We start from the raw sequence: 72,089 nt of genomic DNA on the forward strand, positions 1-72,089 counted from the left end.
TTAACCCCACGCCTAACCAGTACATGCCTGGACCTCATGGAGATTTCCTTGAGGCCATTGAACCACTGCCACTAAAAGGCGGACCCACGTTGTAAGGTGGGGGGACCCTGGCAACCCCTAATATTTTTTAACTTCTATTCAAGGTAGTTTTACATGAAGTCCTAGCAGCTTTTTTTGTTTGGGAACCCCAAAGTTTTGTCTTGGCCACCCGAAACCTTTTGTCCGGTAGTATGGTCTACCCGAAATATTACCCTTTCTCAGCAGGGTTGGCACTATCTCGAGTGACCTGTAATACAACACCGGTGCTCCGGATATTGTACGCTACCGTACATAACATTAGTGGCACGATTGAGTTCGACCTCAGGTGGCCCACACCACTAATGATGTATGTCCTGTATTGACCACCTATTAGGGAATAGCTGCAAAATATGCTTGTTTGAAATATATATATATATATATATATATATATATATATATATATATATAATAGACGTGGAATGCAGGAAAAGTAACAACAAGCATCCGCATGAGTTTGAACTCACTCGGGTCATAAGGCTTCTCCATAAAATCTCCTTCAGGCTACATAACCTCAAATACTGAGAAAAGACCTATCATTAGTTATAAATTCAACTAAAACGAACCTAAAACATGAAAACAGAAGCTATTGGATGACTGGCCAAAGTGGCATTCCCTGGAAGCTACAAACTACCAACTAAGCTAACTATGAAAAGCATTTAAATAGCATAACGACTATGTAATAAGCTAGGCTTACAAGATTACCTCTTTGACGCAAAACCTCCAAGAAATCACTCATTCTCTTCCTAGAACTCTCACAACTCACAAAATCACTCAAGCAGGGTTTCTAGAGGGCAACAAAGGCTGAATGAAGCTTAAGGGTCGAATGGGGAGGGGTATTTATAGGGTAGGAAGGCCTGTGAATAGTACGCGGATGTCCGATATTGTAGAGACGATATCCGCGTACTATTCACCCAGTGGACCAAAGGCTACATCGTACGTATGGGCATTGACCAACGGTCAACGAAAAAGTAGAGGACGTCCGTTACTATTGAGGCGTACGTCTGGTGCTATTTGCAAAGTACGGCGTACTATTGGCAGAGGACGTCCGGTAGTCCCCATGCGTACGTCCGCGTGGTCCCCCAGATGTACTATTTGTAGAGGACGTTCGGTACTATTGAGAGAGAATGTCCAGTCAAAAAGTCTAAAATTTTCAAAATGCCATTCGAGCTGTTCCTAGTGACACAAAGTCCAAATTAACCCTCTAACTAAGCTACATAAGCTTAGTTAATTATTTGGGTCACTAAATGCATGGGTATGTATGAGGAGTGTTGTGAAAAGTCACCAAAAAGCTCGTCTGAAGTGCGTACAGACAAGTAATGGTCTGAAGTCCCACTAGGAAGCTTGTCTGCTAGTGTGTACCGAAGAGGGGAAGTGTGAAATCCCACCAAGAAGCTCGTCCAATAGTGTTTACGGACTAGAAGTTCTAAGAAGACCCACCGAGAAGCTCATCCATAGTGGATACAAATGAGGTATATTTTAGGAGACCCATAAAGAAGCTCGTCTACTGTCTACAACCTCATTTGTTAGATCTTATGTACGGACGCGATGCTCAAAGAAATTGATGAAACTGTATCATAATTGGATCCATAAACTCCATGCCATTGCCTGATTGGAGGAACGTAACCACTGCATGCAATATTAATTATTGATTAGAATGCTTAAATTACTAACGTTCAATCTTTAAATTACTTACTATGCGCGCACCAACTATTTGGTTTGTATTTGCTTCACTTTTAACCATACCAAAGTAAGATATCTTAGGTTTCATTTCGTTGTAAGTAAAATGTTGCTAGATTTGAGGTCTCGGTGAATTATTGTCAATGGTGAGTATTCTTGGATATATATATATATATAAGTCCTTGAGTAATCCCTTCCATGATATTAACTCGATTTCTCCAATCCAAAAGAAATCGTCTAGCAAGATCGGTATCAATGAGATTATGACGAGAAACTTGTCAATTGTGGATTGCATACTGCTAACAATTATGTGTTCCAAAATATGACGCTTCAATTAAGTTCAACTAGTTTTTCTTTTAAAGCTTAAGGTAATTTTCAAACCCAATTTTGGCTGATGCCTTCTGCACTAAGAAATTGTAAAATGTAGGCAGAAAAGATTCCAACCAAAGAAGTGGAAGTCCATCTTAGGGGTATTTTTAATTAGTAATTCATGAATATTGACAGTTTTTATTAATTCATTAGGAGATTCCATCAACTTCGGCTGATTTTCATTATACTGATAATACTCCAACCACATGCACACATACAGCCAAAAATTGGTGCCATATATTATGTCATTATTATTTATTATTAATTTTTTGTTTGTGCAACATTTTTAATATTATTATTTTCGGTTCCATCATGTTTTGCTGATCAAGATGCTTTACATTATAAGATAATTACCACACCTCGTACATTCCAAAACTGGGACGATCGATGTTGGTTTTTTTTTTTTTTTTTTTTAAACAAGTTATTGTCTCTTCTTTTGGTTAGATCCAATTATCATAAAAATTCTCGGTTTGAATAAGTTCAATTTAACGAGGATAGATCGACCGGCCAATTAATAAGTAGCGAGACAGAAAATACAATAAAATCAGATATAAAATATATACTCAACTAATCTTAATCCTAATTGATAACTAACTATCCTTATTGAATAGAATTCTATTTTAAAACATATTCTAATCCCATCTTGACTCCATCCATAACAGTGTTTCATCGATAGTAATTTATTTTGTTGCATCCAATGATATTGGTACATGGTCTGACGTCATTTAAAATTTTAACTTGCACGGCAGAATATTTAAATAAAATGAAAATGATCTATTTCATCATCCAGATTTTATTTTATAAATCTAAAATTTAAGATCAATCATGTATGTTAGACTGATACACAAATTAATAATAATAAATCACTGATTTTGAGTATGCAAAATTAGCAATATGCATGAACACAAGGCGAGCCTGTCCATATATGTCTACATGCTTGTGAAGAACAAAACTAATAGGTCAAGAAATTAACCTTAGATAAATTTATCAAAGTTATGACCCGACATAATTCTAGGAAAATATATTTATCAAAGTTACCTTAACTATCACAATTTTACTAAATATGACTTTGTGAGAGAAAATCGAGAATTGAGCAAAGGGATCATATCAAATTTTGCGCATTGAATAGAAGTGAGCATTTTTTTTTTCTAATTAAAAGAGAAGGAGGGGGCAACCAACAATGGCAACTCTACATGGGCGTTACAATGGTATAACCTACCTGCTGGAAATTGCTCAAGAGGGGCCTAAACGCCAGAAATCGCAGGCGCTCCCTCAAGAATAATTTAGCTATAGTCTGACTCAGCCTTACAAACATAAATGGATTTTCACGGCGGTTAATACTAATCAAGCTTATGTGAGTAATTCTTCATTGCAAAGATTTAAACTCATGCCCAACTAGTATATGCATGGACCTCATGGAGATTTCCTTGAGGTCCACTTATCAAACTTATTAGCCATGTTGAGGCCAATGTCTCTGTACCGACCACAGGTGTGACCTCATGTGTTTAAACTATTCTTCTTCTATATATATATATTTTGGCTACCGCAAACCAAAATTTATTGTTCTGCCCCTACTACCACTGATGGTGAATGGAAGGGCCGAAGCTTAATCTGAACCAAGCTAACCGTTAAAATAAATGGTTGACGACAACTATATATTATTGGATTGAATTTGGTCGTAATAATTTACTTGTGGGTATGGCACCTTGGAAGAAATTTTAGAAGTTATCACTTAATTGGTTTCAATTGGGAATTCCTGGTTTTTTTTTTTTTTAAGTAGTTATTAATGAATATTGTCATGATGTTATTATTAAGGGTAAATATATTATAAGTGATTGAGTCAACAAGCCACAACTAAAAAATTGTTAAGTTGTTTTTTTTTTTTTCCTCGAGTTTTTACTCTCTTGGTCAATCAAAATGCCAATAAAATCCTTACTGTTAGATTTTTTTCAAAATGGTTAACATTCGTTAGTCTCATTGAAACGGTGCATTTTATAATATGTCATATCAGTCGAAATTTTTGATCTTATGTGTTCACTGTAGACACGTCGGATCAAAACTTGTTGTACTCCTTCCCCAAAAATACCATTCCGACAGAACTACAAATATTTTTTTTTCGCTGATTATTTAAATTATGAATCTGGGTTTCTCAAGATTTGAATACAGATCAGTGAAACCTAGATTCATAATTCAAATAATTAGCGAAAAAAATATTTGATATGTGTTGAAGTTTCATCATTGGGTATTATATATATATATATATATATATAGAAATCTCACGTTCTTTATTAATTTGGATTGGATAACATCAACTTATTATTTGGGTTGGTTGATCAAGGTGATTGATTAATTGTAAATAACTAATACTCCATCCATCCAACCACATGCACATATAGCCACAAAGTAGTACGATGATCGATGCATGTCGGGTATTTTTAACTAACTACTTTATTAATTAATTTGGATTGACTATAAAAATTAATAGTTCTGGTACCAACACCATCTTAGTTTTAAGTAATTAATGTATTTTTACACGCGCGTTTTTCATTTTGGATTCCATCAAGTTTTGCTGATCGATATCAAGATGACTAATTAACTAAATATAATACTCCAACCACATGCACATATACATGCATACTGCAACAAATTAATTAAGCTGGATGGGAGAATCCTTTTTGTGGGAGTTCAAACCTCTAATTCATTGGAGATTCCATCAACTTCGGCTGATTTTCATTATAATTATAATACTCCAACCACATGACATACATACAGCCAAAAATCGGTACCATATTTTAAGTCATTATTATTTATTATTAAGTTTCTGTTTTTGTAACATTTTTATTATTATTTTGGGTTCCATCATGTTTTGCTGATCAAGATGCTTTTCATTATAATATAACTAGCACATAACCCGTATTATGTGCAAGATTCTTCATTATAGTTTAATTTTAAAATTTAAACGCATCTTCATTGTACTTCTTATTATATGTTAAAAAAGATCTTTAAATAAAATTAAAAAAAAAAAAAAAAACATTTAAACACAAAGTTACACAAAACATTGCATGAATGTATAAATCACAAAAAAAAAAAAAAAAAAAAAAAAGCAAAAACAAAAACAAAAATACAAAAACAAAAATCATAAGACACTTCATTTTATTTCAATCCATAAAAATTTAAACAAGTTGAAATATTTATCCTCATATGTGTAATTTATAACGAAAAGAAGTATATAGCAAAAAAAAAATAGTAAGAAGAAAATTTGAATTCTGATTATTAAAGAAGTATATATTACGAATTTTAAGGTCTTCTATTTATTTTATTTTTTAAAATCGGATATATTAGATTTTAATTATGATTTTTTAAGTAAGGTATTAATACATATATTAAGGAGTGGTTCACTACTTAATAAATAGGGAAAAATATAATTTAGCCCCCCAAACTACCAACCATTTTCATTTTAGGTCCATAATGTTCAAAAAATGATAAAATAGCCTCCCAAACTACCAACCAGTTGCAATTTGGCCAGTTCGTTAGTCATTACTGTCAAATATGACGCAAAATTCAATATTACATTGTTTTAACATGGTCAAAGTACTAAAATGCCATTTTAGAAAGAAAAAAAATCAATTTAAAAAATACCCCCCAAAACGACATCGTTTTGAGGGGGAAAAAAAAAAAAGGTGGTTTAGTGTTGGCCCACCGACCACCCCTGGCCATGGGGGTGGCCGCCGAGCCACCCTAGGCCTATGGGGGTGGCCGCCACCCCTAAACCACCGTTTCTTTTTTCCTAAAATGACGTCATTTATGGGGGCATTTTATAAATTGATTTTTTATTTTTATTTTATCAAATGGCATTTTAGTAACTTAACCATGTCAAAACGATATAGTATTGAATTTTTCATTATATTTGACGGTAATGACTAATAGAGTGGCCGCCCAACCACCCCCATGGCCAGGGGGTGGCTGGCAAGCCACCCCTAAACCACCGTTTCTTTTTTCCTAAAACGATGTTGCTTTGGGGGGTATTTTTTAAATTGATTTTTTTTTTTTCTAAAAGGGCATTTTAGTAACTTAACCTTGTTAAAATGAGGTAGTATTGAATTTTTCATCCTATTTGATTGTAATGACTAACAGAGTGGCCAAATTATAACTGGTTGGTAGTTTGGGGGGCTATTTTATCACTTTTTGAACATTATGGAGCTAAAATGAAAATAACTGGTAGTTTGGAGGGCTAAATTATATTTTTGCCTAATAAATATGAAATCGTGTACAGAGGAAAAAAAAAAAAGATTTGTATTATTTGTTTCCTTATTAGATTTGAACATTAATAATACTTAATTTATTGAATAATTTATATATAGAAAACTCTTGATATATAATTAAATGCCCTTAATTAGGCAAATTTAATGACGGATTTTTTAAGTAAAAACGGGTTTACTCTTAAAAAACGGGTTCAAAAATTATGCATTAAAAAACCAGTTTAGCCTTTTAAAAAAAAGGGTTCACGCCACATGCACATACAGCCACAAAGTAGTAAGTGGATCGATGCAATGCATGCTGGGTATTTTTAACTAACTACTTAAACAATTTTGACAAGTACTTTATTAGTTAATTTGGATTAGGATTCCATGTATCAAGTAATTATTAATTTGGCTGAAGATGGTTGATTATAAATAATGCTCCATCTACCCACACGCATATATGCGCGCACACACATATATATTTACCCAAAAAAAAAAAAAAAAAGAGAGTAATTAATGAATTTTGAAACGAGCGTTATTTGTTTGGATTCCATCAGGTTTTGCTGATCAAGATCATGACTAATTAATTAATTAACTATAATACTCCTACCACATCCACATGCACATGCATACTGCCAGAAACTAAGTGGTGTACGTAGTCTCTTCCCTTTATTAGATCAAAATTATATCATTCAAATTCAAACTCCCGGTTTGGATCAATTCAATTTAATAAATGAGAGGAAAGATCCACCGCCCTATTACGCTGCATGTAGAGAGATTTATAGAACATATATACAATTAATAAGATAAGATAGAAAATACCCAACTAATCATAAAACTATTTTTAAAACATCTCATCTTAATCCTAATTGATTTATAACTACTGATTAATCCTTATTCAATAAAATTCTACTTTAAACATAGATTCTAATCCCCTCTTATCCATAACACTATTTCCCACTAAAAGAAAAAACGAGCCATGAGAGAAATAATATATATTGAATAGAAAATAAACTTTGGTTGAGGTGAATGATAATTGGTGAGACTCATTTATTGTATTTGGTATGAATCTTTAAGAACAATTTCTAGTGTTTGAAGCTTTGAGCTATATATAGATTTGTGCATTTTAAGGGAATTGTATGCACCTTTGTATGAACAGATAAATACTTCTATATCACGTAAATGCTCTGCATTCTCGACAATTTGCTTAAATTGATGCTTAAAAATGTTGTTATTTCCTGCGGAGATCTAATAATCTTTCCGCAAAGTAATTAATCCCTATCCATTTTTCATTTGTTTGGACTATTCAAAGGAATTAAGGCAGCAACCTTAAATAAGGCAAGAATTGGAGAGATTTATTTTTTCCACTTTTCGTCTACAACGAACAAAAAATAAGTTGGTTATGAATTTTAGACCATTTACTCCCATGACATCTTCAAAGAGTACATAATATAGTAAATGAAATTAAGAATAATGTCATTACAATGATAAGAAAGACATGTAAATACGGTCCTGTCTGAAACACAAACAACTTTTTCCCCTCTATGAAACATATTCCAGAAAGGCATCCATGCATGCTTAGTTATCGGGCTACAAATTGGGAGATTGTTGTATCATTAATAGAAAAAATTTCTAGCGGCAAACCAGATTTATTTTCCTCATCTTTGTTTCTTTTTGTAGAAAAAACAGGCACTTTAGGAATTGTCAAAGCAGCAGTTTCACGTTTTAGCATTGAAGAAACCTCCAATATGGATGGCCTATCAGCTGCATTTTTCTGAACGCACAAAAGAGCTATTTGCAAGCATCGGATTAGTTTACATGATGAAAGTGTATCATCCTGAGATGGATCCATAGACTCCATGCCTTTGCATGATTTCCACAGCTCATATGCCTGAGAGAAATGAAACCATGATGTCAATTTTGCTGTTCATAAAACACAGAACTTAAAAAAAGGACAAAAGACAAAAGCATTATTAAACCAACTTACGTAGTCTAGGAGGTTTAAATTTTCATTTGCACCATAATAACATGCATTCTTCTTCCCACTTATGATGCGTAGGAGTAGAACTCCAAAGCTATAAACATCATATTTGATAGAGTATAAACCTCGTTTAACGTATTTAGGAGGGATGTAACCACAACATGCAACATTAATTATTGATTATACATATAACTATTAATTATTTGATTAGAATGCTTAAATTACTAAACATTCCAATGACCTCTAGTATAAATCGCTAGCATGAATTTGGGATAAATTTTCATAGATGAAGCCACGATGAAGGCTTGGAAGAGATTTTGAGCGGAAAAACGCATGGCGGCTACAGACTGAGATTCGTCAAAAAGAAAATGCCATAAAAGACGTTTACTAAAGACCACAGAAAAGTGACTCTGGGAAAATAAATATCCTACAACGTAGCAGCATATATGAGATATATAGGTCATTTTTTTTTTTTAATTTTGTATTTTTTTTTTAAGTTTTAATAGTATATATTACCATATACCGAATATGTTACAAAAGAATTTAATAAAACCCATATAAAAAAACAAATGATTTCCGTATTTTTTTAATTTTGTATTTTTTTTTTTTTAAGTTTTCCGTATGGTTTGTTCGAGCCCTTAACTCCCTCTTGATAGGGTTTGTGCATCCCTAACGACCTCTACTATAAATCCCATTCCCTAATGCGTACAATAGTATCATTTACCTTTCTTTTTAATTAAATATTTCATTCATGCCTTGAGCCTTAATTTCTTATTAAAGGGAAGTGTTAAAATATTAATTAAATAATAAGTGACAAATTAGAACATATGTTGGCACATAATTTTAATTTTAAGTGACGTACCACTATATATAACATAATAAGATGTAATGCATGAATGTCATATGAGAAAGACAGAGTTTTCGTCCAAACTGAAAAAAAAAAAAAACAAGATATCTTTATTAATGACTTTTTATTCCAAATAACAGATCGATGGATCCGTTCAAATTGCAAAAACAACAGGCTAGCTAGGATACTGGCAGACAGTATCAAGGAAACAAAACAACCCAACTGCAGATAATAAATTGGCCTTGCAATGCGTACACAAATACTGATGACTGGCCCTTATTGGATCTGGATAATATATAGAACTAGTATATATATATATAATAAAGTAGGTAATTAATTATAAATTACCTTGGTTTGAAAGAGTCCAGGCATTGTCGTCGTTGGCCACATGCCATGCAAAGTATCCAAGCAATCCCTTTTGCATGCCATATCTAGACTTATCAAAGATGCTATACTTAACATCATAGCCAATCCAATCCTTGTCGACATAGCAATAGTGTGTGACGTAGGAGGGATCGATCCCTTCTACGGCACCGATGTTTATTATAAGTCATAGGCCATTACGTTGATCCAGTCCAAGCTATCTAAGATAGCCTGAATGGGATAATTAACTGAAGGCGTATACTCAGAGGTGTAAAAGACAGCTGCTGTTAGAACTAGCTTGGCTTTGTCAGGGCTCTGAGCAGCCTCTTCCTCCACGGCAGCTTGCCACTCTATGAGGAGTGTAGCAAGGTTGGTCATCTGATCGGTCGCGTTGGGATATACACTGCCAGTTGAGGCTAAGGCCATCGTAGTCAAATTCCCTGGCTCCGTCAATGGAGGTGTTAAAATAAACTAGAGAATATAGGGATGAAACTGAATATTATATTTCAGTGTATATTGAACTGTATATAAAGAGGCCTATTTATAGTTGTATAAGGCAAGATAAACTGGGAAATACAATCATGAAATTAATGTACAATATTGCAGAATAATATATATATAGGAAAAATATATCAAATCAACAATTATGGTGAATATCAAAATATATTCAGAATATATTATATATTCTAACACCCCCCCCCCCCCCCCACACAAACTCAAGGTGGTAATGTAGATGCCAACTTGAGTTTGGAAATAAGATCACGAAACCATCCAGGTGGATTTGCTTTGGTGAACACATTGACCAACTGATTAGTGGAAGCAATAGGACAGAGACGGAGAGTCCCCTACAAAAGATGATGGCACACAAAATGACAGTCAATTTCAATGTGTTTAGTACGTTCATGAAATACATCATTATGCGCAATCTGAATCGCACTGTGATTGTCACAAAAGATTGGAGAACTGGAGGTCTGAGAAACACTCATATCATGTAGGAGCCAACGGAGCCAGAGGATCTCAGAAGTGGTGTCAACAAGAGCACGATACTCAGCTTTAGTGCTAGAGCGGGCAACAACAGATTGTTTCTTGCTACGCCAAGAGACGAGAGAATCACCAAGTAAGAAACAATAACCCGTGGTGGAACGACGATTAGTGGGATCACCTGCCCAATCAGCATCTGAATACACATGTAAGTCTGAGTGAGAAGAGAAATGCAAACCATAAAACAAAGTGCCCTTCACGCAGCGAAGGATGCGAAGAACAACCGCATAATGAATTGAGCGTGGCGCGGTCATAAACTGACTAACAAGATGGACTGCATAGGCAAGATCCTGTCCTATCATCGTAAGGTAGATGAGACTTCCAACTAACTGTTGATAGAGAGTGGCATCAGAAAGTAGCTCATCATTAATGGCATGAAGTTTGACATTTGTCTCTAGAGGGCTATCAACAATTTTGCAATCGGTAAGGCTAGCTCGTGAGAGGAGATCTGAAGCATATTTTGCTTGAGAGAGATAGTAACCATTTAGATCAGAAGACACTTCCAATCCAAGAAAGTAGCTGAGAAACCTAAATCCTTCATCTCAAATTGTTAAAACTGTTGTAGCTTACAAATACCGATAGTATCATCTCCAATAATAATCATATCATCAACATATAGTAAAAGTAGAATGAGACCAGCATCAGATCGCTGGATAAAAAGAGCAGAGTCATAGGAGCTAGAAACAAACCCAATTTGCTCAATAGTGGAACTGAATTTGGCAAAACAAGCCCGTGGAGCCTATTTAAGACCATACAATGCCCGGTGAAGTCGGCAAACCTTGTGTGGCGGATGATTGTACCCAGGCGGAGGCTGCATATAAACTTTTTCACTAAGATCACCATTGAGAAATGCGTTTTTCACATCCATTTGAAAAAGATCCCAACGACGCACAGAAGCCATAGCAAGGAGGGATCAAACAGAAGTAAGGCGAGCCACCGGTGCAAAAGTCTCCTCATAATCAATACCATACTCCTGATTGAACCCCTTTGCCACAAGACATGCCTTGTATCGCTCAATAGACCCATCATATTTTATCTTAATCTTGTATACCCACTGGCACCCTACCGCAGTTTTGCCTGGAGGTAAATCAACTAAGTTTCAAGTATGGGTTTTGGAAAGAGCATTAAGTTCTTGAGACATAGTATTTTGCCAAAGAGGGTTAGTATGAGCCTCACGGAAGGAGTAAGGTTCATATAGAGTAGCAAAAGCAGAATAACAGTGATAATCATGAAGATGGGAAGGAAGAGATGTTACCCGATTAGAACGACGAGGGACAGAGAGAGCTGGCTCAAGAGTAGATGGATCAACAGGCGGGGCAGAGTCATTGGCGTCGACCGTCTGGATGTCGTCCGGAGAGCTTGTCATCCCTGCATCAAGATCAGTAGTGTCGGGGAGCAAATCAAACGAGACATTAGTGAAGATAGGAGAAGAACTAGAGGGACTAGTAGGAAAAGACTCCATATCACTAAAGAACTTATGTTCCCAAAGGGTGACGTGCCGCGAGATGTGGAGTCGTTTGGAAATAGGATCATAACAACGATATCCTTTGTGTTCAATGCCATACCCAAGAAAACAACATAGGCGAAAACGAGGTTCTAATTTTGTTCGTTCATGGGGTAGAAGAAGCACGAAATAGATGCAACCAAAGATGCGGAGGGATTGGTAATCAGGAGGAGAACCATACAGGAGTTCATAGGGGGACCTATTTAATGTAGTGGGCGATGGGACCCTATTAATGGTATAAACAGCGGTAAGAGCAGCTTCTCCCCAAAAGTGTTCAGGGATAAAAGTAGATAGGAGCAAAGCCCTAACAGTGTCTAAGATGTGCCTGTGTTTACGTTCAGCACGACCATTTTCTTGAGAAGTATTTGGGCATGAGTGATAGGAAAGAGTGCCATTTTGTTTGAGGGTAGTAAGGAAGGTAGATTCACGATATTCCATGGCATTATCAGAACGAAAAAAATTTTATGTTTCGAGAAAATTGGCTTTGAACCATTCGTTGAAATTCAGAGTAAATTTTCAAAAGTTCAGACCAATTTTGTAAAAGATAAGCCATGTGTATTGAGAATAATCATCCACAAAAATTACAAAATAGCGGGATCCACCCATGGTGGGAATATGCGCAGGGCCCCATACATCAGAATGCACCAAATCAAAAGGAGCAGAAGAAACAGATGCACTATTATTGAAAAGTAAAGCACTTTGTTTCCAAGTTAACACGCAACACAATCAAATGACTTGGACTCAACAGACCCTAACTAACCACTGTATCTAAAGAACGAATACGAGAAATAGATGCATGTCCTAAATGAGAGTGCCATAAATTGAGGGTGGTAGAGGGAGACCGAGATGGAGTGGTAGCAGACACAGCAGGAGGAAGATGGAGTGATGAAAGCTCAAACAGACGTCCAATCTTACGGGTGGTCCCAATTAGTTGTCCCGTCTGTGGATCCTACACATCACAACCTCGGTTAGAAAAGTGCAGTTCTAAGCCAAGTTCACAAAGTTGACAAACAGATAAAAGATTTAACAAGAGATTAGGCACCAAGTATATATCAAACATAGATAGTTGATGAGTAGAAACAGACCCCACGTGACTAACATCAAGATGGGAACCATTAGCAATGTAAATGGTGGTAGGCCTAGGTAACACAGATTTTGCAGAAAGTATGGAAGAATTCGGTGTCATGTGATTACAACAAGCAGAATTAATATACCAAGAGGAATTACCTGGTGTGGTGAACATGGCGGTATTAAGATTGGACTTAGATAAAACCTGATGAATGAGAGCTTCGATTTCTGCAAGAGAAATGGTACTGGGTTGGGGTGCAACATCGGTATAAGACATATCTGATGTATCAGTATGAGTGACCGTAGTAGCCTTATGACTAGGAGCTCGATGATTCGCACGAGAAAGCCTTTTGCTGCATTCACTATACCTGTGGCCAAATTTCTGACAATAGTGGCATTGGATATTTCGATTGGATGAGGAAGACCCAATATGAATAGAATTAGGGGCATGCGTATTGCGGGATGGAGTGCCCATGACCATCTCATAGGTGTGTAACTTCATAGTGGAGAATCGGGTCTCTTCTGAAACGAGTTCACTAAGAGCACTTTCCAAGGATGGCAGTGGTGAGCGGTGAAGAAGAGAAGCTCGAGTATGCTCAAACTCATCTCGAATTGCCGCAAGAAACTCGACTAGGCGCATGCTATCGCTAAAAGCGATGTACTCAGAGGCATCAACCTTATCCCTCCACTTAGGCTCACATAGTGCTAATTGATTCCAAAGACAAGTCATTTGTGAATAAAAATCAGTAATACTCTAACCTGACTCCTAACGCATGTGATGAAGCTTGGTCACAATCTGAAACCACTGAGCAAGATCGGTAGTGCTGTAGCACTGAGCTAACATGTCCAAGACATCTTTGGCATTGTCAAGATTGCCAAATGTCATGCTAATGGAGACAACACAAGTGTTGGAGAACCAAGAGATAATCTTGTAATGGATACTTTTCCATGTGCGGAGGCGGGTAGAGAAAGCCGCAACAGGTTCCTCTTTTCTAGCAAGAGATTTAGGTTCTTCACCAGAAACATACTCTCAAAGACAATGTCCTTTGAGCCACCTACTCATATTTTGAGACCAAGCCGAGTAATTGGAGCCATCGAGAATAATAGGGATAGGTTGGGTAATATCTTCGATGCTTGGGAGAGTGGTAGTAGGTACGGCCATTTTTTTTTTTTTTTTGGAATATAATCTGGTGTGGTTGAGTGTAGGATAGGTTCTGTAAGCCTGGTGAGAGGATCAAATCTGGTGTGGCCGAGTGTATGATAGGGGATATGAGCTTGTTTTTAAGGGTTAGGATCTGGTGTGGCTGAGTGTATAATAAGGAATATAGGCTTGGTTAAAAGGGCTGAGATCTGGTGTGGCTGAGTTTATTACAAGTCTGTGAGCCCAAAAAAAAAGAAATAATCTAGTGTGGCCGATTGTAGTGTAAACAGGTGAGCTCAAAAGACAACTTACAAGGGTGGCGGCGCATGGTGGCTCCTTGATGCCCGTGCTTCAATTGGTTCAATAGATTGGCAGCCTCCGATCACGAATCCGAGATTCGTTTCTAAAAACGACTCAGGGGCGGCGCGTGGTGGCCAGAAATGGCGAGTGCGGCAGTTCAAAATTCCACAGAAAGTTGTGGCGGTGTGTGGCGGTGCGTGGGCTCTCCTAGTGGTGCGTACTTTCTACAGGGCAATAGATCGGCAGCCTCCGATCTGGATTCTGGCGTTACTTTTCTAGAAACTTGAGAGGCAAATTCTATTTTTATTATTATTGTTATTATTATATATATATATATAGTCTTTATACTGTTAACTATTGTCTCCTATTAATATTGATTTTCTCTCAGAAAATAGTTTTGAGAGGAGGAGGGAGCAGATCTGCTCCCTCCTCCTCCCTCATTCCCCTTCTACTCCACGCTCCTACCCTACCTTTTTTTTTTTTTTTTGGTATGTTTGTAGGTATTCTCTGACCAAATCAGCAACTTTGACCTCTCTGCTATGTGTCCGTCCACCTTCCACCGTGTTGTGTCATTCACCTCCCCCGGCCGCTGCTGCTGCTTGCTGGTTGTTTGTTTGTATTTTTTATTTTGAATAAAAGGTTTTTTCTCTTTAGATCTGCCCTCATAAGTGATGATGAATAATTAGGTGTGAGGGGTTATCCCTCACGGCCGGATTAAATTAATTTTTTTAAGAAATTTGGCTACTCATGTCTTAGATTTAATATGCTCGGAGCAGATCTGCTTTTTAACTATATTTGTACATGGATTAGCGGAAGATTGAAGTCATAAATAGCACCTGATTATAATAATTTTTGTTTGTATCTATGACTTTGTAACCTCATGGCATGTGACTATGATTTTTGTAGAGGTTTATGCTTTGTGCTGTAAGGGATTTTTGCTTTGCTATGTAAGAGCTTTATGCTCGTAATCTTTAATCAATAAAATCCTCATATTTCCGTTAAAATATATATATATATATTCCTTTTCTCTCAAACACCGAGACAAGGTCGAAAATTTTTTCTCTCTTCATTGCTTTCATGTGGCACCATTAGTGTCCATATTTGCACAACATTAATTGACAATCAGAGGATTACTCCTTTGTCCTCCATAAATTTTATATTTAATTAATTTGGATAATCCATCACTTTCAAATATATATATATATATATATATATATATATATATATATATATATATATATTTCCTCTTTCTTAAGCGTAATTTTATGAAGTGTACGTATATTAGGCATAAAAAGAGGTTCATATTAATTTATTGACGGTTTCAAGTTTCAAGTACTGAAATGGATTTTAATTAAGAAATAAACAAGAAATGTGATCGAATAATGGCATTTTATTATAACAAAAAAAAAAAAAAAAAAAAACAGATGGAGCGTACATCCGATCAGATTACAGAAAGAAACAGTACAAATTAATTACCGCCAATGCCAAACAGTATGCATGGAGGCCAGGAAACAAAACAACACAACTGATAATTCGCCTTACAACGCGCGTACAAAAGTACTGACTGATGATTGACCTTATTAATTTGTGGACAACATAGATATGTGATGATTGGCCTCATTTGTTCCATGCTTGGGAAGCTGTGAAAATATATTAAGAGTAAAAATTAGGTTTGAAAGAGTAGAAATCCAAAGAGAAGTTTATATATATATATATATATATATATATGGAAGACTAGAAATCGAAAGAGAAATATGATTATAGTAATAAAATAATTACCTTGGTTTGAAAGAGCCCAGTCAGTGTCGTCGCCGCCCACATGCCATGCAAAGTAACCAAGCAATTCCATTTGCTTGGCATATATAACCTTATCAAAGATGCTATCCTTACCATCATAACCAATCCACGTCGTCCCAACATGGCCATACTGCGTGACATAGGAGTAATTGATCACTTCTTCGCCACCGTTGTCTTTTATAAAATCGTGGATTTGGGAATAAGGTATGGGGTCACTTACTTCAGTCGCAGGTCCATTAGCATCTGAGGATATTTTTTGGTCATCAGCATTTTTCAGAAGCCAACTGCGGCCATAAAATGAAAGGCCGAGGACTAATTTGTTGGCCGGCACGCCTGCATCAATCCAAGCACGGATGCCGGCATCCACGTTAATAGTTAGTTCAGAGCCCGTTGGATAGTGCAATGGAGCAGGCGGCGCAGTAGAATTGGGTGAGGAATCAGGGAGAGGGGTATACAAGTCATAGGCCATTATGTTGATCCAGTCCAAGCTATCTGAGATAGCCTGAATGGGATAAGTAACGGACGTCAACGTATACTGTGGGGAGTAATAGACGGCTGCGGTTAGAAGCAGCTTGGCTTCGCCAGGGCGATCATCAGCGTCTTTGTCCACGGCAGCTCGCAACTCTTTGAGGAGTGTGGCAAGGTTGGTCATCTGATCGGTCGTGTTGGGATACTGCCAGTGGAGGCTAAGGCCATCGTAGTCAAATTCCCTGGCTACATCAATGGAGGAATGTATGAATGTTTTAAGGTAATCAGAATCGCTAGCGATTGTGTCAAAAATGGAAGGATCAGTGTCTCCACTGATGGATAAAATGGCTTTAATATCAGAGTTGTTCTTCACGGTTTTGGCGAAGGTTCGAAGCTGATTGGTTGGAAAGCTGAGTTGGTAGGTGTCATTGACACCAGCAAAGGCAGCAAAAAGATGGGTGAAAAGGCTGAAATCAATGTTCTCCGGCTGCAACTCACCGTTCCAGTACCAGTATCCGGCATTCACATCAGTGCTGCTAGTCATCTTGATCTTGATGATCTTGATGAATGATTATGATTGGTAATTAAGTAGGTATTTGAGAGAGAAGAAGAAATTGGCTCGCTCAAGTGATTTTTCTCCATTGCACCTTCATGCTATTTATACTAATATTTTTATGCATGCATGTGCATGTGCATGTGGGCTATTATTATTAATTTGGATTCCATCAAGTTTTGCTGATCAAGATGATTAATTATAATACTCCAACCACGTGCATATACAGCCAAAACGTGGTTCCGTAAGTTATGAATTTCGACCTCTGACACACACACAAAATAATAATAATAATAATAATAATAATAAATAAATAAAAATAATACAAATTCAAATTAATTTGGCTTATTGTATGAGTGGTACTAAGTCAGCTAGCTAGTATCCTTAAAGGTAGCTCAATCGGTTGTGGATCACGCCTAATGAAACGGAGGTCACTAGTTCGAATCCCTCATCCTTCTTCTCTTGTGTGGATATGTCAAAAAAAAAGTCAGCTAGCTAGCCCACTAACACTTCCATTAACAACGATTCAATACATGAAGACTCTAATATATATGTCTCCCGTTAATTATAGGGATTCAATATGTGAAGGCTCCACGGGGAGGCATGTAACGCTATCGAAATTTAATTAAACTAATTATTAAAATAGACACACCTCCAAAGACCTATTTACCATATAAAGAAACCTAAAGGGATCATCGATTAATTTGTAGCACATGTATGCACCATAATTAATAAACAAAAATAATCACCTTAATTAATGGAGAGTTACAAGCTGAATTTCACACACCAACTAACTAGAAGTTATGTGGGAAAGACTTACCTAAATACCTACCAAAGTACAAGAAATAGCAGAATACGGAAGTAATACAATGATATGATCAGCCACAATTTAAACCTCAATACAACTCTGAAAGTAATTACAACAAAACCTTGCTAATAAAATAAAATAAAAATTAAATTAAATTAAATAAAGAAAAAACCATAAAATTACCACAATCAGGAAAAGAACTCACCATCCTATCCTATGTATATTTGGTTCGAGCCCCGGCCTAACGACCTCTGCTATAACTCGGGTGCCCTAATGCGTACAATAGCGGCAATCATTCACCTCTCGCTTTTCAATTAAATATTTTATTCATATCTTGAACCTTACTTATTAAGGGAAATTCTTAAAATATTACTTAAATTTTAAGTGACGTACCACTATCAAAACCTGAAGAAAAACAAAATATTCATGATAATATGATCCATATTGATTTGAAGTGAAATGAATTTTTTGAAATCTGTTTTCTTTCTACATTTATTTAGGAATCCAGCTAATTAACTAGATTATTTAAATTTTTTAAAAAAGACTTAATTACCAATATTGACTTCATATATATATATATATAATACTCCATCCAATCACATGCACTGATGGCATATACATGCAGCCAAATATATATATTGAATATTGACACGTTCTTGATTATTTTGGATAACATCAACTTATTTGGGCTGGCTGATCAAGAATCAAGATGTGTACGTTATTGTGTCTTCTTTTGGTTAGATCCAAATATCATAAAAAGTCCCAGCTTGGATAAGTTCCATTGAATATGGATAGATCGACCGGCCAATTAATAAGCAGGGAGACAAAAAAATACAATAAAATTAGATATACAATATATACTCAATGATGAAATTGGTGGGCCTAACTCATCTCATAAAACCGATTTAATAAGAGAGGGTTGTTCATTCCTTATAAACATGCCCAAGATCTTGTCCACAAGCAATGTGAAATTATTTCTTAACATCCTCCTTCACGTGCAGGCCAATATTTTTTCTGGTCCTTGTCACTGGGTAAGTAGTGTAGGCCCCATTCGTCCTGTGTTAGGTTTTGATACCATGATGAAATTTGTGGGCCTAACTCTTCTCATAAAGCCGGTTCAATAAGAGAAGATTGCCCATTTCTTATAAACATGCCCAAGATCTTGTCCACAAGCAATGTGAGATTATTCCTTAACACCCAACTACTGATAAACCTAATTAAAGAAAAAAAAAAAAAAAAAAAAAAAAAAACTAATCTTAATCTTAATTGATAACTAACTATCCTTATTAAATAAATTTCTATTTTAAAACATATTCTATTCCCCCCTTGACTCTGTCCATAACATTGTTTCATGGACCGTAATTTATTTTGCTGCATATATTTAAAGGTATACGTACATGGTCTCACGACATTTAAAATTTAAAATTAAGTGGCACGATGTTTAAATGAAATGGAAATGATCTATTTCGTTGTCCATATTTTATTTTATAAATTTAAAATTTGAAATCAATCATGTATATCAGATTGGTACACAAATTAATAATAATCACTTATTTTGAGTCGGCAAATTTAGCAATATGCATGCACAGAAGGCAAGCCTATCCATATATGTCTACATGCTTGTGAAGAACAAAACTAATTGAAAACCGCTTAACAGGTAAATATCACACAATATGAGGAACTAATAGATATTTATCAATAATCAAACAATCACAAAATTAAGTAAAATGAAACACAAGGATTTTGGTGATGAAGAAAAAACCTTTTATAAAATGTTCTAAAAGTAAAATGTCTCTGGGGTAGCCAAACCCACTATCAAAAGATTTTCAGATATTACAGATATTAGGAACACTTACAAACCGACGTCAAACCTTGACTCTGTAAGATTGATAAGCCTCCAACTTTTCTCCTCGCTCACAATCTTCTTTAACGTGATTCTCTTTTATCGGACCCTTCCGATAGACTTCTCAATGAAGCTCACAATCAAACTAACAATAATCCTCTAAGAGGAACAACTAGGCTCACAACAATTATTCTCTCTAAGCACAGTCTCTCACGAACTCTCTGGTGAAAATTCGTACCTCTCTCTTTCGATTGAGATGTATTTATAATATCCCCTTAAACCCTCGACACACAACAAAGTTTACATTCAATTAAAACTGTAACATGTACAGGGCGTCTGGACGAGGAGAAGGCCTATCCGGATACCAATTGAAAAACGCTTAACAGATTTAAATCACAGTTTATGCGGAATTAATACTATGAAGCAATAAGCAATTAGTCTCCAAAATAATCAAAACAATAAATCATTCAGACACAGATTTTGGTGACGAAGAGGAAACCTTTTAGAAATCGATCTAAAAGTAAAACCTCTCTGAGGCAACCAAACTCAGGAAATAACTATGAAAAGATGTTCGAAGATTACAGACGCGGGAAAAACTTACAATCCTTTGCAAGTCCTTGGCTCTGAAGATTGACAAGCCTCCAACTTGTCTCCTCGCTCACAACTAGTATAAGGTGCATGTACGAGATTATTCCCACGGAGATTGTTGATTTTGCTTAGAATTTATTAAAATATCAACTTTGGCACGAAATTGATACTATGAAAAAGGAATAAAGATAAATGAGAAGGTAGGGCTTTGATATCTACCACTAATCATACTTAATAATATAGCAATATGTCAATGTTCCAATCATATTATGAATATTTAAAGTTTGGCAACCTAAGGGCATGGGTGTATACTCCTTAAGTTATAGATTTTCCTATGCGACAAATTAGGCATGGGTGTATACCCTAACTCTTTTCTTTCTTAAAAGATATAGCATGGATGTATACTAAGTTGTTCTTTAAGAAAGCATAAATCTATGGAAATCGACAAACACATGGAGCCTATGGTATTGGTGTATACTCCCAATTTTTCATGTTGATTAACCCAAGAACTCGTGAGGAGATTTTTTTGTCACTCTATTAAGCCCATGACTCAATCACCCAGATTGACTTAAATAACTAATCCGTACCACATGCATATAATGACTAATCACACACATATGAGGAATTCGATAAAATAGGAATTAATCAAGTTAAGTATCACAATATGATTATCACAAAAGCGCCAATATTGAAATATTAAAGAAACATAATTAGGGCTTCAATCTAGCCCTACTAAAGTAATTAGCTACACATAATTAAAATAAAGGGAAAAGAAAAAATCGAAAACTGCTCCTAGAAGTAGCCTCCAAATTCCCCTCTCCAAAGTTGTGTGGAATTGTCCCCCTAATTTGTGAGGCTTAAAGATAAATTTATAGGCTTATAAAAATCCTAGTAAACCTAGCAAAATCATAGGGTTTAGTCCTAGTCCAACTAAGACTTGGAAAACCCTAATTTGGAAGGAAAAGGGAGTCCTGGCCACATCTGTATTTCTTCTAGCGCACGAGTACTCTAGATCGCAAGCGTGGTGCACTCGATCGCACTCCCGCAATCGATCGTCTATGTGATGCGCTCGAGTGCATATGCGCTCAAGCTTCTACCTTGTGCGTACCCCTTGGCTTTAGCGCTCGATCGCTGGTCTAGTGTGCTCGATCGCTCCATCCAAAGGTCCAATACTTTTAGCTTTTTCCCAAATTTGCTCTTTAAGCCCCATACTTCAACAAATGCTTTATTTTCTTCCAAAAGCCTACGAAAACACAGAAAACATATAAAAGAAATAAAATAGCACAAACTAACAAAACTAAGATCTTAACAAATATAAATTAAGGGCTAAAATATGAATATTTTGGCACTTAACACACCTCAAACTTACATATTGCTAGTCCCTTAAAAATACGAAACTAAAAACTAAATGGAAAACAAAAAGATAAATCCATCTTTTGTGGGATGTACGATTGCATTTAGCACATTCAACTGTCAGTCAAAACCATGATTTTCATTCATTGGCAATTTTAAAAAGACAAACCACATCTTCATAATGAATTGGAAGTTTAAAGTTTAATTACTCACAAAAGACAAGCTAAGTCATCACAAGTTCGAGACAATGTAAAGTGAACTAGCACATAAATATGAACCTTCCAATAACTTCCAATGTGTAAAGTCTCAATATCTCAAAGTTCAAAGAAATCCCCATCAGAATGAATAACTATGGCATAACTTCTTTTTTTTTTTTTTTTTTTTTCAAGGTTGTGCAATGTTTAATTCCCTTAAGCTTTCTAATTGACCCATGTAGCTAGTATTAGGCCAATGACTCCCCAGATGGTTTTAGGACATTAGGTGTAAAAACACCCTTAAGGACTTATTAACTTGAGTCAAAAAGGGTACGAAACCAAACTAGCTATGACATTAATCAAATCAAAATTTTCACCTTTTGACGTGAACACTCAATGCTTAATGAGGTAAGAGGTCCAGTTACTTAGTAAAAAGCTTATCGGTGATCTTTTTTTTTTTTTTAATTTTTTTTTTTATGCCAAAGTATCCATCTAACAAGTCTCCTAGCTTACTCAAGACATTAAAACATACACAACAAGTTCACATGTTATACCCCACAAATTATGTGCTCATGTGCTTGTGTCAGATCAGATCGAACATGTAAATTCTCAATTGTCCAAAGTAAATAACCAAACTTAAAAACTCAATTATCAGATCATGTGTTCAAAATTATAAGCTTACCAATGAAGATCAAATCACAATTTTTTCAGATCAACAAAAATTTTAAGACAAACATGAACATGCATTTTTTTTTTAATATATTATATATTTTCAAACCAACAACAAAAACAAAAAACCTGGGACAAAGTATGTGTAAATGTATCTCCCCTACCCTTAAACTTAAATTATACATTGTCCCCAATATGTGTATAACATAGAAAGATCTTACCCGGAAGATGGATGAAACTGTTTGGAATACCATCGCTCATAGCACACCCCCAAACTTGAATGCAAACCCACTTGTTTCTGAAAAACAAAACACTAAAATAACAACGGAAAGCAAAACCAAAAAAAAAAAAAAAACAAACAAACAAAGAAAAAAAAAAAAGAGGATATGCTATGACGTGCCTCCCATAAGCGCTAAGTTTAATGTCTTTAGCTAGACTCTTGTCCCCTTTTAAACTTGAAGCACTAGTCTTTTCTTCTCTTGCACCAAATAGAATGACTTCTTCCTATTGTAGGGTGATTCCAATTGTCTATATATCAAGGTAGACCATTCTGAGTCTTCTCAAACATTTTCTCATCCGTAAAGGAATCGTGAACTAGAATAAAATAAGAAGAATACTCAGGGAACTTTTCTATCTTGATGTTCTCAATTTGCTCATCACATAACTCCAACAGACTTCTCTCTTGGACTTTTGGTAATTTAGGAATAGGAGCTGATGTTGAAGAAGTCTCAGTGCTTTCTTCTTTTTCCCGATGTGGCTCTTGTGGAATTTCAGTTTGCTCCCCCTTCATCTCTTCCACTTGATTTTCAATCGCTTCTTCACTCCTTAAAGTGGTAATTGATTACTCATGATAGTAAGTGCACTCTTCCTCCGTGTATTGTCCATTAGGATTGATCATCGACTGACTTTGGTACTCTTCTTCTTCTTCTTTGAGGATATCGACTTTTTGTTTGAGGTGGGCCTCCATCCTTTCAAATGATCGCTTACTTTCCTCCGCTTGGCTAAGGAAAGTTGACATCACTTCTTCTAAGGCAAACCTCTTCGGGGGAGGTAGTTCTTCTTGGTATTATTGTTGTGGCGACCAATAGATGAGATAACACTCCTCTTCTTGAGCTTTTATTTTGGTGTCGATGGGTTGTAGCAGTTGATTATTGGCCTTACTGTGGTTAAGAAAAGCTGACATCGTTTCTTCTAAAGCTGACATTGCTTCTTCTAAGTTAGAACTCTTCGGACGAGGTGGTTCTTCTTGGTATTGTTGAGGCCAATTGACGGGAGATAGCTGAGAGGAATATGAATGATCATAGAACTGCGGATATAATTGATGGTGCAGTTCATGAAATTGTGGAGAATGATTTCTATGAGCTTGAGCTTGCCACGAGAGATTAGACTGTTGGCACCATGACAGATTATAAGAATCAAAATAGATGTTATTCCCCGGTCTAGAGAATGATGTGTTCATATGCCCATAAGAATAGTTAGAAAATTGTCTTGTTGAAGGACAATCCCTAACTTGGTGATAAGGGTTATGGCAATATGAACATGGTTCATGGGGTGTTGGAATGTTTCCCCACATGTATGAAAATAAAAGTAAAATAATAATAATAATAATAATAATAATAATAATAAAAAGACGTTAAAATCAAAAGGAAAATAAAAACAGATTTAAAAATAAAAACTTACGAAGATGCAGACTCGAACGACCTTGCATGAAAAGAAATAAATCAAATATGTAATTAACACAGTTTTAGTTCTGCTGTCCGGATGTACGATCTATAGAACTGTGAGGTGCGCTCGATCGCCCTGGAATGGGCGCTCGAGCGCACCTCAGAAGAACAAAACAAAAACTTTAAAACTAGATATTAAAACAAAAATAAAGTTAACTAAGAAAAATAATTCTAAACAAAATTAAACAATCCCCGGCAACAGTGCGAAAAAATTGTTGTGCCAAATACTACCTAAATTAATAGATAATAATTGATACGTTTTACTCGTAAGTGCACAATATCAAAATAATAGTATGGGGTGCAAGTACGAGATTGTTCCCACGGAGATTGTTGATTTTATTTAGAATTTATTACAATATCAACTTTGTCACGAAATTGATACTATAAAAAAGGAATAAAGATAAATGAGAAGGTAGAGCTTTGATATCCACCATTAATCAAGTTCAATAATATAACAATATGCAAATGTTCCAATCATATTATGAATACTTAATGTTTCCCAACTGAAAGGCATGTATATATACTCCTTAAACTATAGATTTTCCCAAGCAACGAATTGGGCATCGGTGTATACTCTAACTCTTTTCTTTCTTAAATGATTTAGCATGGATGTATACTAAGTTGTTTTTTAAGAAAGCGTAAATCTATGGAAATCGACAAACACATGGAGCCTGGGGCATGGGTGTATACTCCCGATTTTTCATGTTGAATAACCCAAGAACCCGTGAAGAGATTCTTTTGTCACTCTATTAAGTCCAGGACTCAATCATCCAAATTGGCATAAATAACTAATCCATACCACATGCATATAATGGCCAATCACACACATATGAGGAATTCGATAAAACATTAATTAATCAAGTTAAGCATCACAATATGATTATCATAAAGGTGCCAATATTAAAATATTAAATAAACTTAATTAGGGGTTCAATCTAGCCTTATTAAAGTAATTAGTTACATATAATTAAAATAAAGGGAAAAGAAAGAACCAAAAACCACTCCTAGAAGTAGCCTCCAAATTTCCCTCTTCAAAGTTGTGTGGAATTGTGCCCCTAAATTGTGAGGCTTAGAGGTCCATTTGTAGGCTTACAAAAATTCTAGAAACCCTAGTAAGGGTGCGTTTGGGAGTGCGTTTTTTTTAAAATAATCTACGATTTTAAACTAATTCGCAACTTTAGGGTGTTTGGGATTGAGAATTTAAAAACGCAAATTTTAAAATCGCAAAAAAATCTGCGATTTCCATAAGTTGATTAGAGGGTGCTTATTTGAAAAAATGCGAATTTAAAACAAAATCACGACTTCTATTAAATAGATATTTGGCACAATAGTTACCTTTTTCAGAACGGGAATAAAAAAAATACCAAGAATACCCACCTAAAATATATTTAAAACCCTTCTTTTCTCTTTTTTTTTTTCATCCTTATTGGTAATTTGGTCATGAAACCGCAATTATATGCTAATGTTATCCAAACACTCCATTGATAAAAAAGTACTTTTTAGTATGTTTTACCAAACGCCTGTACGATTTTAAAAAGTAGCGATTTTAAAAACGCAATTTTTTAAATCGTACTTATTGAAATCGCACTACCAAACGGGCCCTAAACCTAGCAAAATCATAGGGTTTTGTCCTAGTCCAACTAGGACTTTGAAAACACTAACTTTGAAGGAAAAGGAAGTCCTGGCCACATCTGTATTTCTTCTCGCACACGAGTGCGCTTGATCGCAGGCGTGGTGCGCTTGATCGTACTCTTGCGATCAATCGTCTATGTGATGCGCTCAAGCGCATATGCGCTTGAGCTTCTTCTTCTGTGCGCGAACGCAGACCTTGCGCTTACCCCTTGGCTTTGGGCGCTCGATCGCTGATCTAGTGCGTTCAATCGCACTATTCGAAGATCTAATGCTTCTAGCTTTTTCCCAAATTTGCTCTTTAAGCCCCATACTTCCTTAAATGCTTTTTTTCTTTTTTCTTTTTTCATCCAAAAGCCTACAAAAACACAGAAAACACATAAAAAAAATAAAATAGTACAAACTAACAAAACTAAGTGGTTAAGAAATATAAATTAAGGGCTAAAATATGAATTTGCACTTAACACTTCTCAATTGAAGCTCACAATCAAACTAACAAGATCCTCTACGAGGAACTACTTGGCTCACAACAATTCTTCTATCTAAGCACAGCCTCTCACGAATAGGCCTATCCAGACGGAGCTAGGGCAAAGTTTGGAAAACCATCGGACACTTGGCACTTTTTTAGCGGCGCGTCCGGACAGAGTGCAGATGAGATTGCAAAGAAAGCTCTCAGGTTTTCTTGTTTTTCTATCTTGTCCGGACGGCTTGCAGAAGAAGGCGCAGATAAGGCTCTTAGGAAAAATTGATTTCTTCAAGCGTCCGGATGGCCTTGCTTCCGGTCTGGATGGTACTTGCATGGATGATAAATCTTGGCACTTTTGATCACAATTTTGCTTACCGAATTAAGCCAACAAAAACTTACAAACTCCCCCTTTGGCAATTCGGTGACAAAATCAATGGGTCGAGTCAACCCATCATCTCCCCAATTTTTACTCCCCCTGTTTGTCACAAATTGACAAAAGGTATCCTGTTTCCTGAAGCACTCAACAAAATTCACCAAAACATATGTGGAACAGGAAAAACATAAACACAACTCATGATCACATATAGGAAAATGCATGAAGATAATGCAAGATCAAGAAGAACAGAAACTCCCGCTCAAAGTATGACTAAATAACAACAAGAAATTTTACTGAAAAAGGTTTCTCCCCCTCAAAAGTCAAGTAAACACACAAGATGCATAAATCAAACTCATATTTTCAAGCAATGAATACCCCAAAATATCTCAAACTAATTAAAATATACATGAGACTTGAAAAGACAAGAACACATTTCGTTTAACCCAAGCAAAGAAAAATGTTCCATTCAACCCATGCTTGTGTGTCGTGTGTGTAAGCCATCCATTGAGTAAAATTAACAACTTACAAGATGAGGAGAAAGTTTCACCACAAAAAGGTTTTGACAAGTATATCAAATCAAAATTCAAACCTTATCATACTAGGGCCCAGTCACTCTCATCCAATACATCTCCCTTTTGAAAAAATAACACAATTTTGACACAGCGAAATAAATTCCATTGAAAATATGATCTTTTGATTTTTGTTTCACTATTTTATTTCTTTCTTTTTGAGAAAGTTTTATTAAACATTTGGTGCTTACCACAAAAATAGAAATATAGGAAGTTTTAAGCCCTAGGTTCAACTAGCGTATGGTCAATTTGAAAGATACAACTAGCTAGTCAAAAACCTCATATAGTTACCTAACCTCACATATAAAGTTAAGAAATAAACTCAGAGCAAGCTTAGAAGTGCACAAAGGTTTAAGCATAGTCAAACATGCCACACAAGCTTAGGCATTAGATAACCACAAAAATTAGTCCATTAAAACAATTTTACAACTCATACATATTAAAAACATTCTAAGACACAAGGAATTAAATCCATGGAAGAAGCATGAGAAAATAATGGACTTATCAAGGTGTATAAGACAAAAGAAAGAAGAAGGTAACCAAAACAAAATATTTTTGTCTTTCTGAATTTTTAACAAAAAAAAAAAAAAAAAAAAAAATGCACCAAAAAAAATAAAACACCAAACAAAAAAAATGCGAAAAGAAAAATAGCATGCTCTAGGATATACAAATATGTGCAAGGCAACCCACCCTAGGCATGTTATTGACTCACCTAATATAAAGTGAGTTCACTACCACTCCCCCTCAAAGGGTGAATAGTTTCATTCTTCCTAACCCACACTTGAGTGATCTTAGGTCTAGGTTTATGGCCTTTTTTGAACTCATCTACCCTAGATAGTACTCATTTCATCATCATGACCAAACCCCCACAATCTTTCCTAGAAAATGAATTTTTTATTTTTATGCACATGAGGTTTCAAATTAAAACAGTTGGGTCGAATGTGACCAACTTTTCCACAGTAATGACATGTAGGGACAAACGTTTGAGAAGATAATTTCCTAGGAGGATGCATGGGGCTCAACCAAAATTTTCTTACCATTCTTACCTTGTAGAGTCTCGACAGCTGCTTGATGTCCATTAACAAAAACACCTTTTGCTATCATAGGTTTAACAAACGCAGTATTTGAAGTAGAAGCAAGACTAGAAGACATATAAGCAGTTTTATCAAATCCTAAACAAGATTTGTCGCTAGAACGCTTCTGAACATGCAACATTTTACTAAGCTTTTCACTAGATAAATTACTCTAAGTGATTTCTAGATTCAACCAGATCATTTTGAAGGGATTTATTCTTAGCAATTAACACATAGTTTTCAGATTTAAGAGAATTGCAAACAGCATGTGAATCGCTCAAGGATTTCAACAAATTATCCTTTTCAAGCTCAAGATTCTTAACATCTTTAACAATTTTCAAATTTGTATTTCTAAGCATAGAAAATTTTTCCATTAAATTTTCAAATGAGTTTTGAAGATCACTAACCCTATTTGATTCATTATCAGACACAGATTGAACATCTAATTGTTTAGAATCATCATAATCAAAGGACGCAACAAATGCTACATAATTAGGAGATTCATCTAGGACTTCCTCATCAGTGTTACTCAAGGTAATATTGAAGGCTTTTTGAACTTTTGGCTTATTACTCTTGAGGTTAACACAATCCTTCCGAACATGACCATAGCCAGAACATTCATAACATTTTGGACTGCGTGGGTATCTTTTATTTCTATCCTAAGTACTCACTTTTTGTTTTCCAAATCTCTTGGAAATTTTATGTTCATTCCTATAATATTTTCTAGCTATCAAGGCAAGTTCCTCATCATCTGGTGATTCCTCATCAGATAACTCATTAGAGTTCTTTGTAAGAGTTCTAAGGGCAAGATCCTTATTTTTCCTAGGTTGAGGCAAAGAAAACTCATAAGTCTGAAAGGCACCTACTAACTCTTCTATCATCATGGTTTCAAGGTCAATACATGACTCAATAGCAGTTACCTTCATTATTAATCACTCAGGGAGTGATCTCATGACCTTTCTAATAAGATTGGTGTTAGAAACTTTCTTTCCTAGATTTATCATGGAATTTCTAATTTCACTAAGTTTGCCAAAAAACTCATTGAATGTCTCATCCTCAAACATTTTAATATCCTCAAACTCAGAAACAAACATTTGAAGTTTTGAAGCTTAGCAAGATTAGTTCCTTCATAAGTAGTTTCTAGGATCTCCCATGCATCTTTGGCACTATGACAATTTGAAATTCTAGAGAACTCAGTTTGTAAAATTGCCAAGCATAGGGCATTCATAGCTTTGTCATTCGCCATACGAGTTTTTCAATATTAGACCATTCGGCTGTCGGCTTTTCTAGAGCTTTAAATTCAGATTCAATGACAGTCCAAACGTCCATAGATTTTAGGAAAAATCTCATACGAGACTTCCAATAGCCATAATTTGATCCGTTAAAATTAGGCACAGTGTTAAGGGTTTAAGACATTTTAAGCACGAAACAAAGATCACACTCGGGAAATTAATCCTTCACGGAGTGAAACTGCTCTTATACCAATTGAAAAACACTTAACAAGTAAATATCACACAATATGCAGAATTAATAGATATTAATCAATAATCAAATAATCACAAAATAAGTAAAATTAAACACAAGGATTTTGGGGACGAAGATGAAACCTTTTAGAAAATGCTGTAAAAGTAATACCTCTCTTGGGCAGCCAAACCGAGGAAATCAATATCAAAAGTTGTTCAGAGATTACAGATACTAGGAACACTTACAAACCGCAAGATCTTGACTCTGTAAGATCAACAAGCCTCCAACTTGTCTCCTTGCTCACAATCTTCTTCAACGTGATTCTGTTTTATTGGACCCTTCCGATAAACTTCTCAATGAAGCTCACAATCAAACTAACAATAATCCTCTAAGAGGAACAACTAGGCTCACAGTAATTCTTCTCTCTAAACACAGCCTCTCACTAACTCTCTGGTAAAAATTCGTACCTCTCTCTTTCTATTGAGATGTATTTATAATAGCCCCTTAAACCCTAGACACATAACACAATTTATATTCAATTAAAACTGTAACAGGTAAAGGGCGTCTGGAAGAGGAGAAGGCCCATCCAGATGAAGCTAGTTTACACGGCACAAAACTAAATCTTAGTCATGGCTGTCCGGACGTGGAGAAGGCCCATCAGGACGGAACTAGGGCAAAGCTCGAAAAACCATCATAAACTTGGAACTTATGGAGCGGCGCGTCTGAACGGGATGTAGATGAGATTGCAGACGAAGCTCTCGGGTTTTCTTTTTTTCCTATCTTGTCCAGACGACTTGCAGACGAAGGTGCAAACAAGGCTCTCAGGAAAAATTAATTTCTTCGAGCATCCGGACGGCCTTACTTCCAGTCTGGACGGTACTTGCATGGATGATGAATCTTGGCACTTTTGGTCACCATTTTGCTTATCGAATTAAGCCAACAAAAACTTCCACTAATAGGTCAAGAAAGTAACCTTAGCCATTGGTTATAACCTGGCATAATTCTAGTAAAATATATTTATCAAAGTTACCTTAACCTTAGAGATTGGTTACTGAATGTGACTTTGTGAGATCACAATTTTAATAAATGTGACTTTGTGAGAGAAAATCGAAAACTGAGCAAAGGGATCAGGTCAAATTTCGCATATTGAAGAAATGAGCTTTTTTTTTTTTTTTTTTTTCTCTCTCTTAATTAAAAGGGTGGGAGAAGGCGATCAATTGTGGATCTCTACCTGTGTGTTACAATCAAACTACCTACTGGGAATTGCTTAGGATTTTTTTTTTCTTAATTAAAATGGCAGGAGGGGGTGATCAACCGTGGATATCTACTGGTGTGTTACAATCAAACTACCTGCTAGGAATTGCTTTGGAGGGGCTGAAAGGGCTGCAACCGCAGGCGCTCCCTGAAGGAAAATTGAGCTGTAGTCTGACTAAAACTTACCAAGACATCAGTGGATTTCCAATGCGGCTAATACTAATCAAGCTTGTGTAAGTTATTCCTTATTGCGAAGATTTAAACCCACGCCAGGTAGTACATGTCTGGACCTCGTGGATATTTCTTTGAGACCATTGAACCACCGCCACAGGTGGTGAGTGGAAGGGAGCTTAATTACTTTGAACAAAGCTAACCCTTAAAATAAATGGTTAACTACAATTGACATGGTATTGAATTAGTCATAATAATTTACATGTGGGTATGGCACATTGGAAGAAATTTTGGAAGTTATCACTTCTGCTCAATTGGGAATTCTTGATAAACCAAAACGAACTAACATATATATATTAAATGTGAGAGGCATATGTTATTAAAATATATATATTAAATGTGAGAGGCATATGTTATTTTTAATATGATTGATATATAGAGTCTTTCTACCGTTAACACTTGTCTCCTATTAATATTCCTTCTCTCAAACACCAAGACACAAGGTCCATAAATTTTCTCTCTTCATTGCTTTTATGGATGTGGCACCATTACTGATATAGGCAGGGAAATGGGTAGAACTTATCCCTACGGACTTCATTAACGAGGATGTCAATTCGATGAAGAATTCTCTCCAACCTGGGGAGGATGATATAGACTGGAAAGTTAAGGATTCCATAAAAAAGAAAGTGGTGTACGTTATTATTATTATTATTATTATTTATTTTTAACTAGTTATTGTCTCTTCATTTGGTTAGATCCAAACATCATAAAAAGTCTCAGTTTGGATAAGTTCAATTGAACGAGGATTGATCAATCGGCCAATTAATAAGCAGGGAAACTGAAAATACAATCAAATCATATACAAAATATATAATCAACTACCGATAAACCTAGCTAATATGAAAATTAAACTAATCTTAATCCTAATTGATAACTAACTATCCTTATTGAAAAGAATTCTATTTTAAAACATAATCTAATCCACTCTTGATTCCATCCATAACATTGTTTCATGGATAGTAATTTATTTTGTTGCATCTAATGGTATTGGTACATGGTCTCACGTCATTTAAAATTTGAACTTACATTGCACCATATTCAATTGAAATGGAAATGATCTATTTCATCGTCCAGATTTTATTTTATAAATCTAAAATTTAAGATCAATCATGTATGTCAGATTGATACACAAATGAATAATAATTAATCATTGATTTTGAGTCGGCAAAATTAGCAATATGCATGAACACAAGGTGAGCCAATCCATATTTGTCTACATGCTTGTGAAGAACAAAACTAATAGGTCAAGAAATTAACCTTAGCAATTGGTTATAACCCGCGCAACATAATTATACTAAAATATATTTATCAAAGTTACCTTAACCATCACAATTTTACTAAATGTGACTTTGTGAGAGAAAACCGAGAATTGAGCAAAGGGATCATTTCAAATTTTGCACATGGAATAGAAGGGAGCCTTTTTTTTAATCTAATTAAAAGGGTAGGAGGGGCGCCAACAATGACAACTCTACCTAGGCATTACAATGGTATAACCTACCTACTGAGAATTGATCAAGAGGGGCCTAGACAACAGAAATCGCAGAAGCTTCCTCAAGAACAATTGACCTATAGTCTGATTCAGCCTTACCAACATCAACGGATTTTCAAGGCGGCTAATACTAATCAAGCTTATGTGAGTAATTCTCCATTGCGAAGATTTAACCCCACGCCTAACCAGTACATGCCTGGACCTCATGGAGATTTTCTTGAGGCCATTGAACCACTGCCACTAAAAGGCGGACCCACGTTGTAAGGTGGGGGGACCCTGGCAACCCCTAATATTTTTTAACTTCTATTCAAGGTAGTTTTACATGAAGTCCTAGTAGCTTTTTTTGTTTGGGAACCCCAAAGTTTTGTCTTGGCCACCCGAAACCTTTTGTCCGGTAGTATGGTCTACCCGAAATATTACCCTTTCTCAGCAGGGTTGGCACTATCTCGAGTGACCTGTAATACAACACCGGTGCTCCGGATATTGTACGCTACCGTACATAACATTAGTGGCACGATTGAGTTCGACCTCAGGTGGCCCACACCACTAATGATGTATGTCCTGTATTGACCACCTATTAGGGAATAGCTGCAAAATATGCTTGTTTGAATATATATATATATATATATATATATATATATATATATATATATATATAATAGACGTGGAATGCAGGAAAAGTAACAACAAGCATCCGCATGAGTTTGAACTCACTCGGGTCATAAGGCTTCTCCATAAAATCTCCTTCAGGCTACATAACCTCAAATACTGAGAAAAGACCTATCATTAGTTATAAATTCAACTAAAACGAACCTAAAACATGAAAACAGAAGCTATTGGATGACTGGCCAAAGTGGCATTCCCTGGAAGCTACAAACTACCAACTAAGCTAACTATGAAAAGCATTTAAATAGCATAACGACTATGTAATAAGCTAGGCTTACAAGATTACCTCTTTGACGCAAAACCTCCAAGAAATCACTCATTCTCTTCCTAGAACTCTCACAACTCACAAAATCACTCAAGCAGGGTTTCTAGAGGGCAACAAAGGCTGAATGAAGCTTAAGGGTCGAATGGGGAGGGGTATTTATAGGGTAGGAAGGCCTGTGAATAGTACGCGGATGTCCGATATTGTAGAGACGATATCCGCGTACTATTCACCCAGTGGACCAAAGGCTACATCGTACGTATGGGCATTGACCAACGGTCAACGAAAAAGTAGAGGACGTCCGTTACTATTGAGGCGTACGTCTGGTGCTATTTGCAAAGTACGGCGTACTATTGGCAGAGGACGTCCGGTAGTCCCCATGCGTACGTCCGCGTGGTCCCCCAGATGTACTATTTGTAGAGGACGTTCGGTACTATTGAGAGAGAATGTCCAGTCAAAAAGTCTAAAATTTTCAAAATGCCATTCGAGCTGTTCCTAGTGACACAAAGTCCAAATTAACCCTCTAACTAAGCTACATAAGCTTAGTTAATTATTTGGGTCACTAAATGCATGGGTATGTATGAGGAGTGTTGTGAAAAGTCACCAAAAAGCTCGTCTGAAGTGCGTACAGACAAGTAATGGTCTGAAGTCCCACTAGGAAGCTTGTCTGCTAGTGTGTACCGAAGAGGGGAAGTGTGAAATCCCACCAAGAAGCTCGTCCAATAGTGTTTACGGACTAGAAGTTCTAAGAAGACCCACCGAGAAGCTCATCCATAGTGGATACAAATGAGGTATATTTTAGGAGACCCATAAAGAAGCTCGTCTACTGTCTACAACCTCATTTGCTAGATCTTATGTACGGACGCGATGCTCAAAGAAATTGATGAAACTGTATCATAATTGGATCCATAAACTCCATGCCATTGCCTGATTGGAGGAACGTAACCACTGCATGCAATATTAATTATTGATTAGAATGCTTAAATTACTAACGTTCAATCTTTAAATTACTTACTATGCGCGCACCAACTATTTGGTTTGTATTTGCTTCACTTTTAACCATACCAAAGTAAGATATCTTAGGTTTCATTTCGTTGTAAGTAAAATGTTGCTAGATTTGAGGTCTCGGTGAATTATTGTCAATGGTGAGTATTCTTGGATATATATATATATATAAGTCCTTGAGTAATCCCTTCCATGATATTAACTCGATTTCTCCAATCCAAAAGAAATCGTCTAGCAAGATCGGTATCAATGAGATTATGACGAGAAACTTGTCAATTGTGGATTGCATACTGCTAACAATTATGTGTTCCAAAATATGACGCTTCAATTAAGTTCAACTAGTTTTTCTTTTAAAGCTTAAGGTAATTTTCAAACCCAATTTTGGCTGATGCCTTCTGCACTAAGAAATTGTAAAATGTAGGCAGAAAAGATTCCAACCAAAGAAGTGGAAGTCCATCTTAGGGGTATTTTTAATTAGTAATTCATGAATATTGACAGTTTTTATTAATTCATTAGGAGATTCCATCAACTTCGGCTGATTTTCATTATACTGATAATACTCCAACCACATGCACACATACAGCCAAAAATTGGTGCCATATATTATGTCATTATTATTTATTATTAATTTTTTGTTTGTGCAACATTTTTAATATTATTATTTTCGGTTCCATCATGTTTTGCTGATCAAGATGCTTTACATTATAAGATAATTACCACACCTCGTACATTCCAAAACTGGGACGATCGATGTTGGTTTTTTTTTTTTTTTTTTTTAAACAAGTTATTGTCTCTTCTTTTGGTTAGATCCAATTATCATAAAAATTCTCGGTTTGAATAAGTTCAATTTAACGAGGATAGATCGACCGGCCAATTAATAAGTAGCGAGACAGAAAATACAATAAAATCAGATATAAAATATATACTCAACTAATCTTAATCCTAATTGATAACTAACTATCCTTATTGAATAGAATTCTATTTTAAAACATATTCTAATCCCATCTTGACTCCATCCATAACAGTGTTTCATCGATAGTAATTTATTTTGTTGCATCCAATGATATTGGTACATGGTCTGACGTCATTTAAAATTTTAACTTGCACGGCAGAATATTTAAATAAAATGAAAATGATCTATTTCATCATCCAGATTTTATTTTATAAATCTAAAATTTAAGATCAATCATGTATGTTAGACTGATACACAAATTAATAATAATAAATCACTGATTTTGAGTATGCAAAATTAGCAATATGCATGAACACAAGGCGAGCCTGTCCATATATGTCTACATGCTTGTGAAGAACAAAACTAATAGGTCAAGAAATTAACCTTAGATAAATTTATCAAAGTTATGACCCGACATAATTCTAGGAAAATATATTTATCAAAGTTACCTTAACTATCACAATTTTACTAAATATGACTTTGTGAGAGAAAATCGAGAATTGAGCAAAGGGATCATATCAAATTTTGCGCATTGAATAGAAGTGAGCATTTTTTTTTTCTAATTAAAAGAGAAGGAGGGGGCAACCAACAATGGCAACTCTACATGGGCGTTACAATGGTATAACCTACCTGCTGGAAATTGCTCAAGAGGGGCCTAAACGCCAGAAATCGCAGGCGCTCCCTCAAGAATAATTTAGCTATAGTCTGACTCAGCCTTACAAACATAAATGGATTTTCACGGCGGTTAATACTAATCAAGCTTATGTGAGTAATTCTTCATTGCAAAGATTTAAACTCATGCCCAACTAGTATATGCATGGACCTCATGGAGATTTCCTTGAGGTCCACTTATCAAACTTATTAGCCATGTTGAGGCCAATGTCTCTGTACCGACCACAGGTGTGACCTCATGTGTTTAAACTATTCTTCTTCTATATATATATATTTTGGCTACCGCAAACCAAAATTTATTGTTCTGCCCCTGCTACCACTGATGGTGAATGGAAGGGCCGAAGCTTAATCTGAACCAAGCTAACCGTTAAAATAAATGGTTGACGACAACTATATATTATTGGATTGAATTTGGTCGTAATAATTTACTTGTGGGTATGGCACCTTGGAAGAAATTTTAGAAGTTATCACTTAATTGGTTTCAATTGGGAATTCCTGGTTTTTTTTTTTTTTAAGTAGTTATTAATGAATATTGTCATGATGTTATTATTAAGGGTAAATATATTATAAGTGATTGAGTCAACAAGCCACAACTAAAAAATTGTTAAGTTGTTTTTTTTTTTTTCCTCGAGTTTTTACTCTCTTGGTCAATCAAAATGCCAATAAAATCCTTACTGTTAGATTTTTTTCAAAATGGTTAACATTCGTTAGTCTCATTGAAACGGTGCATTTTATAATATGTCATATCAGTCGAAATTTTTGATCTTATGTGTTCACTGTAGACACGTCGGATCAAAACTTGTTGTACTCCTTCCCCAAAAATACCATTCCGACAGAACTACAAATATTTTTTTTTCGCTGATTATTTAAATTATGAATCTGGGTTTCTCAAGATTTGAATACAGATCAGTGAAACCTAGATTCATAATTCAAATAATTAGCGAAAAAAATATTTGATATGTGTTGAAGTTTCATCATTGGGTATTATATATATATATATATATATAGAAATCTCACGTTCTTTATTAATTTGGATTGGATAACATCAACTTATTATTTGGGTTGGTTGATCAAGGTGATTGATTAATTGTAAATAACTAATACTCCATCCATCCAACCACATGCACATATAGCCACAAAGTAGTACGATGATCGATGCATGTCGGGTATTTTTAACTAACTACTTTATTAATTAATTTGGATTGACTATAAAAATTAATAGTTCTGGTACCAACACCATCTTAGTTTTAAGTAATTAATGTATTTTTACACGCGCGTTTTTCATTTTGGATTCCATCAAGTTTTGCTGATCGATATCAAGATGACTAATTAACTAAATATAATACTCCAACCACATGCACATATACATGCATACTGCAACAAATTAATTAAGCTGGATGGGAGAATCCTTTTTGTGGGAGTTCAAACCTCTAATTCATTGGAGATTCCATCAACTTCGGCTGATTTTCATTATAATTATAATACTCCAACCACATGACATACATACAGCCAAAAATCGGTACCATATTTTAAGTCATTATTATTTATTATTAAGTTTCTGTTTTTGTAACATTTTTATTATTATTTTGGGTTCCATCATGTTTTGCTGATCAAGATGCTTTTCATTATAATATAACTAGCACATAACCCGTATTATGTGCAAGATTCTTCATTATAGTTTAATTTTAAAATTTAAACGCATCTTCATTGTACTTCTTATTATATGTTAAAAAAGATCTTTAAATAAAATTAAAAAAAAAAAAAAACATTTAAACACAAAGTTACACAAAACATTGCATGAATGTATAAATCACAAAAAAAAAAAAAAAAAAAAAAGCAAAAACAAAAACAAAAATACAAAAACAAAAAAACAAAAACAAAAATCATAAGACACTTCATTTTATTTCAATCCATAAAAATTTAAACAAGTTGAAATATTTATCCTCATATGTGTAATTTATAACGAAAAGAAGTATATAGCAAAAAAAAAATAGTAAGAAGAAAATTTGAATTCTGATTATTAAAGAAGTATATATTACGAATTTTAAGGTCTTCTATTTATTTTATTTTTTAAAATCGGATATATTAGATTTTAATTATGATTTTTTAAGTAAGGTATTAATACATATATTAAGGAGTGGTTCACTACTTAATAAATAGGGAAAAATATAATTTAGCCCCCCAAACTACCAACCATTTTCATTTTAGGTCCATAATGTTCAAAAAATGATAAAATAGCCTCCCAAACTACCAACCAGTTGCAATTTGGCCAGTCCGTTAGTCATTACTGTCAAATATGACGCAAAATTCAATATTACATTGTTTTAACATGGTCAAAGTACTAAAATGCCATTTTAGAAAGAAAAAAAATCAATTTAAAAAATACCCCCCAAAACGACATCGTTTTGAGGGGGAAAAAAAAAAAAAGGTGGTTTAGTGTTGGCTCACCGACCACCCCTGGCCATGGGGGTGGCCGCCGAGCCACCCTAGGCCTATGGGGGTGGCCGCCACCCCTAAACCACCGTTTCTTTTTTCCTAAAATGACGTCATTTATGGGGGCATTTTATAAATTGATTTTTTATTTTTATTTTATAAAATGGCATTTTAGTAACTTAACCATGTCAAAACGACATAGTATTGAATTTTTCATTATATTTGACGGTAATGACTAATAGAGTGGCCGCCCAACCACCCCCATGGCCAGGGGGTGGCTGGCAAGCCACCCCTAAACCACCGTTTCTTTTTTCCTAAAACGATGTTGCTTTGGGGGGTATTTTTTAAATTGATTTTTTTTTTTCTAAAAGGGCATTTTAGTAACTTAACCTTGTTAAAATGAGGTAGTATTGAATTTTTCATCCTATTTGATTGTAATGACTAACAGAGTGGCCAAATTATAACTGGTTGGTAGTTTGGGGGGCTATTTTATCACTTTTTGAACATTATGGAGCTAAAATGAAAATAACTGGTAGTTTGGAGGGCTAAATTATATTTTTGCCTAATAAATATGAAATCGTGTACAGAGGAAAAAAAAAAAAAGATTTGTATTATTTGTTTCCTTATTAGATTTGAACATTAATAATACTTAATTTATTGAATAATTTATATATAGAAAACTCTTGATATATAATTAAATGCCCTTAATTAGGCAAATTTAATGACGGATTTTTTAAGTAAAAACGGGTTTACTCTTAAAAAACGGGTTCAAAAATTATGCATTAAAAAACCAGTTTAGCCTTTTAAAAAAAAGGGTTCACGCCACATGCACATACAGCCACAAAGTAGTAAGTGGATCGATGCAATGCATGCTGGGTATTTTTAACTAACTACTTAAACAATTTTGACAAGTACTTTATTAGTTAATTTGGATTAGGATTCCATGTATCAAGTAATTATTAATTTGGCTGAAGATGGTTGATTATAAATAATGCTCCATCTACCCACACGCATATATGCGCGCACACACATATATATTTACCCAAAAAAAAAAAAAAAAAGAGAGTAATTAATGAATTTTGAAACGAGCGTTATTTGTTTGGATTCCATCAGGTTTTGCTGATCAAGATCATGACTAATTAATTAATTAACTATAATACTCCTACCACATCCACATGCACATGCATACTGCCAGAAACTAAGTGGTGTACGTAGTCTCTTCCCTTTATTAGATCAAAATTATATCATTCAAATTCAAACTCCCGGTTTGGATCAATTCAATTTAATAAATGAGAGGAAAGATCCACCGCCCTATTACGCTGCATGTAGAGAGATTTATAGAACATATATACAATTAATAAGATAAGATAGAAAATACCCAACTAATCATAAAACTATTTTTAAAACATCTCATCTTAATCCTAATTGATTTATAACTACTGATTAATCCTTATTCAATAAAATTCTACTTTAAACATAGATTCTAATCCCCTCTTATCCATAACACTATTTCCCACTAAAAGAAAAAACGAGCCATGAGAGAAATAATATATATTGAATAGAAAATAAACTTTGGTTGAGGTGAATGATAATTGGTGAGACTCATTTATTGTATTTGGTATGAATCTTTAAGAACAATTTCTAGTGTTTGAAGCTTTGAGCTATATATAGATTTGTGCATTTTAAGGGAATTGTATGCACCTTTGTATGAACAGATAAATACTTCTATATCACGTAAATGCTCTGCATTCTCGACAATTTGCTTAAATTGATGCTTAAAAATGTTGTTATTTCCTGCGGAGATCTAATAATCTTTCCGCAAAGTAATTAATCCCTATCCATTTTTCATTTGTTTGGACTATTCAAAGGAATTAAGGCAGCAACCTCAAATAAGGCAAGAATTGGAGAGATTTATTTTTTCCACTTTTCGTCTACAACGAACAAAAAATAAGTTGGTTATGAATTTTAGACCATTTACTCCCATGACATCTTCAAAGAGTACATAATATAGTAAATGAAATTAAGAATAATGTCATTACAATGATAAGAAAGACATGTAAATACGGTCCTGTCTGAAACACAAACAACTTTTTCCCCTCTATGAAACATATTCCAGAAAGGCATCCATGCATGCTTAGTTATCGGGCTACAAATTGGGAGATTGTTGTATCATTAATAGAAAAAATTTCTAGCGGCAAACCAGATTTATTTTCCTCATCTTTGTTTCTTTTTGTAGAAAAAACAGGCACTTTAGGAATTGTCAAAGCAGCAGTTTCACGTTTTAGCATTGAAGAAACCTCCAATATGGATGGCCTATCAGCTGCATTTTTCTGAACGCACAAAAGAGCTATTTGCAAGCATCGGATTAGTTTACATGATGAAAGTGTATCATCCTGAGATGGATCCATAGACTCCATGCCTTTGCATGATTTCCACAGCTCATATGCCTGAGAGAAATGAAACCATGATGTCAATTTTGCTGTTCATAAAACACAGAACTTAAAAAAAGGACAAAAGACAAAAGCATTATTAAACCAACTTACGTAGTCTAGGAGGTTTAAATTTTCATTTGCACCATAATAACATGCATTCTTCTTCCCACTTATGATGCGTAGGAGTAGAACTCCAAAGCTATAAACATCATATTTGATAGAGTATAAACCTCGTTTAACGTATTTAGGAGGGATGTAACCACAACATGCAACATTAATTATTGATTATACATATAACTATTAATTATTTGATTAGAATGCTTAAATTACTAAACATTCCAATGACCTCTAGTATAAATCGCTAGCATGAATTTGGGATAAATTTTCATAGATGAAGCCACGATGAAGGCTTGGAAGAGATTTTGAGCGGAAAAACGCATGGCGGCTACAGACTGAGATTCGTCAAAAAGAAAATGCCATAAAAGACGTTTACTAAAGACCACAGAAAAGTGACTCTGGGAAAATAAATATCCTACAACGTAGCAGCATATATGAGATATATAGGTCATTTTTTTTTTTTAATTTTGTATTTTTTTTTTAAGTTTTAATAGTATATATTACCATATACCGAATATGTTACAAAAGAATTTAATAAAACCCATATAAAAAAACAAATGATTTCCGTATTTTTTTAATTTTGTATTTTTTTTTTTTTAAGTTTTCCGTATGGTTTGTTCGAGCCCTTAACTCCCTCTTGATAGGGTTTGTGCATCCCTAACGACCTCTACTATAAATCCCATTCCCTAATGCGTACAATAGTATCATTTACCTTTCTTTTTAATTAAATATTTCATTCATGCCTTGAGCCTTAATTTCTTATTAAAGGGAAGTGTTAAAATATTAATTAAATAATAAGTGACAAATTAGAACATATGTTGGCACATAATTTTAATTTTAAGTGACGTACCACTATATATAACATAATAAGATGTAATGCATGAATGTCATATGAGAAAGACAGAGTTTTCGTCCAAACTGAAAAAAAAAAAAAAACAAGATATCTTTATTAATGACTTTTTATTCCAAATAACAGATCGATGGATCCGTTCAAATTGCAAAAACAACAGGCTAGCTAGGATACTGGCAGACAGTATCAAGGAAACAAAACAACACAACTGCAGATAATAAATTGGCCTTGCAATGCGTACACAAATACTGATGACTGGCCCTTATTGGATCTGGATAATATATAGAACTAGTATATATATATATAATAAAGTAGGTAATTAATTATAAATTACCTTGGTTTGAAAGAGTCCAGGCATTGTCGTCGTTGGCCACATGCCATGCAAAGTATCCAAGCAATCCCTTTTGCATGCCATATCTAGACTTATCAAAGATGCTATACTTAACATCATAGCCAATCCAATCCTTGTCGACATAGCAATAGTGTGTGACGTAGGAGGGATCGATCCCTTCTACGGCACCGATGTTTATTATAAGTCATAGGCCATTACGTTGATCCAGTCCAAGCTATCTAAGATAGCCTGAATGGGATAATTAACTGAAGGCGTATACTCAGAGGTGTAAAAGACAGCTGCTGTTAGAACTAGCTTGGCTTTGTCAGGGCTCTGAGCAGCCTCTTCCTCCACGGCAGCTTGCCACTCTATGAGGAGTGTAGCAAGGTTGGTCATCTGATCGGTCGCGTTGGGATATACACTGCCAGTTGAGGCTAAGGCCATCGTAGTCAAATTCCCTGGCTCCGTCAATGGAGGTGTTAAAATAAACTAGAGAATATAGGGATGAAACTGAATATTATATTTCAGTGTATATTGAACTGTATATAAAGAGGCCTATTTATAGTTGTATAAGGCAAGATAAACTGGGAAATACAATCATGAAATTAATGTACAATATTGCAGAATAATATATATATAGGAAAAATATATCAAATCAACAATTATGGTGAATATCAAAATATATTCAGAATATATTATATATTCTAACACCCCCCCCCCCCCCCCCCCCACACAAACTCAAGGTGGTAATGTAGATGCCAACTTGAGTTTGGAAATAAGATCACGAAACCATCCAGGTGGATTTGCTTTGGTGAACACATTGACCAACTGATTAGTGGAAGCAATAGGACAGAGACGGAGAGTCCCCTACAAAAGATGATGGCACACAAAATGACAGTCAATTTCAATGTGTTTAGTACGTTCATGAAATACATCATTATGCGCAATCTGAATCGCACTGTGATTGTCACAAAAGATTGGAGAACTGGAGGTCTGAGAAACACTCATATCATGTAGGAGCCAACGGAGCCAGAGGATCTCAGAAGTGGTGTCAACAAGAGCACGATACTCAGCTTTAGTGCTAGAGCGGGCAACAACAGATTGTTTCTTGCTACGCCAAGAGACGAGAGAATCACCAAGTAAGAAACAATAACCCGTGGTGGAACGACGATTAGTGGGATCACCTGCCCAATCAGCATCTGAATACACATGTAAGTCTGAGTGAGAAGAGAAATGCAAACCATAAAACAAAGTGCCCTTCACGCAGCGAAGGATGCGAAGAACAACCGCATAATGAATTGAGCGTGGCGCGGTCATAAACTGACTAACAAGATGGACTGCATAGGCAAGATCCTGTCCTATCATCGTAAGGTAGATGAGACTTCCAACTAACTGTTGATAGAGAGTGGCATCAGAAAGTAGCTCATCATTAATGGCATGAAGTTTGACATTTGTCTCTAGAGGGCTATCAACAATTTTGCAATCGGTAAGGCTAGCTCGTGAGAGGAGATCTGAAGCATATTTTGCTTGAGAGAGATAGTAACCATTTAGATCAGAAGACACTTCCAATCCAAGAAAGTAGCTGAGAAAACCTAAATCCTTCATCTCAAATTGTTAAAACTGTTGTAGCTTACAAATACCGATAGTATCATCTCCAATAATAATCATATCATCAACATATAGTAAGAGTAGAATGAGACCAGCATCAGATCGCTGGATAAAAAGAGCAGAGTCATAGGAGCTAGAAACAAACCCAATTTGCTCAATAGTGGAACTGAATTTGGCAAAACAAGCCCGTGGAGCCTGTTTAAGACCATACAATGCCCGGTGAAGTCGGCAAACCTTGTGTGGCGGATGATTGTACCCAGGCGGAGGCTGCATATAAACTTTTTCACTAAGATCACCATTGAGAAATGCGTTTTTCACATCCATTTGAAAAAGATCCCAACGACGCACAGAAGCCATAGCAAGGAGGGATCAAACAGAAGTAAGGCGAGCCACCGGTGCAAAAGTCTCCTCATAATCAATACCATACTCCTGATTGAACCCCTTTGCCACAAGACATGCCTTGTATCGCTCAATAGACCCATCATATTTTATCTTAATCTTGTATACCCACTTGCACCCTACCGCAGTTTTGCCTGGAGGTAAATCAACTAAGTTTCAAGTATGGGTTTTGGAAAGAGCATTAAGTTCTTGAGACATAGTATTTTGCCAAAGAGGGTTAGTATGAGCCTCACGGAAGGAGTAAGGTTCATATAGAGTAGCAAAAGCAGAATAACAGTGATAATCATGAAGATGGGAAGGAAGAGATGTTACCCGATTAGAACGACGAGGGACAGAGAGAGCTGGCTCAAGAGTAGATGGATCAACAGGCGGGGCAGAGTCATTGGCGTCGACCGTCTGGATGTCGTCCGGAGAGCTTGTCATCCCTGCATCAAGATCAGTAGTGTCGGGGAGCAAATCAAACGAGACATTAGTGAAGATAGGAGAAGAACTAGAGGGACTAGTAGGAAAAGACTCCATATCACTAAAGAACTTATGTTCCCAAAGGGTGACGTGCCGCGAGATGTGGAGTCGTTTGGAAATAGGATCATAACAACGATATCCTTTGTGTTCAATGCCATACCCAAGAAAACAACATAGGCGAAAACGAGGTTCTAATTTTGTTCGTTCATGGGGTAGAAGAAGCACGAAATAGATGCAACCAAAGATGCGGAGGGATTGGTAATCAGGAGGAGAACCATACAGGAGTTCATAGGGGGACCTATTTAATGTAGTGGGCGATGGGACCCTATTAATGGTATAAACAGCGGTAAGAGCGGCTTCTCCCCAAAAGTGTTCAGGGATAAAAGTAGATAGGAGCAAAGCCCTAACAGTGTCTAAGATGTGCCTGTGTTTACGTTCAGCACGACCATTTTCTTGAGAAGTATTTGGGCATGAGTGATAGGAAAGAGTGCCATTTTGTTTGAGGGTAGTAAGGAAGGTAGATTCACGATATTCCATGGCATTATCAGAACGAAAAAATTTTTATGTTTCGAGAAAATTGGCTTTGAACCATTCGTTGAAATTCAGAGTAAATTTTCAAAAGTTCAGACCAATTTTGTAAAAGATAAGCCATGTGTATTGAGAATAATCATCCACAAAAATTACAAAATAGCGGGATCCACCCATGGTGGGAATATGCGCAGGGCCCCATACATCAGAATGCACCAAATCAAAAGGAGCAGAAGAAACAGATGCACTATTATTGAAAAGTAAAGCACTTTGTTTCCAAGTTAACACGCAACACAATCAAATGACTTGGACTCAACAGACCCTAACTAACCACTGTATCTAAAGAACGAATACGAGAAATAGATGCATGTCCTAAATGAGAGTGCCATAAATTGAGGGTGGTAGAGGGAGACCGAGATGGAGTGGTAGCAGACACAGCAGGAGGAAGATGGAGTGATGAAAGCTCAAACAGACGTCCAATCTTACGGGTGGTCCCAATTAGTTGTCCCGTCTGTGGATCCTACACATCACAACCTCGGTTAGAAAAGTGCAGTTCTAAGCCAAGTTCACAAAGTTGACAAACAGATAAAAGATTTAACAAGAGATTAGGCACCAAGTATATATCAAACATAGATAGTTGATGAGTAGAAACAGACCCCACGTGACTAACATCAAGATGGGAACCATTAGCAATGTAAATGGTGGTAGGCCTAGGTAACACAGATTTTGCAGAAAGTATGGAAGAATTCGGTGTCATGTGATTACAACAAGCAGAATTAATATACCAAGAGGAATTACCTGGTGTGGTGAACATGGCGGTATTAAGATTGGACTTAGATAAAACCTGATGAATGAGAGCTTCGATTTCTGCAAGAGAAATGGTACTGGGTTGGGGTGCAACATCGGTATAAGACATATCTGATGTATCAGTATGAGTGACCGTAGTAGCCTTATGACTAGGAGCTCGATGATTCGCACGAGAAAGCCTTTTGCTGCATTCACTATACCTGTGGCCAAATTTCTGACAATAGTGGCATTGGATATTCCGATTGGATGAGGAAGACCCAATATGAATAGAATTAGGGGCATGCGTATTGCGGGATGGAGTGCCCATGACCATCTCATAGGTGTGTAACTTCATAGTGGAGAATCGGGTCTCTTCTGAAACGAGTTCACTAAGAGCACTTTCCAAGGATGGCAGTGGTGAGCGGTGAAGAAGAGAAGCTCGAGTATGCTCAAACTCATCTCGAATTGCCGCAAGAAACTCGACTAGGCGCATGCTATCGCTAAAAGCGATGTACTCAGAGGCATCAACCTTATCCCTCCACTTAGGCTCACATAGTGCTAATTGATTCCAAAGACAAGTCATTTGTGAATAAAAATCAGTAATACTCTAACCTGACTCCTAACGCATGTGATGAAGCTTGGTCACAATCTGAAACCACTGAGCAAGATCGGTAGTGCTGTAGCACTGAGCTAACATGTCCAAGACATCTTTGGCATTGTCAAGATTGCCAAATGTCATGCTAATGGAGACAACACAAGTGTTGGAGAACCAAGAGATAATCTTGTAATGGATACTTTTCCATGTGCGGAGGCGGGTAGAGAAAGCCGCAACAGGTTCCTCTTTTCTAGCAAGAGATTTAGGTTCTTCACCAGAAACATACTCTCAAAGACAATGTCCTTTGAGCCACCTACTCATATTTTGAGACCAAGCCGAGTAATTGGAGCCATCGAGAATAATAGGGATAGGTTGGGTAATATCTTCGATGCTTGGGAGAGTGGTAGTAGGTACGGCCATTTTTTTTTTTTTTTTGGAATATAATCTGGTGTGGTTGAGTGTAGGATAGGTTCTGTAAGCCTGGTGAGAGGATCAAATCTGGTGTGGCCGAGTGTATGATAGGGGATATGAGCTTGTTTTTAAGGGTTAGGATCTGGTGTGGCTGAGTGTATAATAAGGAATATAGGCTTGGTTAAAAGGGCTGAGATCTGGTGTGGCTGAGTTTATTACAAGTCTGTGAGCCCAAAAAAAAAGAAATAATCTAGTGTGGCCGATTGTAGTGTAAACAGGTGAGCTCAAAAGACAACTTACAAGGGTGGCGGCGCATGGTGGCTCCTTGATGCCCGTGCTTCAATTGGTTCAATAGATTGGCAGCCTCCGATCACGAATCCGAGATTCGTTTCTAAAAACGACTCAGGGGCGGCGCGTGGTGGCCAGAAATGGCGAGTGCGGCAGTTCAAAATTCCACAGAAAGTTGTGGCGGTGTGTGGCGGTGCGTGGGCTCTCCTAGTGGTGCGTACTTTCTACAGGGCAATAGATCGGCAGCCTCCGATCTGGATTCTGGCGTTACTTTTCTAGAAACTTGAGAGGCAAATTCTATTTTTATTATTATTGTTATTATTATATATATATATATAGTCTTTATACTGTTAACTATTGTCTCCTATTAATATTGATTTTCTCTCAGAAAATAGTTTTGAGAGGAGGAGGGAGCAGATCTGCTCCCTCCTCCTCCCTCATTCCCCTTCTACTCCACGCTCCTACCCTACCTTTTTTTTTTTTTTTTTGGTATGTTTGTAGGTATTCTCTGACCAAATCAGCAACTTTGACCTCTCTGCTATGTGTCCGTCCACCTTCCACCGTGTTGTGTCATTCACCTCCCCCGGCCGCTGCTGCTGCTTGCTGGTTGTTTGTTTGTATTTTTTATTTTGAATAAAAGGTTTTTTCTCTTTAGATCTGCCCTCATAAGTGATGATGAATAATTAGGTGTGAGGGGTTATCCCTCACGGCCGGATTAAATTAATTTTTTTAAGAAATTTGGCTACTCATGTCTTAGATTTAATATGCTCGGAGCAGATCTGCTTTTTAACTATATTTGTACATGGATTAGCGGAAGATTGAAGTCATAAATAGCACCTGATTATAATAATTTTTGTTTGTATCTATGACTTTGTAACCTCATGGCATGTGACTATGATTTTTGTAGAGGTTTATGCTTTGTGCTGTAAGGGATTTTTGCTTTGCTATGTAAGAGCTTTATGCTCGTAATCTTTAATCAATAAAATCCTCATATTTCCGTTAAAATATATATATATATATTCCTTTTCTCTCAAACACCGAGACAAGGTCGAAAATTTTTTCTCTCTTCATTGCTTTCATGTGGCACCATTAGTGTCCATATTTGCACAACATTAATTGACAATCAGAGGATTACTCCTTTGTCCTCCATAAATTTTATATTTAATTAATTTGGATAATCCATCACTTTCAAATATATATATATATATATATATATATATATATATATATATATATTTCCTCTTTCTTAAGCGTAATTTTATGAAGTGTACGTATATTAGGCATAAAAAGAGGTTCATATTAATTTATTGACGGTTTCAAGTTTCAAGTACTGAAATGGATTTTAATTAAGAAATAAACAAGAAATGTGATCGAATAATGGCATTTTATTATAACAAAAAAAAAAAAAAAAAAAACAGATGGAGCGTACATCCGATCAGATTACAGAAAGAAACAGTACAAATTAATTACCGCCAATGCCAAACAGTATGCATGGAGGCCAGGAAACAAAACAACACAACTGATAATTCGCCTTACAACGCGCGTACAAAAGTACTGACTGATGATTGACCTTATTAATTTGTGGACAACATAGATATGTGATGATTGGCCTCATTTGTTCCATGCTTGGGAAGCTGTGAAAATATATTAAGAGTAAAAATTAGGTTTGAAAGAGTAGAAATCCAAAGAGAAGTTTATATATATATATATATATATATATATGGAAGACTAGAAATCGAAAGAGAAATATGATTATAGTAATAAAATAATTACCTTGGTTTGAAAGAGCCCAGTCAGTGTCGTCGCCGCCCACATGCCATGCAAAGTAACCAAGCAATTCCATTTGCTTGGCATATATAACCTTATCAAAGATGCTATCCTTACCATCATAACCAATCCACGTCGTCCCAACATGGCCATACTGCGTGACATAGGAGTAATTGATCACTTCTTCGCCACCGTTGTCTTTTATAAAATCGTGGATTTGGGAATAAGGTATGGGGTCACTTACTTCAGTCGCAGGTCCATTAGCATCTGAGGATATTTTTTGGTCATCAGCATTTTTCAGAAGCCAACTGCGGCCATAAAATGAAAGGCCGAGGACTAATTTGTTGGCCGGCACGCCTGCATCAATCCAAGCACGGATGCCGGCATCCACGTTAATAGTTAGTTCAGAGCCCGTTGGATAGTGCAATGGAGCAGGCGGCGCAGTAGAATTGGGTGAGGAATCAGGGAGAGGGGTATACAAGTCATAGGCCATTATGTTGATCCAGTCCAAGCTATCTGAGATAGCCTGAATGGGATAAGTAACGGACGTCAACGTATACTGTGGGGAGTAATAGACGGCTGCGGTTAGAAGCAGCTTGGCTTCGCCAGGGCGATCATGAGCGTCTTTGTCCACGGCAGCTCGCAACTCTTTGAGGAGTGTGGCAAGGTTGGTCATCTGATCGGTCGTGTTGGGATACTGCCAGTGGAGGCTAAGGCCATCGTAGTCAAATTCCCTGGCTACATCAATGGAGGAATGTATGAATGTTTTAAGGTAATCAGAATCGCTAGCGATTGTGTCAAAAATGGAAGGATCAGTGTCTCCACTGATGGATAAAATGGCTTTAATATCAGAGTTGTTCTTCACGGTTTTGGCGAAGGTTCGAAGCTGATTGGTTGGAAAGCTGAGTTGGTAGGTGTCATTGACACCAGCAAAGGCAGCAAAAAGATGGGTGAAAAGGCTGAAATCAATGTTCTCCGGCTGCAACTCACCGTTCCAGTACCAGTATCCGGCATTCACATCAGTGCTGCTAGTCATCTTGATCTTGATGATCTTGATGAATGATTATGATTGGTAATTAAGTAGGTATTTGAGAGAGAAGAAGAAATTGGCTCGCTCAAGTGATTTTTCTCCATTGCACCTTCATGCTATTTATACTAATATTTTTATGCATGCATGTGCATGTGCATGTGGGCTATTATTATTAATTTGGATTCCATCAAGTTTTGCTGATCAAGATGATTAATTATAATACTCCAACCACGTGCATATACAGCCAAAACGTGGTTCCGTAAGTTATGAATTTCGACCTCTGACACACACACAAAATAATAATAATAATAATAATAATAATAATAAATAAATAAAAATAATACAAATTCAAATTAATTTGGCTTATTGTATGAGTGGTACTAAGTCAGCTAGCTAGTATCCTTAAAGGTAGCTCAATCGGTTGTGGATCACGCCTAATGAAACGGAGGTTACTAGTTCGAATCCCTCATCCTTCTTCTCTTGTGTGGATATGTCAAAAAAAAAGTCAGCTAGCTAGCCCACTAACACTTCCATTAACAACGATTCAATACATGAAGACTCTAATATATATGTCTCCCGTTAATTATAGGGATTCAATATGTGAAGGCTCCACGGGGAGGCATGTAACGCTATCGAAATTTAATTAAACTAATTATTAAAATAGACACACCTCCAAAGACCTATTTACCATATAAAGAAACCTAAAGGGATCATCGATTAATTTGTAGCACATGTATGCACCATAATTAATAAACAAAAATAATCACCTTAATTAATGGAGAGTTACAAGCTGAATTTCACACACCAACTAACTAGAAGTTATGTGGGAAAGACTTACCTAAATACCTACCAAAGTACAAGAAATAGCAGAATACGGAAGTAATACAATGATATGATCAGCCACAATTTAAACCTCAATACAACTCTGAAAGTAATTACAACAAAACCTTGCTAATAAAATAAAATAAAAATTAAATTAAATTAAATAAAGAAAAAACCATAAAATTACCACAATCTGGAAAAGAACTCACCATCCTATCCTATGTATATTTGGTTCGAGCCCCGGCCTAACGACCTCTGCTATAACTCGGGTGCCCTAATGCGTACAATAGCGGCAATCATTCACCTCTCGCTTTTCAATTAAATATTTTATTCATATCTTGAACCTTACTTATTAAGGGAAATTCTTAAAATATTACTTAAATTTTAAGTGACGTACCACTATCAAAACCTGAAGAAAAACAAAATATTCATGATAATATGATCCATATTGATTTGAAGTGAAATGAATTTTTTGAAATCTGTTTTCTTTCTACATTTATTTAGGAATCCAGCTAATTAACTAGATTATTTAAATTTTTTAAAAAAGACTTAATTACCAATATTGACTTCATATATATATATATATAATACTCCATCCAATCACATGCACTGATGGCATATACATGCAGCCAAATATATATATTGAATATTGACACGTTCTTGATTATTTTGGATAACATCAACTTATTTGGGCTGGCTGATCAAGAATCAAGATGTGTACGTTATTGTGTCTTCTTTTGGTTAGATCCAAATATCATAAAAAGTCCCAGCTTGGATAAGTTCCATTGAATATGGATAGATCGACCGGCCAATTAATAAGCAGGGAGACAAAAAAATACAATAAAATTAGATATAAAATATATACTCAATGATGAAATTGGTGGGCCTAACTCATCTCATAAAACCGATTTAATAAGAGAGGGTTGTTCATTCCTTATAAACATGCCCAAGATCTTGTCCACAAGCAATGTGAAATTATTTCTTAACATCCTCCTTCACGTGCAGGCCAATATTTTTTCTGGTCCTTGTCACTGGGTAAGTAGTGTAGGCCCCATTCGTCCTGTGTTAGGTTTTGATACCATGATGAAATTTGTGGGCCTAACTCTTCTCATAAAGCCGGTTCAATAAGAGAAGATTGCCCATTTCTTATAAACATGCCCAAGATCTTGTCCACAAGCAATGTGAGATTATTCCTTAACACCCAACTACTGATAAACCTAATTAAAGAAAAAAAAAAAAAAAAAAAAAAAAAAAACTAATCTTAATCTTAATTGATAACTAACTATCCTTATTAAATAAATTTCTATTTTAAAACATATTCTATTCCCCCCTTGACTCTGTCCATAACATTGTTTCATGGACCGTAATTTATTTTGCTGCATATATTTAAAGGTATACGTACATGGTCTCACGACATTTAAAATTTAAAATTAAGTGGCACGATGTTTAAATGAAATGGAAATGATCTATTTCGTTGTCCATATTTTATTTTATAAATTTAAAATTTGAAATCAATCATGTATATCAGATTGGTACACAAATTAATAATAATCACTTATTTTGAGTCGGCAAATTTAGCAATATGCATGCACAGAAGGCAAGCCTATCCATATATGTCTACATGCTTGTGAAGAACAAAACTAATTGAAAACCGCTTAACAGGTAAATATCACACAATATGAGGAACTAATAGATATTTATCAATAATCAAACAATCACAAAATTAAGTAAAATGAAACACAAGGATTTTGGTGATGAAGAAAAAACCTTTTATAAAATGTTCTAAAAGTAAAATGTCTCTGGGGTAGCCAAACCCACTATCAAAAGATTTTCAGATATTACAGATATTAGGAACACTTACAAACCGACGTCAAACCTTGACTCTGTAAGATTGATAAGCCTCCAACTTTTCTCCTCGCTCACAATCTTCTTTAACGTGATTCTCTTTTATCGGACCCTTCCGATAGACTTCTCAATGAAGCTCACAATCAAACTAACAATAATCCTCTAAGAGGAACAACTAGGCTCACAACAATTATTCTCTCTAAGCACAGTCTCTCACGAACTCTCTGGTGAAAATTCGTACCTCTCTCTTTCGATTGAGATGTATTTATAATATCCCCTTAAACCCTCGACACACAACAAAGTTTACATTCAATTAAAACTGTAACATGTACAGGGCGTCTGGACGAGGAGAAGGCCTATCCGGATACCAATTGAAAAACGCTTAACAGATTTAAATCACAGTTTATGCGGAATTAATACTATGAAGCAATAAGCAATTAGTCTCCAAAATAATCAAAACAATAAATCATTCAGACACAGATTTTGGTGACGAAGAGGAAACCTTTTAGAAATCGATCTAAAAGTAAAACCTCTCTGAGGCAACCAAACTCAGGAAATAACTATGAAAAGATGTTCGAAGATTACAGACGCGGGAAAAACTTACAATCCTTTGCAAGTCCTTGGCTCTGAAGATTGACAAGCCTCCAACTTGTCTCCTCGCTCACAACTAGTATAAGGTGCATGTACGAGATTATTCCCACGGAGATTGTTGATTTTGCTTAGAATTTATTAAAATATCAACTTTGGCACGAAATTGATACTATGAAAAAGGAATAAAGATAAATGAGAAGGTAGGGCTTTGATATCTACCACTAATCATACTTAATAATATAGCAATATGTCAATGTTCCAATCATATTATGAATATTTAAAGTTTGGCAACCTAAGGGCATGGGTGTATACTCCTTAAGTTATAGATTTTCCTATGCGACAAATTAGGCATGGGTGTATACCCTAACTCTTTTCTTTCTTAAAAGATATAGCATGGATGTATACTAAGTTGTTCTTTAAGAAAGCATAAATCTATGGAAATCGACAAACACATGGAGCCTATGGTATTGGTGTATACTCCCAATTTTTCATGTTGATTAACCCAAGAACTCGTGAGGAGATTTTTTTGTCACTCTATTAAGCCCATGACTCAATCACCCAGATTGACTTAAATAACTAATCCGTACCACATGCATATAATGACTAATCACACACATATGAGGAATTCGATAAAATAGGAATTAATCAAGTTAAGTATCACAATATGATTATCACAAAAGCGCCAATATTGAAATATTAAAGAAACATAATTAGGGCTTCAATCTAGCCCTACTAAAGTAATTAGCTACACATAATTAAAATAAAGGGAAAAGAAAAAATCGAAAACTGCTCCTAGAAGTAGCCTCCAAATTCCCCTCTCCAAAGTTGTGTGGAATTGTCCCCCTAATTTGTGAGGCTTAAAGATAAATTTATAGGCTTATAAAAATCCTAGTAAACCTAGCAAAATCATAGGGTTTAGTCCTAGTCCAACTAAGACTTGGAAAACCCTAATTTGGAAGGAAAAGGGAGTCCTGGCCACATCTGTATTTCTTCTAGCGCACGAGTACTCTAGATCGCAAGCGTGGTGCACTCGATCGCACTCCCGCAATCGATCGTCTATGTGATGCGCTCGAGTGCATATGCGCTCAAGCTTCTACCTTGTGCGTACCCCTTGGCTTTAGCGCTCGATCGCTGGTCTAGTGTGCTCGATCGCTCCATCCAAAGGTCCAATACTTTTAGCTTTTTCCCAAATTTGCTCTTTAAGCCCCATACTTCAACAAATGCTTTATTTTCTTCCAAAAGCCTACGAAAACACAGAAAACATATAAAAGAAATAAAATAGCACAAACTAACAAAACTAAGATCTTAACAAATATAAATTAAGGGCTAAAATATGAATATTTTGGCACTTAACACACCTCAAACTTACATATTGCTAGTCCCTTAAAAATACGAAACTAAAAACTAAATGGAAAACAAAAAGATAAATCCATCTTTTGTGGGATGTACGATTGCATTTAGCACATTCAACTGTCAGTCAAAACCATGATTTTCATTCATTGGCAATTTTAAAAAGACAAACCACATCTTCATAATGAATTGGAAGTTTAAAGTTTAATTACTCACAAAAGACAAGCTAAGTCATCACAAGTTCGAGACAATGTAAAGTGAACTAGCACATAAATATGAACCTTCCAATAACTTCCAATGTGTAAAGTCTCAATATCTCAAAGTTCAAAGAAATCCCCATCAGAATGAATAACTATGGCATAACTTCTTTTTTTTTTTTTTTTTTTTCAAGGTTGTGCAATGTTTAATTCCCTTAAGCTTTCTAATTGACCCATGTAGCTAGTATTAGGCCAATGACTCCCCAGATGGTTTTAGGACATTAGGTGTAAAAACACCCTTAAGGACTTATTAACTTGAGTCAAAAAGGGTACGAAACCAAACTAGCTATGACATTAATCAAATCAAAATTTTCACCTTTTGACGTGAACACTCAATGCTTAATGAGGTAAGAGGTCCAGTTACTTAGTAAAAAGCTTATCGGTGATCTTTTTTTTTTTTTTTAATTTTTTTTTTTATGCCAAAGTATCCATCTAACAAGTCTCCTAGCTTACTCAAGACATTAAAACATACACAACAAGTTCACATGTTATACCCCACAAATTATGTGCTCATGTGCTTGTGTCAGATCAGATCGAACATGTAAATTCTCAATTGTCCAAAGTAAATAACCAAACTTAAAAACTCAATTATCAGATCATGTGTTCAAAATTATAAGCTTACCAATGAAGATCAAATCACAATTTTTTCAGATCAACAAAAATTTTAAGACAAACATGAACATGCATTTTTTTTTTAATATATTATATATTTTCAAACCAACAACAAAAACAAAAAACCTGGGACAAAGTATGTGTAAATGTATCTCCCCTACCCTTAAACTTAAATTATACATTGTCCCCAATATGTGTATAACATAGAAAGATCTTACCCGGAAGATGGATGAAACTGTTTGGAATACCATCGCTCATAGCACACCCCCAAACTTGAATGCAAACCCACTTGTTTCTGAAAAACAAAACACTAAAATAACAACGGAAAGCAAAACCAAAAAAAAAAAAAAAACAAACAAACAAAGAAAAAAAAAAAAGAGGATATGCTATGACGTGCCTCCCATAAGCGCTAAGTTTAATGTCTTTAGCTAGACTCTTGTCCCCTTTTAAACTTGAAGCACTAGTCTTTTCTTCTCTTGCACCAAATAGAATGACTTCTTCCTATTGTAGGGTGATTCCAATTGTCTATATATCAAGGTAGACCATTCTGAGTCTTCTCAAACATTTTCTCATCCGTAAAGGAATCGTGAACTAGAATAAAATAAGAAGAATACTCAGGGAACTTTTCTATCTTGATGTTCTCAATTTGCTCATCACATAACTCCAACAGACTTCTCTCTTTGACTTTTGGTAATTTAGGAATAGGAGCTGATGTTGAAGAAGTCTCAGTGCTTTCTTCTTTTTCCCGATGTGGCTCTTGTGGAATTTCAGTTTGCTCCCCCTTCATCTCTTCCACTTGATTTTCAATCGCTTCTTCACTCCTTAAAGTGGTAATTGATTACTCATGATAGTAAGTGCACTCTTCCTCCGTGTATTGTCCATTAGGATTGATCATCGACTGACTTTGGTACTCTTCTTCTTCTTCTTTGAGGATATCGACTTTTTGTTTGAGGTGGGCCTCCATCCTTTCAAATGATCGCTTACTTTCCTCCGCTTGGCTAAGGAAAGTTGACATCACTTCTTCTAAGGCAAACCTCTTCGGGGGAGGTAGTTCTTCTTGGTATTATTGTTGTGGCGACCAATAGATGAGATAACACTCCTCTTCTTGAGCTTTTATTTTGGTGTCGATGGGTTGTAGCAGTTGATTATTGGCCTTACTGTGGTTAAGAAAAGCTGACATCGTTTCTTCTAAAGCTGACATTGCTTCTTCTAAGTTAGAACTCTTCGGACGAGGTGGTTCTTCTTGGTATTGTTGAGGCCAATTGACGGGAGATAGCTGAGAGGAATATGAATGATCATAGAACTGCGGATATAATTGATGGTGCAGTTCATGAAATTGTGGAGAATGATTTCTATGAGCTTGAGCTTGCCACGAGAGATTAGACTGTTGGCACCATGACAGATTATAAGAATCAAAATAGATGTTATTCCCCGGTCTAGAGAATGATGTGTTCATATGCCCATAAGAATAGTTAGAAAATTGTCTTGTTGAAGGACAATCCCTAACTTGGTGATAAGGGTTATGGCAATATGAACATGGTTCATGGGGTGTTGGAATGTTTCCCCACATGTATGAAAATAAAAGTAAAATAATAATAATAATAATAATAATAATAATAATAATAAAAAGACGTTAAAATCAAAAGGAAAATAAAAACAGATTTAAAAATAAAAACTTACGAAGATGCAGACTCGAACGACCTTGCATGAAAAGAAATAAATCAAATATGTAATTAACACAGTTTTAGTTCTGCTGTCCGGATGTACGATCTATAGAACTGTGAGGTGCGCTCGATCGCCCTGGAATGGGCGCTCGAGCGCACCTCAGAAGAACAAAACAAAAACTTTAAAACTAGATATTAAAACAAAAATAAAGTTAACTAAGAAAAATAATTCTAAACAAAATTAAACAATCCCCGGCAACAGTGCGAAAAAATTGTTGTGCCAAATACTACCTAAATTAATAGATAATAATTGATACGTTTTACTCGTAAGTGCACAATATCAAAATAATAGTATGGGGTGCAAGTACGAGATTGTTCCCACGGAGATTGTTGATTTTATTTAGAATTTATTACAATATCAACTTTGTCACGAAATTGATACTATAAAAAAGGAATAAAGATAAATGAGAAGGTAGAGCTTTGATATCCACCATTAATCAAGTTCAATAATATAACAATATGCAAATGTTCCAATCATATTATGAATACTTAATGTTTCCCAACTGAAAGGCATGTATATATACTCCTTAAACTATAGATTTTCCCAAGCAACGAATTGGGCATCGGTGTATACTCTAACTCTTTTCTTTCTTAAATGATTTAGCATGGATGTATACTAAGTTGTTTTTTAAGAAAGCGTAAATCTATGGAAATCGACAAACACATGGAGCCTGGGGCATGGGTGTATACTCCCGATTTTTCATGTTGAATAACCCAAGAACCCGTGAAGAGATTCTTTTGTCACTCTATTAAGTCCAGGACTCAATCATCCAAATTGGCATAAATAACTAATCCATACCACATGCATATAATGGCCAATCACACACATATGAGGAATTCGATAAAACATTAATTAATCAAGTTAAGCATCACAATATGATTATCATAAAGGTGCCAATATTAAAATATTAAATAAACTTAATTAGGGGTTCAATCTAGCCTTATTAAAGTAATTAGTTACATATAATTAAAATAAAGGGAAAAGAAAGAACCAAAAACCACTCCTAGAAGTAGCCTCCAAATTTCCCTCTTCAAAGTTGTGTGGAATTGTGCCCCTAAATTGTGAGGCTTAGAGGTCCATTTGTAGGCTTACAAAAATTCTAGAAACCCTAGTAAGGGTGCGTTTGGGAGTGCGTTTTTTTTAAAATAATCTACGATTTTAAACTAATTCGCAACTTTAGGGTGTTTGGGATTGAGAATTTAAAAACGCAAATTTTAAAATCGCAAAAAAATCTGCGATTTCCATAAGTTGATTAGAGGGTGCTTATTTGAAAAAATGCGAATTTAAAACAAAATCACGACTTCTATTAAATAGATATTTGGCACAATAGTTACCTTTTTCAGAACGGGAATAAAAAAAATACCAAGAATACCCACCTAAAATATATTTAAAACCCTTCTTTTCTCTTTTTTTTTTTCATCCTTATTGGTAATTTGGTCATGAAACCGCAATTATATGCTAATGTTATCCAAACACTCCATTGATAAAAAAGTACTTTTTAGTATGTTTTACCAAACGCCTGTACGATTTTAAAAAGTAGCGATTTTAAAAACGCAATTTTTTAAATCGTACTTATTGAAATCGCACTACCAAACGGGCCCTAAACCTAGCAAAATCATAGGGTTTTGTCCTAGTCCAACTAGGACTTTGAAAACACTAACTTTGAAGGAAAAGGAAGTCCTGGCCACATCTGTATTTCTTCTCGCACACGAGTGCGCTTGATCGCAGGCGTGGTGCGCTTGATCGTACTCTTGCGATCAATCGTCTATGTGATGCGCTCAAGCGCATATGCGCTTGAGCTTCTTCTTCTGTGCGCGAACGCAGACCTTGCGCTTACCCCTTGGCTTTGGGCGCTCGATCGCTGATCTAGTGCGTTCAATCGCACTATTCGAAGATCTAATGCTTCTAGCTTTTTCCCAAATTTGCTCTTTAAGCCCCATACTTCCTTAAATGCTTTTTTTCTTTTTTCTTTTTTCATCCAAAAGCCTACAAAAACACAGAAAACACATAAAAAAAATAAAATAGTACAAACTAACAAAACTAAGTGGTTAAGAAATATAAATTAAGGGCTAAAATATGAATTTGCACTTAACACTTCTCAATTGAAGCTCACAATCAAACTAACAAGATCCTCTACGAGGAACTACTTGGCTCACAACAATTCTTCTATCTAAGCACAGCCTCTCACGAATAGGCCTATCCAGACGGAGCTAGGGCAAAGTTTGGAAAACCATCGGACACTTGGCACTTTTTTAGCGGCGCGTCCGGACAGAGTGCAGATGAGATTGCAAAGAAAGCTCTCAGGTTTTCTTGTTTTTCTATCTTGTCCGGACGGCTTGCAGAAGAAGGCGCAGATAAGGCTCTTAGGAAAAATTGATTTCTTCAAGCGTCCGGATGGCCTTGCTTCCGGTCTGGATGGTACTTGCATGGATGATAAATCTTGGCACTTTTGATCACAATTTTGCTTACCGAATTAAGCCAACAAAAACTTACAAACTCCCCCTTTGGCAATTCGGTGACAAAATCAATGGGTCGAGTCAACCCATCATCTCCCCAATTTTTACTCCCCCTGTTTGTCACAAATTGACAAAAGGTATCCTGTTTCCTGAAGCACTCAACAAAATTCACCAAAACATATGTGGAACAGGAAAAACATAAACACAACTCATGATCACATATAGGAAAATGCATGAAGATAATGCAAGATCAAGAAGAACAGAAACTCCCGCTCAAAGTATGACTAAATAACAACAAGAAATTTTACTGAAAAAGGTTTCTCCCCCTCAAAAGTCAAGTAAACACACAAGATGCATAAATCAAACTCATATTTTCAAGCAATGAATACCCCAAAATATCTCAAACTAATTAAAATATACATGAGACTTGAAAAGACAAGAACACATTTCGTTTAACCCAAGCAAAGAAAAATGTTCCATTCAACCCATGCTTGTGTGTCGTGTGTGTAAGCCATCCATTGAGTAAAATTAACAACTTACAAGATGAGGAGAAAGTTTCACCACAAAAAGGTTTTGACAAGTATATCAAATCAAAATTCAAACCTTATCATACTAGGGCCCAGTCACTCTCATCCAATACATCTCCCTTTTGAAAAAATAACACAATTTTGACACAGCGAAATAAATTCCATTGAAAATATGATCTTTTGATTTTTGTTTCACTATTTTATTTCTTTCTTTTTGAGAAAGTTTTATTAAACATTTGGTGCTTACCACAAAAATAGAAATATAGGAAGTTTTAAGCCCTAGGTTCAACTAGCGTATGGTCAATTTGAAAGATACAACTAGCTAGTCAAAAACCTCATATAGTTACCTAACCTCACATATAAAGTTAAGAAATAAACTCAGAGCAAGCTTAGAAGTGCACAAAGGTTTAAGCATAGTCAAACATGCCACACAAGCTTAGGCATTAGATAACCACAAAAATTAGTCCATTAAAACAATTTTACAACTCATACATATTAAAAACATTCTAAGACACAAGGAATTAAATCCATGGAAGAAGCATGAGAAAATAATGGACTTATCAAGGTGTATAAGACAAAAGAAAGAAGAAGGTAACCAAAACAAAATATTTTTGTCTTTCTGAATTTTTAACAAAAAAAAAAAAAAAAAAAAAAAAATGCACCAAAAAAAATAAAACACCAAACAAAAAAAATGCGAAAAGAAAAATAGCATGCTCTAGGATATACAAATATGTGCAAGGCAACCCACCCTAGGCATGTTATTGACTCACCTAATATAAAGTGAGTTCACTACCACTCCCCCTCAAAGGGTGAATAGTTTCATTCTTCCTAACCCACACTTGAGTGATCTTAGGTCTAGGTTTATGGCCTTTTTTGAACTCATCTACCCTAGATAGTACTCATTTCATCATCATGACCAAACCCCCACAATCTTTCCTAGAAAATGAATTTTTTATTTTTATGCACATGAGGTTTCAAATTAAAACAGTTGGGTCGAATGTGACCAACTTTTCCACAGTAATGACATGTAGGGACAAACGTTTGAGAAGATAATTTCCTAGGAGGATGCATGGGGCTCAACCAAAATTTTCTTACCATTCTTACCTTGTAGAGTCTCGACAGCTGCTTGATGTCCATTAACAAAAACACCTTTTGCTATCATAGGTTTAACAAACGCAGTATTTGAAGTAGAAGCAAGACTAGAAGACATATAAGCAGTTTTATCAAATCCTAAACAAGATTTGTCGCTAGAACGCTTCTGAACATGCAACATTTTACTAAGCTTTTCACTAGATAAATTACTCTAAGTGATTTCTAGATTCAACCAGATCATTTTGAAGGGATTTATTCTTAGCAATTAACACATAGTTTTCAGATTTAAGAGAATTGCAAACAGCATGTGAATCGCTCAAGGATTTCAACAAATTATCCTTTTCAAGCTCAAGATTCTTAACATCTTTAACAATTTTCAAATTTGTATTTCTAAGCATAGAAAATTTTTCCATTAAATTTTCAAATGAGTTTTGAAGATCACTAACCCTATTTGATTCATTATCAGACACAGATTGAACATCTAATTGTTTAGAATCATCATAATCAAAGGACGCAACAAATGCTACATAATTAGGAGATTCATCTAGGACTTCCTCATCAGTGTTATTCAAGGTAATATTGAAGGCTTTTTGAACTTTTGGCTTATTACTCTTGAGGTTAACACAATCCTTCCGAACATGACCATAGCCAGAACATTCATAACATTTTGGACTGCGTGGGTATCTTTTATTTCTATCCTAAGTACTCACTTTTTGTTTTCCAAATCTCTTGGAAATTTTATGTTCATTCCTATAATATTTTCTAGCTATCAAGGCAAGTTCCTCATCATCTGGTGATTCCTCATCAGATAACTCATTAGAGTTCTTTGTAAGAGTTCTAAGGGCAAGATCCTTATTTTTCCTAGGTTGAGGCAAAGAAAACTCATAAGTCTGAAAGGCACCTACTAACTCTTCTATCCTCATGGTTTCAAGGTCAATACATGACTCAATAGCAGTTACCTTCATTATTAATCACTCAGGGAGTGATCTCATGACCTTTCTAATAAGATTGGTGTTAGAAACTTTCTTTCCTAGATTTATCATGGAATTTCTAATTTCACTAAGTTTGCCAAAAAACTCATTGAATGTCTCATCCTCAAACATTTTAATATCCTCAAACTCAGAAACAAACATTTGAAGTTTTGAAGCTTAGCAAGATTAGTTCCTTCATAAGTAGTTTCTAGGATCTCCCATGCATCTTTGGCACTATGACAATTTGAAATTCTAGAGAACTCAGTTTGTAAAATTGCCAAGCATAGGGCATTCATAGCTTTGTCATTCGCCATACGAGTTTTTCAATATTAGACCATTCGGCTGTCGGCTTTTCTGGAGCTTTAAATTCAGATTCAATGACAATCCAAACGTCCATAGATTTTAGGAAAAATCTCATACGAGACTTCCAATAGCCATAATTTGATCCGTTAAAATTAGGCACAGTGTTAAGGGTTTAAGACATTTTAAGCACGAAACAAAGATCACACTCGGGAAATTAATCCTTCACGGAGTGAAACTGCTCTTATACCAATTGAAAAACACTTAACAAGTAAATATCACACAATATGCAGAATTAATAGATATTAATCAATAATCAAATAATCACAAAATAAGTAAAATCAAACACAAGGATTTTGGGGACGAAGATGAAACCTTTTAGAAAATGCTGTAAAAGTAATACCTCTCTTGGGCAGCCAAACCGAGGAAATCAATATCAAAAGTTGTTCAGAGATTACAGATACTAGGAACACTTACAAACCGCAAGATCTTGACTCTGTAAGATCAACAAGCCTCCAACTTGTCTCCTTGCTCACAATCTTCTTCAACGTGATTCTGTTTTATTGGACCCTTCCGATAAACTTCTCAATGAAGCTCACAATCAAACTAACAATAATCCTCTAAGAGGAACAACTAGGCTCACAGTAATTCTTCTCTCTAAACACAGCCTCTCACTAACTCTCTGGTAAAAATTCGTACCTCTCTCTTTCTATTGAGATGTATTTATAATAGCCCCTTAAACCCTAGACACATAACACAATTTATATTCAATTAAAACTGTAACAGGTAAAGGGCGTCTGGAAGAGGAGAAGGCCCATCCAGATGAAGCTAGTTTACACGGCACAAAACTAAATCTTAGTCATGGCTGTCCGGACGTGGAGAAGGCCCATCAGGACGGAACTAGGGCAAAGCTCGAAAAACCATCATAAACTTGGAACTTATGGAGCGGCGCGTCTGAACGGGATGTAGATGAGATTGCAGACGAAGCTCTCGGGTTTTCTTTTTTTCCTATCTTGTCCAGACGACTTGCAGACGAAGGTGCAAACAAGGCTCTCAGGAAAAATTAATTTCTTCGAGCATCCGGACGGCCTTACTTCCAGTCTGGACGGTACTTGCATGGATGATGAATCTTGGCACTTTTGGTCACCATTTTGCTTATCGAATTAAGCCAACAAAAACTTCCACTAATAGGTCAAGAAAGTAACCTTAGCCATTGGTTATAACCTGGCATAATTCTAGTAAAATATATTTATCAAAGTTACCTTAACCTTAGAGATTGGTTACTGAATGTGACTTTGTGAGATCACAATTTTAATAAATGTGACTTTGTGAGAGAAAATCGAAAACTGAGCAAAGGGATCAGGTCAAATTTCGCATATTGAAGAAATGAGCTTTTTTTTTTTTTTTTTTCTCTCTCTTAATTAAAAGGGTGGGAGAAGGCGATCAATTGTGGATCTCTACCTGTGTGTTACAATCAAACTACCTACTGGGAATTGCTTAGGATTTTTTTTTCTTAATTAAAATGGCAGGAGGGGGTGATCAACCGTGGATATCTACTGGTGTGTTACAATCAAACTACCTGCTAGGAATTGCTTTGGAGGGGCTGAAAGGGCTGCAACCGCAGGCGCTCCCTGAAGGAAAATTGAGCTGTAGTCTGACTAAAACTTACCAAGACATCAGTGGATTTCCAATGCGGCTAATACTAATCAAGCTTGTGTAAGTTATTCCTTATTGCGAAGATTTAAACCCACGCCAGGTAGTACATGTCTGGACCTCGTGGATATTTCTTTGAGACCATTGAACCACCGCCACAGGTGGTGAGTGGAAGGGAGCTTAATTACTTTGAACAAAGCTAACCCTTAAAATAAATGGTTAACTACAATTGACATGGTATTGAATTAGTCATAATAATTTACATGTGGGTATGGCACATTGGAAGAAATTTTGGAAGTTATCACTTCTGCTCAATTGGGAATTCTTGATAAACCAAAACGAACTAACATATATATATTAAATGTGAGAGGCATATGTTATTAAAATATATATATTAAATGTGAGAGGCATATGTTATTTTTAATATGATTGATATATAGAGTCTTTCTACCGTTAACACTTGTCTCCTATTAATATTCCTTCTCTCAAACACCAAGACACAAGGTCCATAAATTTTCTCTCTTCATTGCTTTTATGGATGTGGCACCATTACTGATATAGGCAGGGAAATGGGTAGAACTTATCCCTACGGACTTCATTAACGAGGATGTCAATTCGATGAAGAATTCTCTCCAACCTGGGGAGGATGATATAGACTGGAAAGTTAAGGATTCCATAAAAAAGAAAGTGGTGTACGTTATTATTATTATTATTATTATTTATTTTTAACTAGTTATTGTCTCTTCATTTGGTTAGATCCAAACATCATAAAAAGTCTCAGTTTGGATAAGTTCAATTGAACGAGGATTGATCAATCGGCCAATTAATAAGCAGGGAGACTGAAAATACAATCAAATCATATACAAAATATATACTCAGCTACCGATAAACCTAGCTAATATGAAAATTAAACTAATCTTAATCCTAATTGATAACTAACTATCCTTATTGAAAAGAATTCTATTTTAAAACATAATCTAATCCACTCTTGATTCCATCCATAACATTGTTTCATGGATAGTAATTTATTTTGTTGCATCTAATGGTATTGGTACATGGTCTCACGTCATTTAAAATTTGAACTTACATTGCACCATATTCAATTGAAATGGAAATGATCTATTTCATCGTCCAGATTTTATTTTATAAATCTAAAATTTAAGATCAATCATGTATGTCAGATTGATACACAAATGAATAATAATTAATCATTGATTTTGAGTCGGCAAAATTAGCAATATGCATGAACACAAGGTGAGCCAATCCATATTTGTCTACATGCTTGTGAAGAACAAAACTAATAGGTCAAGAAATTAACCTTAGCAATTGGTTATAACCCGCGCAACATAATTATACTAAAATATATTTATCAAAGTTACCTTAACCATCACAATTTTACTAAATGTGACTTTGTGAGAGAAAACCGAGAATTGAGCAAAGGGATCATTTCAAATTTTGCACATGGAATAGAAGGGAGCCTTTTTTTTAATCTAATTAAAAGGGTAGGAGGGGCGCCAACAATGACAACTCTACCTAGGCATTACAATGGTATAACCTACCTACTGAGAATTGATCAAGAGGGGCCTAGACAACAGAAATCGCAGAAGCTTCCTCAAGAACAATTGACCTATAGTCTGATTCAGCCTTACCAACATCAACAGATTTTCAAGGCGGCTAATACTAATCAAGCTTATGTGAGTAATTCTCCATTGCGAAGATTTAACCCCACGCCTAACCAGTACATGCCTGGACCTCATGGAGATTTCCTTGAGGCCATTGAACCACTGCCACTAAAAGGCGGACCCACGTTGTAAGGTGGGGGGACCCTGGCAACCCCTAATATTTTTTAACTTCTATTCAAGGTAGTTTTACATGAAGTCCTAGCAGCTTTTTTTGTTTGGGAACCCCAAAGTTTTGTCTTGGCCACCCGAAACCTTTTGTCCGGTAGTATGGTCTACCCGAAATATTACCCTTTCTCAGCAGGGTTGGCACTATCTCGAGTGACCTGTAATACAACACCGGTGCTCCGGATATTGTACGCTACCGTACATAACATTAGTGGCACGATTGAGTTCGACCTCAGGTGGCCCACACCACTAATGATGTATGTCCTGTATTGACCACCTATTAGGGAATAGCTGCAAAATATGCTTGTTTGAAATATATATATATATATATATATATATATATATATATATATATATATAATAGACGTGGAATGCAGGAAAAGTAACAACAAGCATCCGCATGAGTTTGAACTCACTCGGGTCATAAGGCTTCTCCATAAAATCTCCTTCAGGCTACATAACCTCAAATACTGAGAAAAGACCTATCATTAGTTATAAATTCAACTAAAACGAACCTAAAACATGAAAACAGAAGCTATTGGATGACTGGCCAAAGTGGCATTCCCTGGAAGCTACAAACTACCAACTAAGCTAACTATGAAAAGCATTTAAATAGCATAACGACTATGTAATAAGCTAGGCTTACAAGATTACCTCTTTGACGCAAAACCTCCAAGAAATCACTCATTCTCTTCCTAGAACTCTCACAACTCACAAAATCACTCAAGCAGGGTTTCTAGAGGGCAACAAAGGCTGAATGAAGCTTAAGGGTCGAATGGGGAGGGGTATTTATAGGGTAGGAAGGCCTGTGAATAGTACGCGGATGTCCGATATTGTAGAGACGATATCCGCGTACTATTCACCCAGTGGACCAAAGGCTACATCGTACGTATGGGCATTGACCAACGGTCAACGAAAAAGTAGAGGACGTCCGTTACTATTGAGGCGTACGTCTGGTGCTATTTGCAAAGTACGGCGTACTATTGGCAGAGGACGTCCGGTAGTCCCCATGCGTACGTCCGCGTGGTCCCCCAGATGTACTATTTGTAGAGGACGTTCGGTACTATTGAGAGAGAATGTCCAGTCAAAAAGTCTAAAATTTTCAAAATGCCATTCGAGCTGTTCCTAGTGACACAAAGTCCAAATTAACCCTCTAACTAAGCTACATAAGCTTAGTTAATTATTTGGGTCACTAAATGCATGGGTATGTATGAAGAGTGTTGTGAAAAGTCACCAAAAAGCTCGTCTGAAGTGCGTACAGACAAGTAATGGTCTGAAGTCCCACTAGGAAGCTTGTCTGCTAGTGTGTACCGAAGAGGGGAAGTGTGAAATCCCACCAAGAAGCTCGTCCAATAGTGTTTACGGACTAGAAGTTCTAAGAAGACCCACCGAGAAGCTCATCCATAGTGGATACAAATGAGGTATATTTTAGGAGACCCATAAAGAAGCTCGTCTACTGTCTACAACCTCATTTGCTAGATCTTATGTACGGACGCGATGCTCAAAGAAATTGATGAAACTGTATCATAATTGGATCCATAAACTCCATGCCATTGCCTGATTGGAGGAACGTAACCACTGCATGCAATATTAATTATTGATTAGAATGCTTAAATTACTAACGTTCAATCTTTAAATTACTTACTATGCGCGCACCAACTATTTGGTTTGTATTTGCTTCACTTTTAACCATACCAAAGTAAGATATCTTAGGTTTCATTTCGTTGTAAGTAAAATGTTGCTAGATTTGAGGTCTCGGTGAATTATTGTCAATGGTGAGTATTCTTGGATATATATATATATATAAGTCCTTGAGTAATCCCTTCCATGATATTAACTCGATTTCTCCAATCCAAAAGAAATCGTCTAGCAAGATCGGTATCAATGAGATTATGACGAGAAACTTGTCAATTGTGGATTGCATACTGCTAACAATTATGTGTTCCAAAATATGACGCTTCAATTAAGTTCAACTAGTTTTTCTTTTAAAGCTTAAGGTAATTTTCAAACCCAATTTTGGCTGATGCCTTCTGCACTAAGAAATTGTAAAATGTAGGCAGAAAAGATTCCAACCAAAGAAGTGGAAGTCCATCTTAGGGGTATTTTTAATTAGTAATTCATGAATATTGACAGTTTTTATTAATTCATTAGGAGATTCCATCAACTTCGGCTGATTTTCATTATACTGATAATACTCCAACCACATGCACACATACAGCCAAAAATTGGTGCCATATATTATGTCATTATTATTTATTATTAATTTTTTGTTTGTGCAACATTTTTAATATTATTATTTTCGGTTCCATCATGTTTTGCTGATCAAGATGCTTTACATTATAAGATAATTACCACACCTCGTACATTCCAAAACTGGGACGATCGATGTTGGTTTTTTTTTTTTTTTTTTTTAAACAAGTTATTGTCTCTTCTTTTGGTTAGATCCAATTATCATAAAAATTCTCGGTTTGAATAAGTTCAATTTAACGAGGATAGATCGACCGGCCAATTAATAAGTAGCGAGACAGAAAATACAATAAAATCAGATATAAAATATATACTCAACTAATCTTAATCCTAATTGATAACTAACTATCCTTATTGAATAGAATTCTATTTTAAAACATATTCTAATCCCATCTTGACTCCATCCATAACAGTGTTTCATCGATAGTAATTTATTTTGTTGCATCCAATGATATTGGTACATGGTCTGACGTCATTTAAAATTTTAACTTGCACGGCAGAATATTTAAATAAAATGAAAATGATCTATTTCATCATCCAGATTTTATTTTATAAATCTAAAATTTAAGATCAATCATGTATGTTAGACTGATACACAAATTAATAATAATAAATCACTGATTTTGAGTATGCAAAATTAGCAATATGCATGAACACAAGGCGAGCCTGTCCATATATGTCTACATGCTTGTGAAGAACAAAACTAATAGGTCAAGAAATTAACCTTAGATAAATTTATCAAAGTTATGACCCGACATAATTCTAGGAAAATATATTTATCAAAGTTACCTTAACTATCACAATTTTACTAAATATGACTTTGTGAGAGAAAATCGAGAATTGAGCAAAGGGATCATATCAAATTTTGCGCATTGAATAGAAGTGAGCATTTTTTTTTTCTAATTAAAAGAGAAGGAGGGGGCAACCAACAATGGCAACTCTACATGGGCGTTACAATGGTATAACCTACCTGCTGGAAATTGCTCAAGAGGGGCCTAAACGCCAGAAATCGCAGGCGCTCCCTCAAGAATAATTTAGCTATAGTCTGACTCAGCCTTACAAACATAAATGGATTTTCACGGCGGTTAATACTAATCAAGCTTATGTGAGTAATTCTTCATTGCAAAGATTTAAACTCATGCCCAACTAGTATATGCATGGACCTCATGGAGATTTCCTTGAGGTCCACTTATCAAACTTATTAGCCATGTTGAGGCCAATGTCTCTGTACCGACCACAGGTGTGACCTCATGTGTTTAAACTATTCTTCTTCTATATATATATATTTTGGCTACCGCAAACCAAAATTTATTGTTCTGCCCCTGCTACCACTGATGGTGAATGGAAGGGCCGAAGCTTAATCTGAACCAAGCTAACCGTTAAAATAAATGGTTGACGACAACTATATATTATTGGATTGAATTTGGTCGTAATAATTTACTTGTGGGTATGGCACCTTGGAAGAAATTTTAGAAGTTATCACTTAATTGGTTTCAATTGGGAATTCCTGGTTTTTTTTTTTTTTAAGTAGTTATTAATGAATATTGTCATGATGTTATTATTAAGGGTAAATATATTATAAGTGATTGAGTCAACAAGCCACAACTAAAAAATTGTTAAGTTGTTTTTTTTTTTTTCCTCGAGTTTTTACTCTCTTGGTCAATCAAAATGCCAATAAAATCCTTACTGTTAGATTTTTTTCAAAATGGTTAACATTCGTTAGTCTCATTGAAACGGTGCATTTTATAATATGTCATATCAGTCGAAATTTTTGATCTTATGTGTTCACTGTAGACACGTCGGATCAAAACTTGTTGTACTCCTTCCCCAAAAATACCATTCCGACAGAACTACAAATATTTTTTTTTCGCTGATTATTTAAATTATGAATCTGGGTTTCTCAAGATTTGAATACAGATCAGTGAAACCTAGATTCATAATTCAAATAATTAGCGAAAAAAATATTTGATATGTGTTGAAGTTTCATCATTGGGTATTATATATATATATATATATATATAGAAATCTCACGTTCTTTATTAATTTGGATTGGATAACATCAACTTATTATTTGGGTTGGTTGATCAAGGTGATTGATTAATTGTAAATAACTAATACTCCATCCATCCAACCACATGCACATATAGCCACAAAGTAGTACGATGATCGATGCATGTCGGGTATTTTTAACTAACTACTTTATTAATTAATTTGGATTGACTATAAAAATTAATAGTTCTGGTACCAACACCATCTTAGTTTTAAGTAATTAATGTATTTTTACACGCGCGTTTTTCATTTTGGATTCCATCAAGTTTTGCTGATCGATATCAAGATGACTAATTAACTAAATATAATACTCCAACCACATGCACATATACATGCATACTGCAACAAATTAATTAAGCTGGATGGGAGAATCCTTTTTGTGGGAGTTCAAACCTCTAATTCATTGGAGATTCCATCAACTTCGGCTGATTTTCATTATAATTATAATACTCCAACCACATGACATACATACAGCCAAAAATCGGTACCATATTTTAAGTCATTATTATTTATTATTAAGTTTCTGTTTTTGTAACATTTTTATTATTATTTTGGGTTCCATCATGTTTTGCTGATCAAGATGCTTTTCATTATAATATAACTAGCACATAACCCGTATTATGTGCAAGATTCTTCATTATAGTTTAATTTTAAAATTTAAACGCATCTTCATTGTACTTCTTATTATATGTTAAAAAAGATCTTTAAATAAAATTAAAAAAAAAAAAAAACATTTAAACACAAAGTTACACAAAACATTGCATGAATGTATAAATCACAAAAAAAAAAAAAAAAAAAAAAAGCAAAAACAAAAACAAAAATACAAAAACAAAAAAACAAAAACAAAAATCATAAGACACTTCATTTTATTTCAATCCATAAAAATTTAAACAAGTTGAAATATTTATCCTCATATGTGTAATTTATAACGAAAAGAAGTATATAGCAAAAAAAAAATAGTAAGAAGAAAATTTGAATTCTGATTATTAAAGA

The 72,089-nt window shown here is 35.5% G+C and overlaps 4 pseudogenes; all 4 read right to left on the reverse strand.

Moving 5' to 3' along the window:
• Nucleotides 1–7,947: 7,947 nt before the first annotated feature.
• LOC148584526 (receptor-like serine/threonine-protein kinase SD1-6) lies at nucleotides 7,948–35,548 on the reverse strand (annotated as a pseudogene).
• Nucleotides 16,228–17,419, reverse strand: LOC148584527 (class V chitinase pseudogene; annotated as a pseudogene).
• A 5,738-nt stretch (nucleotides 35,549–41,286) lies between the features above and the next one.
• On the reverse strand, nucleotides 41,287–68,892 carry LOC148584528 (receptor-like serine/threonine-protein kinase SD1-6; annotated as a pseudogene).
• Nucleotides 49,567–50,758, reverse strand: LOC148584529 (class V chitinase pseudogene; annotated as a pseudogene).
• Nucleotides 68,893–72,089: the final 3,197 nt, after the last annotated feature.

Source organism: Corylus avellana, chromosome 7 (genome assembly GCF_965113065.1).
Source record: "Corylus avellana chromosome 7, dhCorAvel1.hap1.2, whole genome shotgun sequence".
NCBI classification, from domain to species: Eukaryota; Viridiplantae; Streptophyta; class Magnoliopsida; order Fagales; family Betulaceae; genus Corylus; species Corylus avellana.